At 36.9% G+C, this 72,089-nt stretch overlaps 1 long non-coding RNA gene and 1 pseudogene across 1 annotated transcript; both read right to left on the bottom strand.

Annotated features, from left to right (window-relative positions):
- Nucleotides 1–22,414: 22,414 nt before the first annotated feature.
- Nucleotides 22,415–59,550, bottom strand: LOC129241765 (uncharacterized). The gene is made up of 3 exons (XR_008582159.1): nucleotides 59,514–59,550; nucleotides 24,956–25,103; nucleotides 22,415–22,653 (listed from the first exon to the last, which is right to left on the bottom strand). It is a non-coding gene; the product is annotated as an uncharacterized LOC129241765 (long non-coding RNA).
- Nucleotides 59,551–61,385: 1,835 nt separating this feature from the next.
- On the bottom strand, nucleotides 61,386–61,571 carry LOC129243194 (U2 spliceosomal RNA; annotated as a pseudogene).
- Nucleotides 61,572–72,089: the final 10,518 nt, after the last annotated feature.

The raw sequence follows: 72,089 nt of genomic DNA, 5'->3' as shown, positions 1-72,089 counted from the left end.
GATGATCACAATTGAACATCCTTCCACATTGATATCTTGACGTTCTCAACAATTATGGAGGTCAACAGCGTGTCACAATTATTTTTTCTACCTCTCCGTAGCAGCTACAAACTAAAAAAAATTTACAAACAAGGGTAGTCGGGTGGTCGCCGTAGCCGAATGGATTGGTGCGTGACTGCCATTCGGATGTGTGCTATTCGAATCTCGGTGCATGAAACACCAAAATAGCGGTCACCTCCCGGCAGGCATTGGCAAGCCTCCGAGTGTATTTCTGCCATAAAAAAGCTACTCATAAAAACCAATTGCCGTTCGGAGTCAGCCCCATTTGTGGAACAACATCAAGAGGCATGCCACAAATAGGAGAAGGAGCTCAGCCAAATACCCAAAAAAGGGTGTAAGCGCCAATTATATGTATATACTTGTATAAGGGTAGTGAAGTTCTTCAACATTTGGTTGGTCTGGAAAACGTTTTCCATCACGAGCGCAAGAAATAATTTCAATGCTGGAGCCAAGTCATATTGAACAAACTAATAATATAACCAAAAGCAATAGTTGCATGAATTTTGCTGTTGCTATTTTTCTTCTATTATAAGCTTCTAGAATTATAAATACCGGAAGATTTATAGTTTTTGCAAATGGTGTCGTACGTCAATGATATTCGGTACTTGTAAAGTAGGCAACCGCAATATACAAACAGAGAAACAATGGAGCTCGTAAAGGCCAAAATAATGATTTTCATCACTAAATATAATTTTTATTCAGTTAAAAGTTAATCAAAAACAAAATTGGACGATTAGTTTTACGCCACCTTGTATATCATGGGGAGGGTCTTACTTTTTTCATTTAAGTTGGAGCTTACACTATGTAAATATATTTTATTATTTACTTATTTATACAGTTTTGCTTACATAAACCCTATTCCTAACTCCTTTTATATTATATAAAGCGGTTGTTGATTTTTTTGATGGAAAAAGTATAGAAAAAAAAAAATAAAACTAGAAAAGTAAAAACAAAACAAGTAAATTAAATTAAACTTCTCAAGTCCATGCACTCAGCTCTATTGGCTACTTGTGGTCAACTTACAACTGGACTGAGCTCAACTCACTTCAGAACTATCAACTCTCAACTAACTTAATTTAATTCAAACCACAACGAATCAGTTACATGAGCTAGATACGATTGAGAACAGGGTGAATGAATACATTTTGAAATAATGCAAACTTGAGGCAATACTTTCAAGTTTTCTTCCCACATATTTACTTAAAAGTAATTGATCTATTTTTCATTCTAACCGCCAAATACAAGAAAGTGAAAAATGGTCTTCGAAACTTTCAATGCATAGGTTTCTGTGTAAATGAATGTACACGTGTAGACGGATTTCATTTATTAGAATATAGTTGCATATACTCGTATGAACGTGTACATATACCTATGAAAGCTTAGATTGAAGTGCTTTGAAGCTGAATAATTAAATTGAAAAAATTATCTGAGTGAGAATATCACCAACACTTTTTAAACACTTTGTTGGTAATCGAGAGTTATACATTCCTGTATCTACAATATACATTTACATATATGTAAAAGTATGTATATTTTATAGTTGAAAAAAAAAAATGAGGTAAAATGATAATTAATTGAAATGAGCTATCTTTAGAGAGTGCCATGTTTAACCTTCCAGTTTGGCAGATTAGTGGGGCAGGATTTGATACCATTGTGAAGAAGGTAAGGTGAAGGGAAGAAAACCCGATGGAATGAAAGGAAAGGGCGGAGAGAGGTGAAGATGTGATGGTTAGGAAAAAGGGTGGCTGGAATTTAGAACAATGTATATTTGGGAATTTTTGGCAAACTATAATGTTGTTTTTAATGAAACTTGTTGGAGATGTTAGTGAGGTGTTAAGGAACACTCTTTATAACTTTAAATTAATCGGGAAATAATAATAATTTTTAATTATTTGCATTCAAAATGCCCTAGGGAACTTCACTATAATTCGCCACATTACACTTTATATTTTTTAACATTTCACTAAAATTCACCAAATATACACTCACATGCGTTTTTACTGATTTTTATGCTAATATTCTAATTATTTCTATTAAAATTAAATGCAAATTCATTTGCCCATGCAATCACTTTCCAATTTTAAACGCGAATAAGAAGAAGATTGGAATGACAACAGTATTGTGTTGCCGGATGCCTGCAAATGAAAACAAAAATTAAGTACTTGAGTTTAGTGTTAATGATGGGGATGGGGGTTATTGTGCCTCCTTACTACATACATGCATATGACGTTTTAATTTTGGGTTCAATGGTTTTAACACGGAAAGGAGTTTTACGCAAAAATACTGTGGATTGCGTAGCCGGAGTTGGACTGATGAGGGTTATTTTTTTGAAGCGCGGCCGAAGGCCGCCCACGCGAAAAGGAGTTCTACGCAAAAATGCTGTTTTAATTATTAAATTTAATTTAATTTTAATTACTTTATTATTTTTTGGGATACGCTTAATATCATTGTTTTTAAGTTTAAATGAGTGTTATGTTTTTATTTTCAAAATTATTTCTCAACTTTAAATTACAGCAAAAAATACTGCAGTTTTACAAGGAACCTTCCACTGAACATCCCTGCGTGCGAACTTCGTTTTCATTTCAGGTGTATGGCAACACCAACTTTTCGCTAAATTAGAGAACTTTCACATTAAATTACTTAAAAACTATAAGCCTCCGGCAGGTTCTGTTTTCAGTTTTGAGATGGGGATACACCCCTCTATCACCCCCTTTTAACCGTTTTTTTCAAAGCGATATACATTATACTAAAGTTTTCCCAAAAGGGTTTAGAGTGAGTAGATTACAATTTTGCGTCAACCACTTTATGCTGCTGATGAAGTTCATCAGATTTTTAGTGTTGACGCCAGCTATATCAGCAGGCGTAGCAAAGAAGTAACAGTCAAGATGCCTAGATCTTAGCTTAAGGAGAAGGTGCTGAGATGATTCCACCTCATCCTCCATATATCCGACGCAAAAAGGCCTCGAGGTAATTTCAAGTCTCTCAGCATGCACTCCTCGCGCATAGTGTCCTGTGAGAAAACCCACGAAGTTCAAGAGCTGAGATTTTGACAACCTCGAAAGCTCGTCCGAGCGCACTCGATCCACACGTGGCCAGAAGGATTTCACGACCGTACAAGTAGGTGTACTTGCCCATCTTTCCAAGAGCAAACTGCCGGTTGTCAAGGGGGTCCCAATTCTCTTCTTTCGCGAGGACATTACCTCACATGTCCTTTGTCTGGCCAGCTCATCCGCCTCACAGTTTCCCGCAATATTGTTGTGCCAACACTGCTGTCTGAGCACAGTCATACTAGGGAAACTTATTCGATTCGACAGAATATGATTTAGAGGCAGGCAGGGGTAGCAAAGGGTAAATTTATTTTCGTTACCACTGTGAGCAACTTGTATGGGTATTCCGTATGATTAATCTAGCCTTAGTCATTTCGTGAAGTTGTTTTTGAACATTTTTTTATCAGAATAATTTTACAAGCAAGCGACTGCCGGATACCTAGCTCAGTAGTCCTAAAAAAGGAAAAAATCTATAAGGATACAATAAATTTGATGGGCCGTGGAATATTTGAAGTTTTCACAAAAACAGTTTTTATACAATAACTGGAACAACAAACCGAAAGAATACATATAAAATTTATCGATAATTTTGGTTTACTATATACATAGTGCCTGCGATATACATGAACGCTTAAATGGCTCTATTTTTCAATTGGGGGTAAGCGAGAGGAAAGTTAGTTGCTTGAAAAGATTTTACTTTATAGCTCAAATGGATTGAGCCCCATACTTAATTCCATCAGTGCTTGTAACTCACTCCCCTGCAGTGTGAGAAGGAATTTTGCTACCACCCTGACGGGCTTTTTCAGGAAACACTTGGTTGTTTTGCGGGTGTGAGTATTGCACAGCTTTGTTGTACCTAAAGTTCCTAAATGTCCTAAAATTGCCTTCAGTCGAGTTATACGCTCCAAAGTGCGTAGTTCACTAGTTCATCAGCCGGTTCATTGCCTTAAACATCACAGCGTTATGGCACCCAGATAAGTTAAATGTTTACTCCCTCTTAAACCGGAGTTTTATCTCAACTTACATTCCTGGAAAGCAAAAATGCAAATTGATTGGACAATCTTTACCCCTTTCAAATGTTGACTGCAACTGCGCCGTGATTCCGTGATACGTAAACACCAATTTGTAATGACTCGCTGGAGCACTTCGGTCGGTATCTGGTGCGGCAATCGAAGCTGCTTTATCCACAAAGAATCTAAAATTTATTTATACCTATATATATACAATTGGCGCGTACACTCTTTTTGGGTGTTTGGCCGAGCCCCTCCTCTTATTTGTGGCGTGCGTCTTGAAATACACTCGACGGTTTGCCATTGCCTGCCGAGGGGCTATCGCTATTAGAAAAAACGTTTTCTTCATTTTGGTGTTTCACCTACGTTCATTCTGTGAATTCCGAATGGTAGTCATGCATCAATCGATTCGGCTACGGCTACTTTACATACCCCCACAAATAAACGTCCAGAGGTGTGATATCACTCGATCCATTGTTTCACGGATTATGTGACAAGTAGTGCTATCTTGTTGGAACCAAATGTTGTGGAGATCACGGGCTTTAATTCCCAGCATCAAAAAGTCATTGCGTTTATCATGGCGTGATAGCGTTTGCCATTCCGAGCTATACATTGGGATCAGCAACGCCTTTGAAGAAATATGGACCGGTCATTTATCCACCGTATCCACTGATCATTTACCTCACCAAACCGTTATTTTTAATCGATGTAATAGCTGTTTTTGAATGGGTTTGGGTTGCTCTTCAGCCCACATACGGCAATTTTACTGATTCACACGCACTAATTCACACAGCCAAAACTGGGCCTATGTTCGCCTGAGCGCGGGATTAAAACTTTTTAGAGAGCGTCGATTTTCGTAATACGATTTGACTATTTGTAAACGTTGAAATGTCAATGAATAGTGAAAAACGTGTTTATTTAGTTTGACAGTAGTCAGGCGTGATCTGTCAAGAAATTACCTCCATTCTGCTCACCCTTTATAACCTTACTTATACTTATGTATACTAATATCGCTACAAATATGTGTCTCCTAATACAATTTGATATGAGCCAGAAAGTGTTTCGTGTGAAGTTTTCGCCTGAGAGAAAAAAATGCGGTTATTTTCGATAGCTAGCTTTGCCATGTGCGGTTCTAATTGCTATTAAAAAACTTCTGGACGTTAATTTTTTGCCAAGGGTGTCGTAGTCAGGCCCTACTCTCAAGATAAACAAACAACTTGGGCATGTTTTCTGCAAGCTACACATTAACATTTCGAAACACTTGTAGAATTGTCCAACCAATCTCCATAATGTGCAACATGGAAAGAGAGAGAGAGAGAGAGAGAGAAGATGGAAACATACGAGTATGGAATTGATTGTCCAGCATTTGCTGCAACGCTGAGATATTAGTGTTCCATCATCATTATCGTTTCCATCATCAATCTCTGCTATTACTATTGTTTCTTATTGTTACTTATTTTCAAACTTGTGGCCAACAAAGTGTAATTCCGAGGACACCCTAAGAGTACTGTGGATTGAGCGCAAAGAGCTATGCATTACAAATGGAACGACAACTGACTAAGCAGAGTTTGCTGCTGTTTGATTCAGAAGACAATTGATATTCTTGCGTTGCGTTGCCAAGGATTTTATGAGTATATGTACGTAGTGAATGTGCATTGTTTTTATTGTTGCTAAGTAGGGTACAAAAATAAAAAAACAAAAAAAGAATAGACTAGTAACGTCACAGAGTTGCATTAAATTGAATGTGAAGCAGACAGAAAGTTTCAAATATATGTGTGTTCCCATGTATGTGTGTCTGTAGTAGTAGCGTGCTCTGCTCGAAGGATAATAATATGAAATCAATACGATTGATTGAGATTTTTCAAATGCAACCAACTTACATACTCGTACATATATTTAAGTCTGTGTATGTATGTTCGTATATTAAAGTGCTGTCTTGTGCCATCCATTTTTATTGAATTTTATTTTCATTTTATTTCTCGAGTGCTTTTGTTACCACTATTATGTTTCAAGTTTATTTATTTACTATAATATTTTTTTTGTTTTTTTTTTTCATTTTTATTAAGAATGGAGTATTGCTTTGTGGAAAATATTTATATGCACAATTTTTCTACACTCAGTAAAAGCACCTAAAAAATATGGTTGCATTAATCTTTCAAAGAGTTCCGAGTGTAAAGTATCAATGTGTTTGTAATTGTAGTAGTTGTGTCCTATTTCAAATGTACACTGAACGTGAAAAATGTGTGCACTCACGCGTGCAATAACCAAACAATTGACAATACTTGTACACGCACACACCATCGCATATATGCATACGCTTACAATTGCGTATACGAAATTTGTATTAAGAATTTACAGTTGCACACCCAATTCAACTCATGCAAACATTTATGTATTATTGGCTATCAATGTGCACAAGCACTTACAAGCAACGCATGAAATGGCAATAGCAATGACCCAGCCAGCATTTGGATGATTGAATTATGGATTTTCAATTTCGCAAGCCATTTGTAACTCTTTCTGTGAATTTAATACTGAATTCTCATGTAGTTAAGTAAAAAAATGTAGTTGAATAAAAAGAACAGTCAAATATATGTACATATGTATATCTTTGGATGATTAAAAACAGATAATACAAAAACATATCATCTTTCTGAGTATTTTTACACTCCATTTAGCAATTAAATGCCAAGTTATCATACACTCAAATTTGAATGTTCTTGAGAACCACAAACGGATTGTTGTGTTATATCTTAAATAGCATATGTATGTATATGCATACATGCATACACATGTATATATTGTAAATAAAATAGCAAAAATTCAAATTGTTTGGACAATCTTTACTCCTTTCAAATGTTGACAGCAACTGCGCCGTAATTCCGTGATCCGTAAACACCAATTTGTAATGATTCGCTGGAGCACAAAAATAAAATAAATGCCAGGCTACTGGAAATCAGAATGCTAGCCAAGCGCCCGATGCGTAGTAAAAAAAGAAGCTGAAAAGATGGCTTCAGAAAATTTTAAAAGAAGAACCGAGTGAAAGCCAAAGGAACCCAATTAACATAAAATAATTCTATGTGACACAGTGTCAAAGACCGTTGAGAAATCAGTGTGGATGCAATACACTTGAAGTCCACTCGAAAATAATTCAATAAAATATTCATCGAAAACAGCCAGGTTGGAAACAATGGAAACGTTCTTTGAATTTCACTGATCCAATTCCTTCCTTTAAAAGTTGGTGCTTGCTCTTTAATCTAAAAACACTAGATATTAGAAGTACTATTCCCTACCTGACTTTTTTTATTGATTCGAGAAAATTAATTTCAACATTAATCAGCGAAGCTTACGAAGTTATATTTTCTGGCTAGGGATGGTTAAAACTAATTACGAGTATTTGAACTTTGAGAGAATTGAATTCGCTTTCAAACCATATTGTCCTAGATTTTTCTTCACCATATAACCACTTAAAATTGTTAATAAATAAATTGCTGAACTGAACTCTAATCTAGATAGTACCTAATATTCTTTCTCTGTAAATTATGAGAAATGTTATATTTTCTTTCATTTAATACAATGAAACTAGTGAATTATGAGCTTAATTTATTTTTGATTTTGATTCAATCGTTTAGCATTAATCCGTTTTTCATGTTACGTAAGAAATACGGCATTTTAGATTAATAAATAAATAAATAAATAAATAATACAAAAGTTCGTTATGGATGTTGAAGGCTGTTTAGCAACACTTTGCGCATCAACAGCAATATTCTCAGCGAACATCCAGTTTTTGGTCTGTCAGCCCTTTTTCGATCCACATCGGAACCAGTTTGTTGAAACTTTTTCACCAACCTTTGAATTATCTGCTCATTCGAACATTATTTCCACCAAAAAAATTACGATTTTTGCAATATGTTATTCTTAAAGGTGGACCATTTTCATAATAAGTTTGAATAATTTTAACGCGTTTTTCTATACTATAAGTATTCTTGGTTAAAATTTTCCCTCCGTCTACTTAAAAATGTCAAAAGTGACATAAAAAAGGTCCCGTCTAGGAGTTATTCAACACTGATATCTAAGCGTAACTTTTGAAATATTATTTATTTTTAGAAACATTTTATCCGTGAAGTTGGAGGCGGTGAACAAATACGGTAGGCGGTAGACAAATTCACCTGCTTATTTAGTTGGAAAGGCACCATCTGAAAAGTTATTCGTTATAGGAATTAAATCTAAGAATGCAGTGCTCTTATTGGATATATGCGGTTATTGGAATGGCTTTATTCACAAATAATTGTCACTTGAAGTAGAAGACCGAGAACCAAAAAATTAATGCAATATTACAAAAATATTTTCTTTGAAGTGAATCTCCTTATAAAAACCCGTCTCACAGGGCGGCCGATTCCCAAAAAGCTGGCCAAAAGTCGAAAAATAAAAGGTTTCTAGATAGAGTTTTTTTGTCTTTGGGTTGGCTACAGTAATGCCTTGAGTAGTGAAAACCGTTCATAGCAACGTCCTGTACCCTAAGTATCCTCTGTATTTTCAGTCGCAACGTGGCCTTCGTTTGAGCATCGTATTACTGTCGATGAATAGTGAAAGTTGTACACATTTGAAAGATTTTGTAATGGAGTAAATTGAACAAAACCAAATGGAATCATCTTCGGAAGGTTAGTAAAATACGAGAAATCTTTAGTACATATCAATACCTCGACAAAAAATTTTTAGCTGCAGCAATACGTAGATACATTTTTTGCAATTTTTTTATAAAATTTGAGTTTTCAAACTGTATAGTAATACAACGCCGTCATATGCTGCTTTGAAACCTATTAAAGGTTACTCAAAAAAGTAATGGTTACTGAATAAAACAAGATTCAGCTGCTACCACTTGCTACCTTGCGACCCCGAAAACATATAAATTTACATGCATCTTGATTATGTTCTTGAATATACGCTATTTCACGTGAGAGGGTGGCCAATAGTGGTGGAAGGGGGTGGATTTTCAAAATTTTAAGATCAAATTCGTAATCAGCGACCCCGCAAACATAAATTAACATGCATCTTGATTATGTTCTAGAATATACGCTATTTCACGTGAGGGGGTGGCCAATAGGGGTGGAAGGGGGTGGATTTTCAAAATTTTAAGATCAAATTCGTAATCAGCGACCCCGCAAACATAAATTAACATGCATCTTGATTATGTTCTAGAATATACGCTATTTCACGTGAGGGGGTGGCCAATAGGGGTGGAAGGGGCTGGATTTTCAAAATTTTAAGATCAAATTCGTAATCAGCGACCCCGCAAACATAAATTAACATGCATCTTGATTATGTTCTAGAATATACGCTATTTCACGTGAGGGGGTGGCCAATAGGGGTGGAAGGGGGTGGATTTTCAAAATTTTAAGATCAAATTCGTAATCAGCGACCCCGCAAACATAAATTAACATGCATCTTGATTATGTTCTAGAATATACGCTATTTCACGTGAGGGGGTGGCCAATAGGGGTGGAAGGGGGTGGATTTTCAAAATTTTAAGATCAAATTCGTAATCAGCGACCCCGAAAACATATAAATTAACATGCATCTTGATTATGTTCTAGAATATACGCTATTTCACGTAAGGGGGTGGGCAATAGGGGTGAAAGGGGGTGGATTTTGAAAATTTTAAGATCAAATTCGTAATCAGCGACCCCGACAACCCCCGAGTAAGAAATTTTGAATCAATTACTTAATTTTTTGAGTTTTGGCCAGCTTTTCGGGAATCGGCCGCACTGTGCGTCTGCTGTTCGGACCCCTAAAACTGTCGGTATTTCCGTTTGTCAAAAACATCAAGGCGCACACTACGGACTACAAGTAGCCCCAACCAGCTTGGTCAAACACTTAAAAAGGGTGTGCGGGGCCCATTACATACAGTTCATTTAAAATAAATATTAAAAAACGCAAAAGGGGGAAATAACCTAAATAAATACTAAATAAAGAACAATAAACTCAATAAATAAAGTAAAATTATTATCAAAACTGACAATTATTATGACATTATTCAAAATCTATTGAATTTTAATGCATGAAATAACTTATTTTTGATTTATCTATAAAAACCGAATACCGTGTTGTTTTTGTTCTAGTTTTGCAAGTGTTTTGTTTGGATTCAAAAAGTGATTTATAATGGATTAAAAAGTTAGTCAAAGCTTTCGTGTGTTGTGGCAACGTATATGCTCATATATTTTCTAAACAATTAATACCACAACTGTGATAAAAAAAACATTACAAATCTCCCATAGTGAGATGAGACTTGGATTTATGCTTACGACCCTGAAACAACCGACCAATCAAGCGAATATCGTGCTAAAGGTGAGGCCAGACCGAAAAGAGCACGTCAAAGTCATTCAAAAATAAAAGTCATGATGACAGTTTTTTTAGATTTTCGTGGTGTGGTGCACTATGAATTCCTTCCACCTGGCCAAGCTGTTAACAAGGAATATTATTTGAGCGTTATGCGTCGTTTACGTGAAGCAATTTGTCTAAAAAGACCAGAATTATGGGCCAACAACTCTTCGTTTTTTGCATCACGATAATGCACCGTCTCACACTGCACTCGGTCTTCGTGACCATTTCACCAAAAATTCCACGCATATCGTTCCGCAACCACCGTATTCGCCTGATATGGCTCCGTGTGACTTCTGGCTATTCCCAAAACTCAAGAGACCACTCCGGGGAGCACGTTTCGAGTCGATTGAGGAGATAAAAGCTGAATCGAAGAAGGTGCTGATGGCTATACCGGAAATGGACTATTTGGCATGTTTCGGGGATTGGAAAAATCGTTGGCATAAGTGTATTTCATCGAGAGGGGATTATTTGATTTACAAGAATAAATAATGATTTTTCATTTTACAACCAAATTCACCTTACTTTTTGCCTACAGTAGTAATTTGAAAATAGGGATCATCAAACACTCCTCAGGTATTGTCAGATGCAGGGTACAATTTTTCCCCGATGGCAAAGTCATATTTTATTAGGAAATAAGTGCATATTCCACCGTTTAAATATCATTCAAACATGTGTATAACCGGTTTCTTGTTTGAAAATTTGGCAAAATGCTGACTGGGAATATAAGTAAGTATGTAAGTACACTTGTACATAGACACATATATATATAGCTACATACATACATACATACATAGCTATTTGTATGTATTCACTCAGTCAAATGCACAATAAAGTCAGCGTTCAATAACACTGTGGAACAAATTCAGGTTAGCAAAAGTTAGGTCCATTCTGAGAGTGGCGGGTGAAAATAGAGGCGAAATTAGAAGACCCGTATCGCGGCGTTTGTTTATGTTAGTTCGAATTTTTTTTTAATCGGCCTTCGAAGTTTGCAGTCAAATGCCGATTTTCAGTATATTGTTTATATGGTTTTTTGGCTATAACTCGTCGACTAATTGATATTTTTTCAATCTGTAAAAGCCAAATTATTGCTAGAGACCTGTGCAATAATTACAATTTTTGAAAAAATTGATTTCGAAAATTTTTATGGTACTTATGAGGCAAAATGTTGGAAAAATTATTTTTTTTTCATGTTTTTTGAAAATATTTTCAACAAAACTAAGTCTTTTTTACATTTTGTGTGGTCTATAATATGCTTCTCAGTTTCTTAAATAAATGTAATTTGAAAAAAAATTGTCTTAGTCGACAATTTGCGCTTTAGGCATACAGTCATAATACAAAACTTGCGTTTTTTGAGCTTAATATTAATTTATTTCTCATTTTTTATTTACCAATTTTGTTCAGTGTTGGTTTTGAAGAAACATAGAAAAAGAAAATATAAAAATATGGAAAAAAATATAATTTTGAAATGTTAATAATGAAAAGTTTTAAGTAGAAAAATAAAATAAATTAAATTAATAATTTGGCCAGCTGCCGTTTAGCAGGCGGCTGTGGATCAACATCACTGCTCTCTCTAATGTCTTGGTCATCGTCATCATCATCAGAGAGATCGATTATTTCGTCCAACAGATATTCTGGATTTTCATCTGTGTCTTCCCCTTCTTCCTCTGTTTCCTCGTCTTCCTCTTCTTCAAAGGTGTTTTTATACCACCAACAAATTTCAGCGAGTATCGCATCTGGAGATTTCTTTCCTCTGTACCTGAAACGAAAATAGTTTTCAATCGTTAACATGTTTAAATTGTGCACTCTGACCAAGATATTAGAAAAATCTAGGAATTCAAAATATGCACACTCTATAGTTACCTTATTTCAAATGGAAGCGCAGTTTGGTGATGACGTTCGCCTTGCTCATCAGATTCAGTTGGCAACTGTTGAGCGAGTTTTTCAAGATGCTGATGCAAGAGATGAATTTTGTATGACATATTAACCCCAATTTCAGCGAAAGCTGCCAACATGTTTGCAACAGATTGCCTGTAGTTTTCTTCACGTTCTTTACCCAAAAGTCCTTTGATGACTGCTTTCAATGCGAGCCATCCATTTAATTCTCGGTCTGTCAGAACTTGCTCAAAATCTTGACGACTCATTAGTTTCCGTATGTCGGGACCATTAACAACCCCTTCCTGAATTTTGGCCTTACTTAGTCTTGGGAAAATATCTTTCAAGCGGTTGAATACTGCTGGTCTTTTTGCGATACATTTCAAAAAATTTTTAGCAATGCCAAGTTTAATGTGGAGCAACGGCAACAAAATTTTCATTTCAGGAACAAGACTTTCGTGTAGCCTATTGTCATTAGGCCATTTTCGCCCAATTCGACTACTCCAGTTATGTTGTTTGTACTGGTTTCTTCCTTTAATACCTTCTCCGTATCGTGAATCCCAATCGCACAAAAAACACGGATATTTTGGACGGCCAGATGCTGTTAAGCCTGTAATCAAGGAAACTACTTTGAGGTCGCAGCAAATGCGCCATTGGTGTTCGTTATATTCGACTACTTCCAGAATGTCTTTCAATTTATCGAAAGTTTCACTAGTGTCAGTGCTATACGCAATCGGAACAGAAGGCATTCTATTTGTCTTGTGCAAAAGCACAACTTTTAAGCTGATTAGTGAACTATCGATAAAGAGACGCCAATCATCTTTTTTATAGGTTAACCCTATCGCCTCCATTAACTTTTCAATATCGTTGCAATAAGCGAAATTTTTTGCATCATTGACATTGAAGAACTTTTGTAACTCTTTTTGGCGTTTTCGATATGCTGTTACTTTTGTACCTTTCGTCAGCAAATTATTTCCTTTCAAAAATGACGCCAGTCGTTCTGATTTTTTCTGAGTCAAACACAAATTTGCAACAATTCCATCCAATTGGTTTTGTGTTATTAGGATTGGGTCCTTTGATGTTTTATTTGATGTACCTTCACCAGGGTTGAATTCTGAGGAGAAATCCATGGGTGTGGCAGGGGTGGTTGTAGTACTGATACCTGTTTGAAGATCAGTACTTCGGTATGTTGGTACTGGAACGAATTCTGAGTGCGGTAATGGTAATTGGACACTTGACACTGCTACATAAGTTTTATTCTTTGTTTTCCTTCTATTCAAAGTTTTATTGTAGTTGGTACATCCATAGCAATTTTCTTCTTGATGTGGGCTATTATCTGACCAAATCATTGGTACACCAAAAGGCATAGCCTTCTTCTTTTCACTTTTCCATTGCATAAGAATTGAATAGCAATTAAAGCAAACTTTTTTAGGGGCATAGTTTACGTCATTGATAAACTCTTGCGAGAAATATTGTCTATAGATTTCCAAAAAAGAATCAGTCACATTGCCGCATTTTTCATCGCTTACTATGAAACGTCCACAAATATTACAAAAATGGTTCATTTTACATGTTGGTTCCGACATTTTTAATACAATATATATTATAGAATGTTTTTTTTTGTTAATTTTATGAAACTGATACACTTAACTTAAATCACTCAATAAATGAAATAGGTTCCAAAAGAATGAATAGCAAATTTTATCACGACCGAGCGAAAATTAAAAGACATCAGCTTCGGCTGAGTTTCGAGTCTTAACTGAATCTTTATTTTTAAAATTAGTTCGCATGCAACACAAATGTTTACAAATATTATTTTAATAGCTATTGATTGTTCCTGGAAATTCCCTTTCTTAATTGTATTCTGGGAATTTCCTTTTCCTTAATTATTTTTGGAGCATGCTTTCTTCTCGGAAAATCCCTTTTTTAATCCATACTTAGCATTTCCTTTTCTTTAATTGTTTTTGGAATGTTCCTAATTCTTGAAACTTCTCTTTTTAATTACTTCTACCGAAATCGATATTTATTTAATGGTTTTGGGGATTTTTAATTACTATGTGTTTACTAGGAATTTTGGGTTTTTTTACATTAGTTTTATGTAATGAATGTGTGTATATCGCACAAATTTTCGACTGATACTATATTTTTTTCCATGATATTTATGTCATGGATTGAAAACTATATTTTAGATAAGAAAAAAAGCGAAAAAAATGAGTTGCTTGCCAGATATTAAGAAATAATAAGGAAAACGTTAATTTTTCGAACATTTTGTGACTTTCGTCAAAGTAGCTGCCAAAGTATTTAATCCCGTAATTTTCTTTTCAAATTACATTTATTTAAGAAACTGAGAAGCATATTATAGACCACACAAAATGTAAAAAAGACTTAGTTTTGTTGAAAATATTTTCAAAAAACATGAAAAAAAAATAATTTTTCCAACATTTTGCCTCATAAGTACCATAAAAATTTTCGAAATCAATTTTTTCAAAAATTGTAATTATTGCACAGGTCTCTAGCAATAATTTGGCTTTTACAGATTGAAAAAATATCAATTAGTCGACGAGTTATAGCCAAAAAACCATATAAACAATATACTGAAAATCGGCATTTGACTGCAAACTTCGAAGGCCGATTAAAAAAAAATTCGAACTAACATAAACAAACGCCGCGATACGGGTCTTCTAATTTCGCCTCTATTTTCACCCGCCACTCTCAGAATGGACCTAACTTTTGCTAACCTGAATTTGTTCCACAGTGTAATGGCTGATATTGAAAATCAAAAAATATCAACAATCATTGTATGCATGTATGTATGTACGTGCGAGTATGCATGGTGATGCGCGCTGCATGTCGTATACGCAATCAGCCTTCCGTCTGGTAACACTTCAAATGGCTGAAGGGAGAAATGGAAAATAAATTCAATGGTCAATTTATTTGCAATTTCGTTTTTTACATTGTTAAGTTGGCCTTGCGAAGCGTGTCACTTACGAACCATTTATTTCTTTCTTCCTTCCTCGCTGGTCGGAGTTTTTTGTTTTTGATTTTGTTTGTTTTCCTACTTTTTTGTTCATTTGCTTTGTTTTGTAGTGGTGAATGTCATCATTCATGTTTTGTTTGCATTTTTTTTTGTGCTTTTTCCAGCATCCTTTTGTTGTTAGTATTATATTGCGTTCTTATTCATTTATTTATATTTTCTTATTTGTTAGTTTGCTTGTGTTTGTGACAAAGTATTGTCTTCCGTTGTTGAGTGCATGATTTGCAAAGCAAATTGTTCGTACTCTTGTAAGGTAAGTAATATTTTTGCGTGATTGCTTTGGTTCTTATCATATTTCTATTTGTTGGTGTATCGAATATTATGAATAAATTTATTGATACACTTGTTATTGCTTAGGCTAAGTGTAGGATAGCGAAAACAATTTGTTATATATTTCAAAAAAAAGGAATTGTACTTCAAACAGTCAATAAATTCATTTCGTATTCTCAATTTATTTGACTTTATTATTTAATCGGCTTAATTACAATACTTTATTTGAATTTTTGACAAATCGAAGTGGCCGGTCATATTTGACGAGCGAAGTAACTGTTAATTCTCTGACGTTAAAAAATCAAATTTTATATAAAATTGTAATCTATCTATCATTCAAGTTCAATGAAAAAACAGATAAACAATGCTAGGACCCATTTCATATGTTGTTGATAGGTGTTAACTGCCAGTGCTGAACATTTTCATACCCGAGCGTACTAGTGCACAAGTAAATTATAACTAGAAAACGACCGAACACCGGTTTTTAACCTGTTAAGTGATTATGTCGTATATAAATGTCAATTTCAAAAGTTCATGCCGAAAGGGGTAATTGCATTTGCTATGAAATTTAAAATTAAGCAAAAAACGAAAATTTCCCTGTTACTTTGACATTATAAAGTAAGCATGAACACTGAATTTCCTGGTAATCGTTATAGCACAGTAAATAGAGCTGTCTAAGAAAGACTAATCGCTTAACAGATTAAGACCGAACTTCGGCCAAGTTCAGCCGAATCCGAAACGAGTATTTTAAAGGGTCCAAATAGCAAAAAATCAATTTTTTTTAATAAAAAAGTAAAAGAAGGTAGATAAATATCAATGACAATAATTATTAGCTGAATTTATATGCCAATCGTGTCAACAGAAATAACAATCAACAAATTGTTTTTATTTGTCCAGAACTAGTGATTATTTAATACTCATAATTGAATAATTTTATATTGCAATATGAAAACAACCAAATACCCGCAATTTCACCTTACAAGCGGCAATAGAGCTAACTTACAGCAGTGAACAATTACTCACTAGCCACACTCAATGGAGAAGCACTTAGATATTTCAAACAAATTTAAATAAATTTGCAGGGTCTAAAAGTTGAACAAATTTCGAAAAAAAAAATAAAGAAATGTTTAGCCAATACTCAATTCTTTCTTTGCTGAAGCTGAACCGAAACCAAGCTGACATTCCGGAGGCCGAATATGGCCGAAGCCAAAGTCAAAGTTCGATCGCTCTCTAATTATGATTTTGCTCACGTAGCGATTGTTATTTTTTTTGAAATAAATGAATTCAGCATTTTTTCAGCAGGCTTTGCATTCAGTCGCCACATAAAATGTAGAAAGAATATTTTCGCAAATCAATTTGAATTCCCAGCACTCTCTGATATTTTAAGAATAAAAAACGTAAATAATTGACGCCTACATATCTGTTAGGTGCTCGGCCCAGCTCTTCCTCTTATTTGTGGCGTGCGTATTGATGTTGTTCCACAAATGGAATCGATGGAAAAGTTTGGTTTTAAAGAGGTCGCCTCTCGACAGGTAATGGTCAACCAACGAGTGAAGTTCTGTCATGAAAAATCTCAATTTTAAGAATAAAAGACTCCTAAAAAATGCCTAAGATTTTTCGTAGATGCTAACAATAACAACAACAAGGAATGGCACGTCTAAAGAAAGCCAGATCGGCTGAGAACAACGCCGCTGTCTATAAAAGTGTGCAGAAGAGCCTAAGGCAATCAAAAAGCAAATTTTTAGTCAGAGCTTTGGCCTGCCGCCGTCTGAGATGCAATTGCCCGACGAACTTAAAATGGATGACCATAGATAACCTAGTTTGCCGCTGATGGGGCTTTGGATCATTTGAAAGAAAGTGTTTAGTAGCAAGGTGTGTGTATAAATAGAAAGTAGTCATATATGGGACAATTCAAACCCACTTTTGTTTCACTAGATAGCAACTGTTTCAGCACTAAGACATACTGTTTTGTCTGGATTTTGAATCGGCAGCAGCATTGCTCTGTACTTTTTCGTTAGGACATCACCACCAACAGTGAGCGCTACGAGTCGTAGTAACCAGATTCTAAGTGCCACATAGCGAGAGCCAAAAAACGGTTGCCCTTGCCAGAACAGAAGGTGCTATATAATAGGGTTGTTAACTTGGACATTTTATATGCGGCACGGATCTGAGCTAGCAAGTCGGGTTGATGGACACATTTTAATATCAAATAATATAATCAAATAATAGGACTATGAATAAGTTCGTGCGGTTTTACAACAGATGGCGTAACTTGATTATTATTCCATCGATCCACATTTCCAAACATTCATTGGAGAGCTACTGTCGTAAGGCACAAACGTCAGTATAAGTTTTTTATTTGAAGCGTAAACAACAATATTTTTACCACACTTGAAAATGTCGAATTTCGTGCCAAATAATGTGTTTTTGCGGGGAATTCTTCTTCATTATTTTAATATGAAGAAAAAAGCAGCCGAAAGTCATCGTATCTTGGTGGAAGTTTATGGTGAGCATGCTCTAGCTGAGCGAACGTGCCAGAAGTGGTTTGCACGCTTTAAAAGTGGTGATTTTGGCTTGGAAGACGAAGAACGCGAGGGTGCGCCACCGAATTGGAGGAATTGCTCGATCAAGATCCGGCTCAAACGCAAGAAGAGGTTGCAAAAACTTTGGGAGTTGATCAATCAACCATTTCCAAACGTTTAAAAGCCATGGGAATGATCCGAAAGGTAGGCCATTGGGTGCCGTATGAATTGAAGCCAAGAGACGTTGAACGCCGTTTTATGGCATGCGAACAACTGCTTCAACGGCACAAAAGAAAGGGTTTTTTGCATCGAATTGTGACTGGCGATGAAAAGTGGGTCCATTACGACAATCCAAAACGTCGGGCAACGTATGGATACCCTGGCCATGCTTCAACATCGACGTCGGCGCAGAATATTCATGGCCTGAAGGTTATGCTGTGTATCTGGTGGGACCAGCTGGGTGTTGTGTATTATGAGCTACTGAAACCGAATGAAACGATTACGGGGGATGTCTACCGACGACAATTGATGCGTTTGAGCCGAGCACTGCGAGAAAAACGGCCGCAATACGCCGATAGACACGACAAAGTTATTTTGCAACATGACAATGCTCGGCCACATGTTGCACAAGTGGTCAAAACATACTTAGAAACGCTCAAATGGGATGTCCTACCCCACCCGCCGTATAGTCCAGACCTTGCGCCATCCGATTACTATCTCTTCCGATCGATGCAACATGGCCTGGCTGACCAGCACTTCCGTAATTACGATGAAGTCAAAAAATGGATCGATTCGTGGATTGCGGCAAAACCGACCGAATTTTTCACAAAGGGAATCCGTGAATTGCCAGAAAGATGGGAAAAAGTAGTAGTAAGCGATGGATAATACTTTGAATATTAAATTTGTAACCATTTTACGTCAATAAAGTTTCAAATTTCGAAAAAAAACCGCACGAACTTATTCATAGTCCTATTAATAATAATCAAATAGTTAATACCCACCCTTTTGACGTAGTTAGATAGAAACAATGGCGGTACAAATTACTGCCTAACTGAATTCCTTTCAGGGCACGGGGTGTTTCGAAAATACACACAGTTTACCAAACTGCCAAAAGGGCACGGAGATGGGGGAAGATGTTGATCACTTTATGCTCTCGAAAAGCGGGTCCCTGGAGAGAAAAAACTTATGGTCATACTAGTCTATTATTGCGACAAATTCAGTTAACCTCGGTGAGGACTAACTACATCGTCCCGACGGTAACTTTCAATAGGAATTTTGCCACTCTCTTTCCATCTAAGGAAAATGGATAAGGAATCTCGAACAACTATCTGGCTTAAACGTCAATAACCTAATAAGGTTCTTAAACCGCACAAACTGGGTATAGTCATGCTGTAAATAACCGTTAAACAAATTGGTAACGAGGATGTGGCAACTTAATGGTGCGGAAGCGCTAGTTGGATTCTGGAACAATCACCACTTTAACCAACCAACCATGCTCCCGAAACCTTTAAATTCTTACACAGAGCAAATGTTGTAGACTTTATGCTGAAGTCTGGCGATGATTGAAAGATATCTATAACACATATTCATAATTATCTCAGACACGCGGAGTTGCGTAGGCGTCAACAATAATTAGGAGCCTTTGAGCTAACCACCGCCGTAAGGTAATACCTTAACGGAAGTTCCGTACCACATGGGAATTTCCTCATCACGGGCGTCATCCAAAACAAAAACCAGACCGAGCGCTACAATAGACCGAACCGAAACCGAGTCGAGCATTCTCAAGAGTAAGAAAAGTGCAAGACGAAAAATAAACTGCTCACTGAAACGACGACGTAGTAAATAAATTGTTTCATGGGCTGTATGTATGCTTAAAACTTAATGTTGTGGAGATCGCGGGCTTTAATTTTCGACATCAAAAAATCGTTTACCATGGTGTGATAGCATTCCGAATTCACTGCTACATTGGCGCCCGTCTCGTCTTTGAAGAAATATGGGCCAATGACTCCTCCAGCCCATAGGCCGCATCTTATGATTTCTTTCCAGTGAATGTAATTGCTGTTCTTGAATGGCTTCGAATTGGTTTCAGCCTAATTGCGGCAATTTTGCTGATTGACGTAGCTATTTAGCCAGAAGTGGGTCTCTTCGCTAAATACCATAAGTCGCACTTTTCACAGAGCTTCGATTTTCGTAATATAACTTTACGATTTGTAAACTTTGTTGAGACGTTAGTCTTTCCATGATGAAATGTCAATAAACACTGAAAGAATTATACATTTAGTTTAACAGTAGTCGCGCGCTGGATCTGTCAAAAAAACCCTATTGGTAAAAATATCTCCACTCTGATCATCCTTTGCTAGGGCCACAGTTATGTAGTACATACACTGTCATTTAAAAACGAGTTCTGCTGTTGGAATTACTCAACTTAATTTGAACTTTTCCAGCAGCAAAAGTTGTATGATCTAATAAGTTTCCGATTTCCGTTATGCTTGCAACGTGATAGTAACATAACTACGTAGGAGTATCTACAATTCACTACACGGAAGTGAAAAATGGAAATGAAAACAAGAACTAACTAAAACTGACGCATGCATATGAGTTTAGGTAACATTTAATTGATTGGATGTTGAATGCGTATTTATCGTTGCATGTATGCGTGTATACACATATATGTATACATGTGTAAGAGCAAGAGAATATACAACATCCTGTGTTCTTTTCTTCCGCGTGTATCCTTTTGGGCTTTAAATTCGTTTCAAACAATAAGCGTAAAGTTTTATATGCGCTTATGAAATTGTTGGGGACGAAATTGGCTTTTTGCAACACACGCAAATGCAAAAACTTTCAGAACTCTGAAACCAATTAATATATGGGTATCAATAAATACTTTTCTATTAATTAAAAACTTTTCTTACAGCTTGCATTTCTCAGCTCGTAATTTAGATCAATAAATATAGATTTGATATTTCTTGCACAGCGCTACCCAATTTTTTTTAATTACGTAGTTTAACCTATGGTAGCATGAAACAATTTTAAGAAAACGGAGGCGTGTTGTTTTTGAGAATTTATATAAATAATTTCTTTTTACATGTTTACTCGTAATTTATTTGATTTCTAACAAAGAACCGAGAAACGAATAATTTTTCTAAACGAAATAATATAGACTTGATTTTTACTGCTTTTGAAACACTATTCAATTTTATTTTCTTTTTTTTCGTTCCAAATTAAAAAAAAAAATTACTCAAAAGCATAGAAATTACAAGACAAGAAAAGATTGATTAAAATGCCTAGGTTTTCATTCTACTTTTCTGCAATGGCTTAAACCCTATTTGAGTCGAGGGCGATGCGTTTTCACATTCGATGATGTTCAATCTGAACCTTTTTCGCCACTCTGGCGTACCACAAGGTTGTATTCTGGGTATATTGCTGTTCATTCTTGGCTCTTGCATTCATTCCGCAACTTCCTATTATACACCGACGATCTGAAGATTTATTCAGTCAAGATAAATTATATTTTTGGTGCCTGAAATCACATCGTTCTTTAAATATTAAAAAATGCGTCCATGTTTCGTTTTCAAAATCACGCAGAATATTAAAAATCCAGTACAGCTGCTTTATACCTCTTTTGTTCGCTCGCATCGGGAATATGCTACAATAATCTGGCGCCCTTTCCACCAGTTTCATATTGATAAGATAGAGCGCGTGCCGACGGTGTTTCTAAACTTTGCCTTACGTTCATTGAGTTTCTTGGATCCTATGTGAATCCTCAATGTGAAATCACTCGATTAAAGAAGGTTAAAATTATCTAAACTTTTATTTTTTGCATTATGCAAAGAGTTTATGACTGTCAGTCACTTTTAGAATCTTTTGCTGTTTCACCACATTCATCCGAAGTTGTGAAAAAATGGCCTGAGGGTTGGGAGAAGAGTATCTTTCAGAAAGCGGAATATATGGAAAAATAAAAGAATTTTTTTTTAACTGGTGTCTTCATTTTTAACAGGGATATTTACTGAAGTCTCCTCGTATGTGATAATTGCGCGCGAAAAATATATATGACAAATATATTGAGTCTTCCGAGAGGTTGATTTGCAAATGTATTTCCTGCTTTTTTACAACATTCTTCATCTACTCATATTCACATTTATATCCACATACATAAAAATAGATTTTTCGTACGTATTCGTGTTACATAATTACTGGCATATCAACTTACCCATCAGCGCCGAAAGCTTTCAGCTCACGATCCAATGTCTCTTTGACATTTTGCTGCGAGTAAAGTCCCATTGGGGAGTTGAATTGCTTGTGTACCAATTTTCGTTGAACAGCGGCCATTGCGATTGTTATAGAGTTTTTGTTGATTCTTTTGTTTCAGAATTTTTTGAAATGTAAAAATACTTTAAAAGTGGTAGGCTTATTTGGGCTTAGCTCAGCTCTTTATGCTATACAGCAAAAATCTACTGTAGCAAGAACAAAACAAAGAACTTAGAAGTTGTAGCTAATTTTTAGGTAAATAATAAATATAAAAATTAATATTGTAAATAAATCCATATATAAATAAAACAAAAAGATGAGGTGCGAAAAAAATAAATAATTAAGAAATTATTAGAGAGGGAAGAAAATAAAATATTACTGCTTTATTAAAGAGGCTTCCATCCAGCGCACAATGGTCGAAATCAAAAAAAGTGTTTGAACAAATTAAAAATAAAATATTTAGCTATCCTAATATAATATAAAATATATCCCCTAACCCCTAAAGTAATTTTTATTTTACTGCAACCCTGTTATCTTGCGAAAGCGTTGAAACTCAGCATTTTGTCAAATAGGGGGTGGCCTATTTTTTTGCAACTCAAAATAAGTTGGTCGACAATAAATGTTTGCAATGAAGAAAATAACCCAAGGTATGAAATACTTCAGTAAAATACCGCAATGTACTGTGTTTTTGTCTATATGTGTGGTTGCTGTGCTGTGTTTGAGCAAAGTATATTTTAAATGGCTCCTCTTCAGGGGAGAAAAAGTCAGTTAGCTATTTTTAGTTAGTTTATTTTGGGCCACCTTGAATTAATAAGTACTTGCCAAAACTGCAAAAGGCTTCTTATACTACTTAAAGGAAAACACTAAAAGTGGCTTTCCGATATAATGCGGAATACATAGCGACGGCAAAAACCATTTAAGAAATTCTTTTGGACTACTACCAAAAAGTGGTTATCGAACTTTCTAAGAGTCAAACACAAAAGCAAGAAAAAAAAGCAACTGTCATGGTTTTGTTGTCCCTTTTAGTACAGCCGACCTACAAATATAAACATTAAATCTGCGGCAGAGGATTTGTGATACAATTCTGATTCTAGATACAATTCAAATCTATTTTTATTTGAATTAGAAGAGGGAAGTCGTTATTAATAATTAATAATAGTGCACAGAAACTCGTAGAGATGTGAATGCTGTTTTAAAGTGCATAAAAGTGTATGCGTACACTCTTTTTTAAGTCTTCCATATGTTGCAACATTTTAAACCTAATTAATGAGAGAAACATCATCTTTCAGGTTGGGTACATCACAGTTGTCGGCGAAGCTAAAAATCTTGTAGGTTTACTCGCAAATTTGCCGCTAATCTAGAATCAATGAGATTGAGTTTTAGCGGATTAAAAAGGGCACAGTAGAAGAGGTTTCATCATGATTTTTTTCCATTAAAAACAGTATACAAAATTTTTCAATGAGAAGGAAAAGGGCAACTCAATGGTTATTGATGATGAAATCAATTTTATGAGAAACTCTTTTCTAAGCATCATTGATTCGGTTATTGCAGAAATTTCTAATCGATTTCATGTTATGCCAAATTTTAATGTTTATTTTTCTTTTTTGTGCCAATTAAGTTGCGAAACTCTATAGCAAATTTTATTAAAAAATATTAATTAGCTGTTAATAAAAAGATGTTTTCTAGGGGTTCTTCTATCGTTTGGTTTACTGAATGTAAAATTTTGTCAAAATTTAGAGACATTCCTATTATTCTAGTTTGGAATAGGAAATTTAAACTTTTGTTAACTGATTTTGAATTTTGTCAGCTTATATCGTAATAATAAAGAGTTCAACAAAAATATATAAATTAATTAATACGTAGTATTCATTTTAATTGTTATTATTTAAATTATTTTTATATATTTGCTACAAACTGCTCCAATACAATTCGAGTATATTCCGATTGATGCTGACTCTTTCTGTCTCTACCCATTAAAGAAACTTTACATGCAACATTTTTATTTAACGACATGCTTCTAATGCAATGAAATTTATGTTTGGGGGACCAGGAGAGTTTTATTTTCGAGAAATACGATCGTACTTTACACAAATTTTTGAAATGAATGAAATGAATGGAAAGCCCCCATTTTTTGTGAATGTAAAAAATCAACTGAGATTTAATTATTAGCAGCTTAAAGTTAAAAAAAAGAATTCAAACAGAAGAAAAAAATGATAAAAAATAAAAAATCTGCTGTGGTAATGAAAAATTTAAAGATCACTAATATTAATATTATTTTTCATTGAAAAGTGTGTGTTTTGTATATTCGTGTTAAGTATGTATGTATGTATATGTGTTCATTCCCGCGCAAGTGAATGTGTGTTCTAGTGTTTCTCGCTCATTTTTTTTCAAATCTGCTCTAAATAAATATTTATGTATTGTTGAACGTTGATAAAGTATTGTGTGTGTGTATTTGTGTGCACGTATTTAAAAATTATCATCACACTCCTCGTCTTTAAGTTTCTTTACATTTTTCTTTAATTTGTTTGAACAGAAACGTTTGAAATTATGCACGCTCGATTTTTCGCTCGATTTTTAATTATAAATACAACTACTTCTGTACTGGCTATGTGGCTTTTGAATTTCGTGGGCTTTCGTAGATCGTAGGTGATTCGCTCTGAAAAGAAAAGAAGAACAAAGACAAATATTCCGGTTATTTTTAGGAATTTACTTATTTATTTAAAGCAAAATCAGAGGATAAAAATATTTTTATATTTTTAATGTCAAAAGCAAAAAGTGGGAACAAAATGTGGTTTTATAGTATCATGCGCTAGCACTTCTCACGTATGGAAAAATCAATTTGTGTTGCGATAATAGAACGCAATTGTTGTGAACTTCAAACCAGCTTTATCGCTTCCACAGGAAAAATCGGCTTTTCAATTGATCAACAATGTTGCTGTCTCTTCCATTTGCAGTTAGCCGAGTTCCTCCTTCTATTAAAAGAAAAAAAAAATGGATTGAGTCATGCGGCAACTGCTTGAAGCCTGCTAAAAAGCATGTACGCTTTATTTCACTGAAATGAACTTTGGACCAAATCTGATTGGAAAAAGCTAAACTTTGCAGTGATGCTCTTTCGATGCCTGTCAAAGCTATAACTATTTGTCGACGCTTGTACTCAGACTAATAAAAAACCACTTTAAACCACGAGCTCTCATTGGCCGAGTGCAACTCTTGAAAAAGAATTTGCCATGCTCAATGCAGGAGTCCTGCGATTGCAGAAATTTAAAAGCAACGTCAGCGCAATTTCACCAGAAGGGCAAGTAAGGCAATTAGAGAATAATTGTAACAGGCATCACTGAACAAGAGACGATATTGCATTGGAAATAGCATTGCATTCGTCTTGAATTAAGGCGTACACCAATTTGTAGAACAAAGGCTTTCTCTTGCCAAGCGAGTCCGCTGTGTCCAAATGCTGCCGGCTTCTATTCTCCGAAAACTCAAATTAAGCGAATATGTGTCCAATGAGCCTTCGTTTGCATGAGTCGGCACGCCTTGATTAAACCAAGAGTTGATTTTTTCGGAAAAATTAAGCTTTTGAAAGCAGCGTTTGCTAACCCTTTGCTTTACGATTTAATTTCGAAGAAACATGCGTGCTCAGAGTATTTAATTTTAATGCAACTCTGTGCGGGTGTTATCAGAAAAAAAAAACTAAAATATTATAACGGTTGTTTTTAAGTTTATTAAATTTACTACTACTGCTTTTGAAACATTTAAATATGCGGCGGGCATAGCCCGTCAATGTTGAATTTGGCACAGAAAATGTTTGCGGGCGACACTCGTCATTTCCACTTAAGGCGCTAAATTGATTGGAAACGAAATATGCGACGGTACATTTATTACCTAAAAACTATTTACGCATGCAGTTACGTACATCGTTGCTATATTCACCCACACCAGAAGTATTGCTCGAAATGACTGTTTGCCAAATGCTTGTAAAAAGTGAAGAATTTGGCTACTTTCAGGTGCTCTGGGAGCTACGAACGTCGTTTGAGCAGGTATTTTCATAAACAAGCTGGCGCAAAATTAATCACTCTATCAGAAGATTTATAATTTTTGCTAATGTCATATTTGACACTTGTGAACTAGACAGCTGCACGAAAAAGCAATGAAGCGCCTTTTAATTAGTACAATTATTCAAAAACAAAATTGAATCATTACTGTTGCGCCACCTCGTAGTGGCATTAATTTATCTATTGAGGCATAAGCGGCATCACCTGAAATGACTAATATGGAGTGCTACCTTTTACACAACTTTACGAGGGTTCCCTTTTAACAGAGTCGCCTCTCCAGCTCTACGTGTGATGAGATGTAATTCGATATTTCTATCGAAAAGTTTGATATTTAACATACACTTACACACATAACTCTATTTTAGTAAACTCATCACGAGCTTTATTAATTTTTTATTTTTTGCAAATTCATCTCACCAAAACGATGGAATTAACTCGCGAAAATTTTCCTGCGATGTTTTATTAGGATTTTCGACGTGTCTACTTCAATAAAATTTCGTTGGAGAAATTAGTAAAGCAGTTGCATTTAAATTCATCTCTATTCAAAGTAAGAATAGCTAAGCAATCGCAGTTCATTTTTATGTGCACTCAGCTGCTCGTATTCTACGGTTAAGTTTGAGCGAAAAGCAAAAGCACGGCAAACATTATTCCAGGCTGTTCAATAATTATATAAAGCAAGTCCGTTATATTTTTTTCGAAAAGGGCTCTTCACTCTGAATATTTACATACATACATAACAAGCAATCTATCTGACTCGCTGTTTTCGGAACAATTGACTTTCAGTGCTTTACCGTTACTGATCGCAATTGATACTCATTTTGATGAAAATTCAATTAAAATTATCGCACTGCCAATTAAATTAATCCACCTGCCAATATTGAGACACACTCACACGCACACGCACACACACACACACATACCAACACACGGTGGGTGGGCTACCAATAATTACACCGACATATATGTAACACACTGAGCCAATAAATATGCCAACTTGTCAGTTTACGGTGGCTACTACAGGTGGTCCCTTTGAAATTCACGCACAGTATGCCAAATTCATTTGGTTATTTTTGTTTTTGTTTTTTTAAATTGTATATTTGTGGGTGTGTGCATGCATTGTGACATGAATGTGTCACGTATATGAGAGTGCGTTCGCTGCTCTGCAGCTCAGGATACACAATGAGTAAGCATTTATTTCTTCGTAAACGCGTTTCCAAATGCATTCATCGCCAGATGCATGCACAGTTATACAAGGGTACCCTGTAGGGAAAAGCAAACACTTGTATGCACACTTTTTAGTTCAGATACTGGTATTTAATAGAAGAAATCCTAAACAGTACTAGTGAGAAAATGATCAAATAAGAAAGTTAAAACTCGTTTATGGACACATTAATGCATCGCGATGTTTGTAGGATTGCATATAAGTATAGGGTGGGCCATGTAAAATTTGCTTTTTGCATCGGTTATAAAAAAAACAAATCAATATTTTTTCAAACTTTTTTTTTTATTTTGAAGATTGAATACTGTAATTTATGAATTAAAAATAATATCGTTCAAATGACTGCCACGACTGGCTTTACAGTAGGCCATTCGATCAACCCAATTTTTAAGCACATTTTCGATTGTTTGGGCTCCAATTTCATGAATGACACCTTCGATTTCGTGTTTTAAAGCATCAATCGTCTCTGGATGGTTCGCATAGCATTTGTCCTTAACGCCTCCCTACAAAAAATAGTCCAACGGGCTTAATCACAGCTCCTAGGCGGCCAATTGATATCGGAATTTCGGCTGATTATTCGGTTTTCAAAAACGGTAACCAAAAGTTCGAGTGTAGCTTTGGCAGTGTGACAAGTTGCACCGTCCTGTTGAAACCAAATGTCGTCCAAAACTCGTTGAGCATGTCACGGTAACGCTCGCCATTTACTGTAACCGCGGAAGAAGAAGAATACTCACCACTTTGGAAATAGGTTTTCAATATTTCAAACCTTAAAGAAATTATGAACTGGTTGAATTATGTCATTTGTGTTACCATTCTCAAAAAAATTGGTGGTTCCAAAAGCAAACGCTATATGGCCCACCCTGTAGATCCTGTATTTATTTCAAAAACTCTATCTGCCTATGATGTCAGTTTTCTTTCGTGCAATTTCTTTCAAATTGGCCATCGAGAATTTTCCCAGCGTTCTATGTCGTAGAGCACCCAGATTTGGGCAGACACATGGGTAGTGAAAAACTGTTTCTATAGATTCTTGTGGATTGCAGCGTCTACATTTATTGTTGTATGGCCACCCGATCTTCCTGGCATGGTCTCCAAAAGGCCAGAAATGCAATTAAGAAAAGCACTTCAATTGTATAAAAAGCGGTTTTTTCATCACATCCTCGCAGTCAGTCGACTCACAAAATATGAATACGAAATTTAACTACTATTAATTCTATTTATGTCCCTCAATTTTATTTCTTTATTAGTTGTTTTAGAGAATTTCTTTTAAATATTATTTTTTTTTATTTATTTATAGTCTAGGTTTGAACGAATTTTTGAATGTTTAACTAATTAGTGTGTCTCAAAGATGTTTCATTTCGAACTTTCCAAAGCTGAAAAACAGCCACCAAAAAAAATCATATCCACAATGCAGCATTCAGCTACCATGGCTGAACTTTTCTCGAAGACCTTTAAAACGCACAACGGTAGTAGACCTTATGAAGTGCGATGGTATTGTGAAATGCTTCTTAATATACCTACATTCAATTGTCAAATGAAAATTGCTATTAGTATCCTTTTATAAATATATACCTACTTGGTGCAATTATACAACGCGTCTAAAGTATGAATAAGAATCTTTGATAAAAATAGAACTAATAGAGCCGAAAAGTAAACTGGTATTTTCTAGTTCACTACTAGTATTTTTTCCTGCAGGGTACCTATGGTATGCACATTCATATCCGCAAAACGTTAATTTATTGGATAACCAGTTACTGAATTCGCTTTAAAGTTTAAATAAAAAATAATTTCTACGAAATGCAAATTTTTTAATTATTATGTATGTATGTATTATATGTAGATGCAATCGATAGATCTTCAGGTTGAAGTACATAGCTCATATCAATTCGAATGTGTAGTCGTATATTTGCGCTCGGCTTGATTCTTTTGTGTATTCACTAAATCTTTTTTAACCAAAGTAGGTGACTATTAATCGGTGGACTCCACAGTTCTAAAATTGTTCTGAATATGAAACACCTAATATAAAAAAAAAGTTGTTCTCATATCCTAGCGTTCAGATAAGGGCAAACTCTCGATGGTACATATTTCTGACTTAAAAAAAACTTCTGCCATGTGAAGGCGGCATTGAATTATGTGCACCTTCATTTATAGGACAAAGCGCGCATCACAGGTTCGAACGAACGCTTTGGTTGAAGGAAAAGCTCAGGTTGGAGGATGCCCAATTTTTTTTTTTTAAGTACAGCAGATGTGTCTTTTATGTAGCGAGATTGGCGGCTTCTATACAAGTATTTCATGTTGATCTTACAAATTTGCATGCATTTATTATCATTTTCGAAATACACCTCTTTATGCCGATCTGTCATTATTCGAGAGACATTTCAAATAGACCTAAAGGTACACTTTGCAAAAAGGCAAAAAAATATGTTGTCAAAGAAGTTTGAGAAATAATTATTGATACTGAATAGGGTTGCCACCTCACCTAAATATATTGGGGTGGGGAATAAGTTCATAGCGGCTTTACCGAAGACTTTTTTTAATTCAAAAACTATGATTATATCAATAAGATAATCAATTATATATTCGCCGCTGTTGTTTACAATCTCTTCCCACATCTCGACCATTTTGTCTGGTCTGATGTCAAAGAAGTTGTTGAGGCAGTTTTTAAGAACCTCTGTGTTATCGAATGTAATGTAATCGGTAATGCCCTTCATATGCTTTGACAGGGTGCAAAAAATATGGTAATCGGTCGGTGAAAGGTCCGGAGAATACGAGAGATGCTGAAGGATCCCCCATTTGAGTTCTTGGAGTGCGGCTTTGACAACTTGTGCAGCATGGGGCCTGGCGTCGTCGTGAAGGAGTATGGTTTGACCATATCGATCAGGTTTTACAGTAGAATATTCTCATTCACGCCGTGTATCTGGTCAAGGCAGAGCTGCTTGTTGACCGTGGCATTCCTTACGAGCGTTTTCCCGGGCACCATGCCCTCCCAGTCCCATCAAATACATATCATGATCTTCATTGACGATTTGGTACAAAAAGCGCCGTTTATGACCGCGTGTTGGTCGATGGCGGGCGAGATTCTCAGAAGCAAGTTGAAGGTGATTTTTTTCGTTGAGCTCATGAGGTACCCAGGCTTCCAATTTTTCAGTAAATCCCATTGAATGCAGGTTATTGGGAATTGTTTTATGATCGCAGCTATTCTGCTAATTCAAGACTGGTTTGGCGGCAAAGTTCTCCTTCAGAAGTGATTTCAGACGTTCTTCATAGAATTCAGAAGAACTTCCGCTGGACGTGTCATCGATGTCACAGTCGCCATTTTAGAACTTTGTAAACCATTTTGTTGCTGACACCTTGCCCATACTTGTCACAAATGTCCTTGGTTGCTTCGGCAACTTTTTGACCTCGATGAAAAGCAAAGGAGAGCAGGTGAGGAAAATGTTGATATTTGCCTCCATTCCATTTCTAAGACTCAAAACTAATAAAATATCAAATAACTCAAAAACTCAATTAACATAGTTTTGTAGAGCAGAAAGGGTTCAATCGAATGAATACTTAGCCTTTGCCAAACAGCAAACAAATCGTTGTAAAATAAAAGAAAATATAAAGACGCTATGAACTTATTCCCCAACCGAAAATGTTTCAAAAGAATATTACAGGGTGTCTAATGAGAAGTTTTTAAGTGCATTTTAATCTATTGCAATTGCAAAGCAGGGAATTGATACCTGCACCGCTTTAAACATAGGGCGTTATCGCATTTGAAGATCAGTGCGCCAACAACCGCGTGGCAAAATATCAACGAAAGCTTAAAGTTAAAAAAAAAATGAAGCAACGCTATAGAAGCAACTGTCTTGACAGAAACTTTGAAAGGCGGAATGAGAACATCACTCTCAGTCCAATTATTCTAACGTGCCATTTCAATTTCTGCACCCCTTTTTGGGTGTTTGGCTTTGTTCAAATGGAGAGCAGCCGGGGGTTAAGGCTCTGACGGGAAACCCTCAATACTTATATACTTATACAATAGAATTCCATCGACCCTAAGCGTTTAGGATGTCTTGATTTTGTCCACTAAAATAAAGCAATCTACAGCTTTATGCCGTTTGCCGATTGCTGCAAGAAATAATATTTCAATGTGAATACTCAGCTATTTTTCTGAGATTCCTTGGAGTAACTTTCGCTAACTACGTAGCTTCTAGCCAGTCGTCACTTAAAACAGCTATCCAACCAAACGTGCTGATTTCCAAAGCCGCCTGAAGCTCTTGTATCCTTTCCTCTCACAACTTCACAGCAAAAGCAACGTGAATTTCCATAAATAGTAAAATAAAATGTTAACACTTTCACCAAAAATAAAAGAAACTGCCCCAGTTTTTATTTTTTTTTAATTTTGCTAACATACGTACGAACAAACATGGGTATATAAAAATCGAGTATGCAAGGTGCGTACACACTTACAAACCAATGTGCTGTGTGACGCATATACTTTAACATTTTAATGATTGTTGCAACATTGCGTTGCACGCAGAGTACAAGTGCATACGTATGCACGAGCATGCAAACATAACTCCATGGACATACACATGGAAGGTGCTTTTTGCCACGAATATGCGGTTGCTATTTGTTGCGCCAAAGCCTGGCCAACAGCTTACACGAGAGCGGCAACAGAAACGCGTGCCTTGACAACGTAACAACTCATTTGCTTTGCAGCATCCGCGAGAGCTTAAAGTGCATACCCACATAGCCCAAGCACATGTACATACACATATAACCTCTGCACATACACACATAATCCATCACCAGTTACATACATGTTATATACCCGTTTGTGTGCTTGGGTGCATTTATGTGGGATTGGGGTGGTTGATGCAAGCACAACATCAATATTACCATTACAATTATCAACATTTCAACTTCCATCATTTACCTTATCATAAATCTGTTGCTTATCAACGTAGTCATTCTCTTCACCATCACCGACGGAGAAGAACCAAAAGGTGTGCAGGGTATCTTGCGTGAACTCTGTTACCACATTTACACATACATGCATTTTTATTTATATAATGTATACTATATATACAGTGACTCCCAACGAAACTGATGCAGTCGAATTTTTGATCCCGATAATGAGTGGCGGCCGCCGTAGCCGAACGGGTTGGTGCGTGACTACCATTCGGAATTCAGAGAGAACATAGGTTCGAATCTCGGTGAAAGAGTAAAATGAAGAAAAAGTTTTTTTCTAATAGCGGTCGCACCTCAACAGGCAATGGCAAACCTCCGAGAGTATTACTGCCATGGAAAAGTTCCTCATAAAAAATATTTGTCGTTCGGAATCGGTTTGAAACTGTCGGTCCCTCCATTTGTGGTACAACATCAAGACGCACGCTACAAATAGGAGGAGGAGCTCGGCCAAATACCCAAAAAGGGTATAAGCACCAATTATTCTATATACCCCGTGATCAGAAAGTACCGGGACTGTTTAAATAAAACAAAACAGAGGCAAAACAGGCAAATTTATTTTATCTCCTTCAAAATATGTCTGAAGCAACACACAAGTGTCAACGTTTAACCCAGTCCTCCAGCACCCCTTGTAGGCCGACGAAGAGATGGCCTTCAGTTCCTTCGTCGTATTCTATTTGATCTCCTCTATAGATTGAAATCTCTTTCCACGAAGTAGTAACTTCAACTTGGAAAACAAAAAGAAGTCGCACGGGACAATATCAGGTGAATACGGTCTTGCACGATGGTATTTACTTGGTGTTTGGTCAAATAATGCAGTATAATTTGGGCTCGGCAAGTATTGTTAGCCCACATTTCCGGCCGTTTGCGACTTACAGCATCTTTCAAACGCTTGAAAACGGATAAATAATATTCTTTATTGATGAGCTGGCCCGATTGAAGATACTCATGGTGCACTACGCCTTGGCAATCGAACATCACCTTCCCGGCACTTTCTGATCATAGGATATATATTTTTTTTTTTGGGTGTTTGATCGACATGCTCCTCCTATTTGTGGCGTGCGTCTTCATGTTGTTTCAGAAACGGAGGGACCTACAACTTTAAGCCGACTCCGAACAGGTGATGGGTTTTCATGAGGTGCTTTTTTATGGCAGAAATACACTCGGAGGTTTGTCACTGTCAGCCAAGGAGCGGCCATTATTAGACAGAACTTTTTCTATCATTTAGTGCTTCGTGCCCGGATATTTGAACTTGCGCACTTCTGAAAAGTCCCAATTCCGTTCTGAATTTGCCTTAGCCCATGCATGTTTTTTGAAGGTGTGATAATGGGAACAGCGGTTTTCAATGTGCTTTGGCATTTGAGGTATGCTGCACATAAAAATTACTGCTACACCCCACCCACTTGTATGTGAACGTTTTCGACTGCTAAAAATATTTAGCTGCAGATGCGCGTGACATATTTGAAGCTTTGGGGTTTGTACATAGGCACACTGCCTCAAATCGCTTGTCATGCGCTGGACTTATTTTATAAGAACAACGTACGCTTTCTAAATTTGTCACAAAACTAACACTGCTATTAGGGAGACTGTATATGATATTGAATCTTGCAAAATTCAATCGTCCGTACGACTTTTGGCACTGATAAGTGGCTTGTTGCCGGCTATGCCTCCATGGAAACAAAGTTCTCATCAATAAGCGAACGCATAATTTTAGTTGTGGGTACATATTTGCATATGCAATATAAGTTTTTTTCCCAGCAAAAAACATAAATATATGAAATAAAATAAAAATAGCCCAAAGGTTTAAATATTCGCATGATTTTAACTTGATAATGCCACAAGTGCTTGCTGCATCATTTTGGCGGTGAGCATACCGCGATTCATTAACATAATCTTGGATGCATGTGAGGTGCTAATAAAACTAAATCCAATTCAGTTATGAGCAAACTTATATTCTCAACCATCACAATAATCTGGTGCTAACTCTACACAATGACTTCAATGTTCAACCCATGATTGGAACCACTCTTGGCTTGAAAAGCTAATTCATTCAGCCTCACAAATAGCGCTCTCCTGACTTCCTTTAGGTTATAGTGTTAAATTCCCTTGAAATATTATCTCAACTGAAGGAATAACAAGATTGGAGCTACTTTTCGTCAAAATGAACTCATGCACAACGAACGAGGAATAGTTCGGCGTGTTATTCTCTTTGTTCTCGGCAAGTTCAGGCCTCGTACGGATATATAGAACTCTTCAGTCACAACCTTGCTTTGGTTGGCTTCCCAGCCATTTCCATCCTCTGCTAATTTTGTTTATTTGCCATGCGATCAAACTCAAAAAATAGTGACTTTGCAACTCAGCCAACCTCTGCCGTTGCCAGATTTCAGTAAAAATTAGATGACAGCGTATTGTAAAGTGAGTGACTCATTTTCATGAGTTATAACGACATTCTTAACTTAACTGTCACACCTCGTATTCGAGTACGTATATGCACAGCCTCTTGCATGAATTTTAATGCGTGTGCTAGGAGCGGCTCACCCAAAGTTTGAAAAGAGTACAACTACTTTGTTCTTCCCATCTCTTGGGTCGTTCTCATTTTAGTTTTGTTTAGCTTATTTGTAGTTTTTATAATCTGCTTTATCTTTTAGTCGGCTTGTGTCATAGTTAATTGCCTTTACTGCTTTGTTGGCATTTTAGTTCCTTAGATGTACGCTATGTGTGTGCATAAATGTGCTTTAATGTAGGTAGTAGCCGTCAACTACCTGGTCGTGCTGTCGTGCTGTCGAGGCACCCATCATGCAGCTGCATACAGTAAACGACTAGGCTGCTATGAATTCTGGCATTTCTTTTAGCAGCAGGCAGCAGGAGTTTTCGAAACTATATAGAACTTCCGCATATTGTATGCAACATTATTATGTGTTGGCGAATTGTATTTTCATGAAATTAAATATCAGTGTAAACGTAAAGGGTCCTTCACAAGGGACGTTAGATGTCAGCAGTGAATAATTCCTGGACGGTACCTTTTTTATGTCCTCTTTGACATTTGTCAAGTACTATAGATAGATGTAAAGAAATTTATTACGAAAATGGTCGACGTTTAAGAACAACATGCAAAACATGGTTCTCATCCGGGAGCCTTGGATTAACTCGTGAGCCTGTGGATAGAGAGCCACGAACAGTAAGAGGCTGGCAAAAGGCAATGGCAAAAAAACAAACAAGCTTTTGTAAAGCAGAGGCCTCCGAACTGCAAATAGCGGGCATGTTTCTTATGCTGGAATCCGTCTACTTATGTATATGTTGATCGATGCTAAGTATCTTTCCTGAAGTTGGAGAAGTTACAATAATACGGAGAACCGATTTCTCATTTTGTCTGTAACTGTTCCACACAGTGAAAGAGCGGAAAAGCTTGCTCCAGAACTAAGTGAAAGGGCATACAGACGGAATAGTCGTTTTAATAAAATCAACTGCAGTCACCCAGATAGTGGGGAAATAGTAATAGCAATACAATCTTTGAAAGTGAACAAAGCTACATGCATCGGTGACATAATGGTAGAAATGCTCTAAGCAGGTGCGATGACAAGTGTAAACCTTCAATAACTTCTGGGAAAGTGAAAATTACCCGTCTGATTGGTTACAAGACAGTAGCAAGTGCAGCACTCAGACATTAATTGATTCCATTATACTACACTTGGATTCCCTTTTAATTTTCTTTAAGTCTACCCGATCTCCGAAGAAATCTGAGTAGATCTTGTGGTGCCAAGGAGCCAAGACCTCAGTGCCAAAGACCTCAAACCTGATTCGAGCGAAGGCGGGGCAGACACACAGGAAGTGGTCCGCCGTCTCATCCTCCTCTTCACAAGCTGTCTGAGATGCCCAACCTTCCCATGTGCTTTGCCCACAGAAAGTGGCCCGTCATCAGTCCAACCAGCCGTCTGCACTTCCCTCTGCTTAATGCCAGAAGGGTTTGCGACAGTCGATCAGACATGACAGGTAACATCAGTTTTGTCCGTCTGCAGCCTCTCTCAGCCTGCCAAGCTCGCTTGTGGGTGGTAGTTACGCATTTGCCGCAGAAGGGAGTGGCAAAACGGGCTCTGGGCCAAAGGAGTTGGCCTCAGAGCCCATCTTAGCTAAGGAGTCAGAGGTCTCGTTACCCGCGATACCCACGAGTCCCGGGACCCATGTTAGCATCAGGCTATTATGTCTACCGACATAGTTCAGTCTGGATTTACAGGACTTCACTACCTCTGATGTGGTTGGAGGGCTGTCTAAGGCCATAAGTGCAGCTTGGCTGTCGCTGCAGACACATATAGATCTGCCTCTCCATCGTTTTTCCACAACAAAGTTCATCCCTTCTTGAACTGCATACACCTCCGCTTGAAACACAGATGCATGTATTCCAAGAGCAAAGTGTAGTTTCGTCCCGCTGGATTCCACGTAGACCCCAGAGCCGGAGCCTTGCTCGGTCCTGGAGCCATCCGTAAAAATGCGAAAACAGTGTTTACCGGGCTCATTTTCTGAGTCTCCCCACAACTGAGCCTCTGGTAGCACTACACTGTATCTCTTTTCAAGTACGACTCTTGATGGCATTGAGTCAAGGGGCATGGAGAGAATCGTTGGATCGATGTCCATGCCTTCTCTGTGTTCCAATGCCGGGCATGGGCCGTACCAGTTCCCACTGTATTTCAGTCTGCAGATGGCCTTCAGTTCCTCTCCTTGGAATGGTGGTAAACCAATCAGAGCATCTATTGCCGGGCCTGAGGTAGTCGGACAAGCTCCGGTGCAACAGATGGCCACAGTGCGTTGTAGTCTCGATAAGGTCCTCCTGACTCCCACTAGATAGAGTCTACTCATCCAGACCACTGATGCATAAGTGGCAATGGGTCTTATCATAGCCGTGTAGATCCATAGGACCTTGCTAGGAGAGAGACCCCACGTTTTCCCAAAGACACCTTTGCCCTGCCAGAAAGCCGTCAGTGCTTTGGATGCCTTTGTTTCAACGTGTGATTTCCATAGGAGCTTACTATCGAGGATTACTCCAAGATATTTAATTTCCTTGAATAGCTGGATTGTGACTCCTTTTAGCTTTGGCAGAACGAGTTCATCAAGCTTCCTCCTTCTGGTAAAGAGGACAATACCAGTCTTGGCGGGATTTGCCGATAGCCCGTTTGCACAGCACCAAGTGTCAATCCGATCCAGAGTTTTCTGCACTTTCCTGCAGATGTTCATAAGCGAAGAGCCTGTTACCAAACAAGCAACATCGTCCGCATATGCTTGTGCGTAGACTCCCGAACAGCATTTTCTATTTGAAATTTGTGAGTTTCGAGAAAGCATTCGATTATGTTGAACACGAAATCATATGTAGTGCACTTGAACGAAAAGTTTACCCGAAAAATAGTGTTATCCGATAAAAGTGCAATACTCCAGCATTAAATGTAAAGTTGTGCATGATGCAATGCTCTCAGATCCGGTCAATGTAGTTGCAGGTGTCAAACAAGGTTGCATACTTTCCCTCCCACTGTTCCTGATTGTGATTGACGAATTTTTACACAAAGAAACGCAAATCCATCAGAAGAAGTATTAGTGGAACCCCTCAACTGTGAAGCACTTAAACGAGATGGATTATGCTGGCAATAAAAGTAAAAAATCTCATTTGCATTTAAAGCTGAGTGATTTACGGAAACTATCTTTAAAATATGCATTGAAGATCAGTATTACAAAAGCCAAATCTGTGAATATCAATGCTAACCATCCCAATAATAACACCATTGCTGGCCAACAGATCGACGATGTTCAGGAGCTTACATATCTTGATAGTCAAATTACTGCAGATGGTGGTACCGTACCCAATATATCAGCTAACTTAAGCAAGGGGAAAGCAGCCTTGTAATGCCTTAAAACGTATGGTACTCTAATCGTCTTACCGAAAAAACTGAAGTACGCATTTTTATTAGGTGCGCAACTAAGTTCTCGTTGTTTTTTTATGAAAAGATAACTTTATTCTGAAAAAATGGAAAGTAAATCATTGAAAGTATTGCCCATCGCTGGCTACTACTTTTTCCCATCTTTTTGGTAGATCTCGTATACCGTCGCGGTAAAACTGTTCATCTTTTGAGGCTATCCACGCATCAAAGCATTTTTTGGTGTCTTCATATGAATGGAAGTGCTGGTCAGCTAGACCATGTGCCATCGATCGGAACAGGTGATAATCGGAAGGCACAATATCAGTGTTTCCAGGTAGCATTTAACGGGTTTGTCAGCGTGAGACCGAACGTTGGCATGCTGTGGAATCACTTTTCATGCTTCTCCGCGTATTGCGGCCGCTTCTCGCGCAGTGCTCGGCTCAATCGCATCAATTGAAGTCGATACCGATCCACAGTGATGGTTTCGCTCTGTCTTAACAGTTCATAATAAATAACACCAACTTGGCCACACCAAATACATAGCATAACCTTCGCCACGTGAATATTCCGCCGAGGCGACGACGTAGAATCTGCTGTAATGAATCCTTTTTTCATCGCCCGTCACGATCCGATGAAGAAAAGCCTTCCTTTTTTGCCGCTGGAGCAGTTGTTCACAGGGGGAAAAAGGACGTTCAACATCCCTTGCTTTTAACTCATAAGGAACCCAAGGCCCTGTTTCTGAATTATTCCCAAAGCATACAAACGCTTGGAAATGGATTGGCGGATTGGCGGGTAACTCCTAATACTGAAGCAAGCTTTTCTTGCGTTTGACACGGATCCTCATTGAGTAATGCCTCCTATTCAGCGTCTTCGAATACGGTCGGTAACATTAAAATCACCGTCTTTGAAGCTACGGAACTAATCTCGGAACGTTGTTTCACTTAAAGCAGCATCTCCATAAACTTTTTGTAGCTCTCGATGCGCTTCAGCCGCCGTTTTTTCGAATGAAGGAGGCAAATCAACACTAAAGTATATGACACCAAAACAAAATCAGTAATGTGTCGAAGTAAGAAATACCAGCGATAGCCTAAAAGTGGAACTCTCAAGGCTACAGGCACACAAAACGAGCCAAAGGATCCTGTCGATGAAGTCTTAACGAGGAATTGAAATATATGAAAGTTGAAGTCATTGACTTTATCATGATGCGCCTCACAATCGGCGCTCAACCAAACAATAATAGTAATAATAATTTTATACTCAGGAGACTAGAAAATTCTATTTTTTTATTATATTTGAGTTTGAATTTTATTTTGAATTATATGCACTTTTGTACTCATAAGTGTATATGTATTATACCTATAAAAGTTACTAATTTGGAAAAATGAGAAAAGAAAAATTGCTTCATAAATCATTCTAAGACCGATTTGGTTTTAGCATTTCTTTCTTACTGTGAAAAATTTCTACATACTTGTAAATATATATATGTATGTGTGCCACAGGATAATTTTATGCATTCATTTCTTTCGTCAGCATACGCAAAGAGTGATCACAGATAGTTTCTCACATTTATGGTTGCTTGTTTACGCTTTTATAAACTAAACTGAAAACAAACCCATAAGTTTTCAATCTTTTACCAATTTAATTTCCATCGTTAAGTTTTGTTGTCTCTGTCTTAACTTTACACACGCAGACACTCCATATGCACATACTTACATAGATGATTGCATACATACATATATATGGACAGTTGTGTTCACAATAATAGCCGCGCGAACAATTGCAAAGCTTTGGCTATTTAATTACTTTTTATGTAATTTGTCTTATTTTTTTATAAAAATATCGTTAAAGCTATAACGAAAACTATATAATATAAAGTGTCAAGCTTTGTAAACGAGTTTTAGTTAGGTTAGGCTTTTGTGGCAGTCTACTTAGAGTAGCCAACTCACGTAAACCATATGGGTCTCTGTGTAACACGGGAACCTTACTGCTGACTTATCATTGAACCATTTATACTCTCTTATGAAGCGTTGAATAGGTTTTATCCCAACACAGGGTAGTTCCGTAAGAGAGTCAAAATGGTACATTCTCAACGACCTTGCTCTACTCCTAGCTAAGGGTGGAATTGTCTCTAGAACTTCTGCAGTATTCATGAGAAAATACTCCTAGCCTAACATAGAAGCCTGCATACCTAACAGCCAAAGACCGGTGACACAAGCCACGACCTTCGAGGTGTTCTCTCTTGAGACGTTGAGAAATTCTCCTGATTGCTTCTTATTTATTTGTGGCCAAATTAGCCTGGTTGTAGCAGAAGTTATATCTTCCCTTCATTACCTATTGGCCTCCTGGGGAATATTATTTTTTATTATTATTATATTCTCAATTTGCAAGTTGCCATAGGAATATTAATATTAGTTTAATTTATGGTGAGGAAAAGCACCTTCGTTCTCAATCCCCGTCTCTTGAAATTGGTGGTCCTTCCGAAGTCCCTTCTTCTGGGGGACTTAAAGGAGAAGGATTGTATTTTTCAATAAAACCAAACAAATTTCCTTGTATACATTTATATATATATATATATAATTGGCGCGTACACCCTTTTTGGGTGTTTGACCGAGCTGTCTTTGTTGGTGAAAGTAAGATAATTGGAAAAGTTTAGCAAGAATATGATCCACTTTTTCCGAAAAATGGCCGATGAACACAATAAATGGTTAATTTAGTCTCAAAAACCTCATGGGATTACTCAGTGGATTATATGGGCAACTCTTATGGAGTTAAGGGATTAGGGGTAGTCAGAGGACCGAAAAAATGATGATTTTCAATAATTTTTTTTTTGCTAGTCAATTGCTTTATTTTACAAGAACAAAAACATAGCATTAAAACATCATGTTTCGACTTGACTTAAGCTAAATTTAAAAAAAACAAGAGATTAATAATTCTAAAAGTTATCGCTGTTTGTATGGAGCCCGTTTTTCCTGAAGTCCCTTGCGGTGATCATAACAAGTCCCTGGAGATTCATCTAAAATCAATCGAACAAGCTTTTTTTCAAAATTAACAATATGGCGGCCTCAGGAAATATTTTTCAGATTTTTGAAAAAAAACCGTCAATTAATTGTTAAAAAAAATCGAAATTTTTGAAATAAAATCCTTCGATCAGGCAAGAGTTCTTATGTTTCTCAAAAGCAGTATACATTTTATTGACATCTTCCAAGCTGTTTTTAAGTTACAGTGATCACCAGTTCAAAAAACATAGTTTTGAGAAAAATGCATTTAAAGTTTTGCTACCGAAGCGCCCTTTGTTTATTGTTCAATAACTGAAAAAGTTTTTGTCGGATTCACTTCAAATTTCCACACAATATTTTTAAGATGTTATGCTTTAAGAAAATGCAAACAATAAATTCAATTTTTTGAAAATTCTGCCTATCTCTAACTAATTAATAAGAGCACGATGTTGTGGAAAGACAATCGAATCATACGATTGGCATCAACTTATGCTGGAGTTCATGTATTTATTAAAAGAAGAAATGAAAGTGAACTCTACAAGCGAAAAATAAAACGGCACATGGATGGTTGATTGACAGTGGCACGGAAATGCAATAGTAACATTGGAGAGTGGACTGAATGGATAGTCCTATGGAGTGTTAACATATTCAAGCTTTTTGGAAAAACTAACGACTCTAAAACTAAATCGGCTGAGGAAGAGAATCTATTCAGGTTGCCTGGGTTCTGGGAAAATATTGATGCTAGTTCTGTGGTTTCTGATAACAATAGTTCTGCCAGTCGTCCAGGCTCAGCACACTTGGAAAATAACCTAAGTGCAGAAGAAGGAGTTGATCGTTTTCCTGCCTGGCCAAATGCAAGCCAAACAAAGGCAGCAATTTCAATTTTGTCTGTTAGAAGAGAGCAGTGAAATTTGCACATACTTAGACAGCCAATTAAGCTATCCCCGAAGCGTATGATCAATTAAAGTAACTAAAAGATAGATTGACCTGTGAGAAATGGTGTTCGCGGCTTTTTTTTTTTTTTTTTTTTTTTTTTTTTTTTTTTTGTCGGGACAACTAGCAAGTGCAGCACTCAGACATTAATTGAGTCCATTGTACTACACTTGGATTCCCTTTTAATTTTCTTTAAATCTACCCGATCTCCGAAGAAATCTGAGAAGATCTTGTGGTGCCAAGGAGCCAAGATGGTCGCTTCTTAACACATCAGTGCCAAAGACCTCAAACCTGATTCGGGCGAAGGCGGGGCAGACACACAGGAAGTGGTCCGCCGTCTCATCCTCCTCTTCACAAGCTGGGCAGAGTACACTGTCTGAGATGCCCAACCTTTCCATGTGCTTCGCCCACAGAAAGTGGCCCGTCATCAGTCCAACCAGCCGTCTGCACTCCCCTCTGCTTAATGACAGAAGGGTTTGCGACAGTCGATCGGACATGACAGGTAACATCAGTTTTGTCCATCTGCAGCCTCTCTCAGCCTGCCAAGCTCGCTTGTGGGTAGTAGTTACCCATTTGCTAACCGTGGCCGTGATGGCCGCAGAGGGGAGTGGCAAAGCGGGCTCTGGGCCAAAGAAGTTGGCTTCAGAGCCCATCTTAGCTAAGGAGTCAGAGGTCTCGTTACCCGCGATACCCACGTGTCCCGGAACCCATGTTAGCATCAGGCTATTGTGTCTACCGACATAGTTCAGCCTGGATTTACAGGACTTCACTACCCCTGATGTGGTTTGAGGGCTGTCTAAGGCCATAAGCGCTGCTTGGCTGTCGCTGCAGACACATATAGATCTGCCTCTCCATCGTTTTTCCACAACAAAGTTCATCGCTTCTTGAACTGCATACACCTCCGCTTGAAACACAGATGCATGCATTCCAAGAGCAAAGTGCAGTTTTGTCCCGCTGGATTCCACGTAGACCCCAGAGCCGGAGCCATGCTCGGTCCTGGAGCCATCCGTAAAAATGCGAAAACAGTGTTTGCCGGGCTCATTTTCTGAGTCTCCCCACAACTGAGCCTCTGGTAGCACTACACTGTATCTCTTCTCAAGTACGACTCTTGATGGCATTGAGTCAAGGGGCATGGAGAGAATCGTTGGATCGATGTCCATGCCTTCTCTGTGTTCCAATGCCGGACAAGGGCCGTACCAGTTCCCACTGTGTTTCAGTCTGCAGATGGCCTTCAAGGCCTCTCCTCGGATGAAAGCATCAAGTGGTGGTAAACCAATCAGAGCATCTAGTGCCGGGCCTGAAGTAGTCGGAAAAGCTCCGGTGCAACAGATGGCCGCAGTGCGTTGTAGTCTCGATAAGGTCCTCCTGACTCCCACTAGGGATAGTCTGCTCATCCAGACCACTGATGCATAGGTGATGATGGGTCTTATCATAGCCGTGTAGATCCATAGGACCTTGCTAGGAGAGAGACCCCACGTTTTCCCAAAGACACCTTTGCACTGCCAGAAAGCTGTCAGTGCTTTGGATGCCTTTGCTTCAACGTGTGATTTCCATAGGAGCTTACTATCGAGGATTACTCCAAGATATTTAATTTCCTTGGATAGCTGGATTGTGACTCCTTTTAGCTTTGGCAGAACGAGTCCATCAAGCTTCCTCCTTCTGGTAAAGAGGACAATACCAGTCTTGGCGGGATTTGCCGATAGCCCGTTCGCACAGCACCAAGTGTCAATCCGATCCAGAGTTTTCTGCACTTTCCTGCAGATATTCATAAGCGAAGGGCCTGTTACCAGACAAGCAACATCGTCCGCATATGCTTGTGCGTAGACTCCCGACTCGTTTAGAGTGGTGAGTAGAGGATCGATTACCATGCACCAGAGCAATGGAGACAGCACACCGCCTTGGGGGCAGCCTCTATTAACCCCAGATGACACCAGCAGATCTTCCTCTGCCCGCACCGAAACGATTCTTTGGGCCAGCATCGAACGAATCCAATTTACTAGCACCCGGTCTACGCCGTGCCTACTGGCAGAGTTACACATACTGTCAAAAGTGGCATTATCAAACGCCCCCTCTATGTCTAAAAAGATGCCCATAGCGTAGTCCCTCCTGTCAATGGCCAGCTCTACCCTAGCAACAAGGTTTTGCAGTGCCGACTCGCAGGATTTTCCACTCTGATAGGCATGCTGAAATAGAGACAGAGGGTGAGCCTTCAGCGACTTCTGACGTATGCGCAGTTCCACCAGTCGTTCGAGACTTTTCAGCATGAAAGAGGTCATGCTGATGGGTCTAAAGCTTTTGGGGCTGGTGTAGTCGTCTTTTCCAACCTTTGGGATGAAAGCGACCCTCACCATCCTCCAAGAGCGTGGTATGTAAGCCAGTGCCAGGCATGCCGAGAAGATTTTCTTCAGGGCCGCTGTCACGAACTCCGCACCCTCCTTCAGCATGGCAGGATATATGCCATCTGGTCCGGGCGTCTTGTAGTCGCCAAAAGATTTGATGGCAAATCGAATGGCGGCCTCATTCGCCACAGATCTGGCAACGAACCAGTCATGCCGAGAAGGTGTAGCAGCTCTGACAACTGCCTCTATCAATAAGGGCTGTTGCCGGCTGATGCTTATCTGATTACCAGGAAAGTGAGACTCCATCAGCAAGCTGAGTGTCTCACTTTTCCGCTCCGTGAAGGAGCCATCAGATTTCCTAAGTGACCCCAGCTTTGCCGTTGGGTCCCTTTTCAGGACCCTAACCAGTTTCGCCGTGTCACTCAGAGATTCAATACCGCTGCAGAATTCCCTAAATGAGGCTTTTTTCGATTCTCGAATAAGCCTCTTGTAGTTCTTCTGAACATCACGGTATCGCTCCCAGTCCTCTGCAAGGTTAGTCTTGAGGGCCCGGTTTAGAAGTTTTCTCGACTCACGCCTCAACATCTGGAGCTCTCGATTCCACCAAGGAACGGGAGTCCGGCTCGGGAGAGGTCGAATTGGACAGGCTGACTCAAAGCAATCGGTTAGGGCAGCGTTGAGTTTCTCAACAGCCGCCTCAATGGCTTGTTCTTTTCGAAGTCTTGGTGGCGCAACGTCAAGGTCCCGCAGCGCCTCCCTAAACTTCTGCCAGTCTGTTTTTCTTGGGTTTCTAGAGGGCAATGGCATTTGTGCCTCCTCGCCACATTGAAACTCAATGTACCTGTGGTCCGAGCACGAATCTTCGGCAAGGACTCTCCAGTTCTTGATTGACCACCCCAATTTTAAGTTTGATAGGGTTAGATCAATCACCTCCTGCCTTCTAGCCGTTACAAACGTTGGCTCTGAGCCCTTGTTTTGTATGTCTAGGCAGGAGGATGCGATAAACTCGAATAGTCGAGAGCCCCGTCCATTGCACTTGCTGCTGCCCCAGATTGTATGCTGGGCATTAGCATCGCAACATAGGATGAGGCCCAGACTGCGCCGCTCACAGAACCTCACCTTAATTGCCCGCGTAGATTTTGTTTTTTGTATTGCAAACATCTTTTAAACAGCTTCAAATTTGCAAATGGAAAACGATTTTATTCATGTGGCTGCCTCGCCTAACCTCTCAATAATGCATCCTGGGCCCGGATATGCTCTCTACTGCCCTGGATGGCACTATCACAAGAATGATTTGCTCGATATTCGCCTTAAAGACATAAATCATTAACAAATTCTTCGCATTAAAAATAATGAAGTTTTTTAATTTATTTTGTATTATAAAGTGCAGAATGGCTAGCAAAATTTTCTGCAGATCCCTAAATCTAACCAAAACTAACTAATTATTTTGATTTTTCACCCATTTTACAATCATGGAAAAGTAGTTATTATTTCTAAAGTGTCAGCCGTTTTGTATTATCGATATGAAAATAAGCACGAATATAGAACTTTTATCAAACTATTACAAATTTAGGAAGCTTATGTGATATGGAAGGAAGCTTGGATATACTTATGTAAATATATACCCGAAGGCTAGGTGCAGTTACATTTCGCGATAATTTCTCTTTAAATTGAATGTTATAAGTCCAACAACACTATGCGCATTACTTTTTAATCTAGTTTAGCGCTGCGATGGCAGTAATTGCATTACGAATAATATGAATGCAGCTTTCCTGAATAGGCTGCCTAATTACAAGCTTTCGCGTTCACTAACTAAATTATGCACGCAAAGCGAGCAGCACAGTACGCCATACATACATATTTATTTACGTTTACGTCTGTTTGTGATATATTTCATCATCATTGAATTTCTACTCATTTCGTTTCGTTTGACTACATTTTTTCAACACTTCAATTCAAATTGTTGTCAGGTAGTAAAGCTCCTTGGGTGATAAAAGCAACGCAATCACACACATATCCTTGCATAGTAGGTACTGGCAGACTTTTACTAGATGCACCGTCGAGTAAATGCTAAGCAAAATACGCATTCAGTCGGAACATTGAAGTTTTAAGTTGCATAATTGCTGCCCGTATTTCTTTACCACCAATGCAGCGCATACATATACAAGTGCATATGCATATGTATTTGTATACCCACCTTGTTCGCCTTTTCTGCCATGTATTTTAATGCAATCTGAGAATTTGTTCGTAATGAGAGCGCAATCACCAACAAAATTAGCAGTGCATACGTGTGAATATTGGCCACTTGCTTTTGCCAACGGCTCCTGTCCACAACAACAAGTTAATTAGTATATACGTACATATGCACATATAGCTATACCATAGCTGGTGAATGAGTATGGAGTAGTAGTGAGGTGAAGGTAAAATGGCGTGCAGCTTTGGCTCTGTGCAGCAGCTCCGTTGACATAGCAATGCTCATTTGCTTCTGATAGATATACTCGTACATATAAGTATGTATGCATGTAATTTGAAACGTGCTTTTATCATATGCGAAAGGTAGACTGACGCGCATACGTATAATTAAATGTGCATTACGTTGGAATGATTTGTTTTTTTGGTTTTCTATACCAGAACGGAGGTCGCCGTAGCAGAATGGGTTAGTGCGTGACTGCCATTCGGAATTAAGAGAGAACGTGTAGGTTCGAATCTTGGTGAAACACCATAATTAAGAAACAGTTTTTTCTAATAGCGGTGGCCACTCGGCAGGCAAGGAAAACCTCCGAGTGTATTTCTATCATGAAAAAGCTCCTCACAAAAAATATCTGCCGTTCGGAGTCGGTTTGAAACTGTAGGTCCCTCCATTTGTGAAACAGTATCAAGATGCACACCACAAGTAAGAGGAGGAGCTCGGCCAAACCCCCAAAAAGGGTATACGCGCCAATTATATATATATACCAGAAATTAGGGTGTAAAATAATATTTGCTTTATCATCTGTTGGTATGGGGTGCCCAGTATTAATTTTTTCCACTGACTCTTGTCGTTTCTGGGACTAATCCTCGAATACTCTAATACACCTTATTCCTGAATGCGGCAGTCTAGCCCGGAGAAGGTTGCGGAATTTCGGCCAATTGTAGCCAGAAGAAAATCATATACGCGCACCCCACCTCGGCTCTATCTTAACTTTAATAAGGGAACTGGGATTGGATGTGGTACTGTGATGATTAGAGGGCACAAAAGGACATGAGCTCAAAGCGTAAACCTCAAATTAAATCTGTCTACCCATCAATTTATTTCTCAAAAAAAACGTTTATTTCAACCATTTCACTTGCATCTCGCAAAATTATGCACCTACGAACATGCATGCTTTAGTACTGAGGCTAAAAGCAAGTAACAAAAATAAAACTGAAATTCAATAATTTTATATTATTAATATTATATATATGTAAAATTTCGTTTATTTATCCAAATTTGATAAGGAAGTACTCAAAACCTTATACCAAGAAGGCAATATTTGCTGATATTTATTAACTTTTAACGTTGCAGAGATTTTCAAAATATTTATGTGTTTCATTCACTAGGAAAAGGCATTCGATACTGTGCAGCCCGATAAACTTATCAATATTCTAAAAACAATGGATATTTGTACTAAAGATATTCAATGCATAAAGAACCTCTACTGGCAGCAAACCACAGAAGTAAGCGTAAGCAATGAGAGCACTGACGCAATTCCTATTCGACGAGGAGTCAGTCTGTCGTTTATTATTTGGCAGCTACTCTAAAAGCATTTTCGAGGAAGCAGTACAATTGCAAGTAGAGAAGTATTGCATGGGACTGGAATACCAAACATAGGAATATTACTAACAGCACCAAGGGATCGAGAAGCTGTTAAAAATTTAATTTAATGTTATGATTATTTATTGTAATTTGTTCGTCGTTATGAGGGGGTTCAATAAGTACCCGTGTTAGAAATGAAGACACTATTTCTTCAAACATCTTTTTTTGTTTTTCAACATAGTTCCCTTTCAGAAAGATACACTTCACCCAAGGCTCAGGCCATTTTTTTACAACTCCAAAATAAGACTGACTTTCTCGTTTGACCTAAATTTTTCTCCCGCGAGCCATTTCTTCATGTTAAAAATGTTACTTTAAAAATACTCAAAATTGTATTAAAAACTTATAAAACTCGTTTATTAGACGAACTACAATTTTCACCCCATTCTATGTTTTTGGAGTTTTATATTATGTTCATACATTGAACCCATGTATGAACGCAGGAATTCTCCAAGGCAGTGTACTAGGACCCACTCTGCATATCATCTGACGCGCATACTGATACAAACGCTAAATACTTAGGCATTGCAATTGACTCTAAACTAAACTGGAAGGCTTATATAATAAAAAGAGAAACGAAAAAAAAAAATTAACAATCGCGTTCGGCAACTGGACCTCAGTCAAATCTCTCGCTGCAAAACAAAACCTTAATCTGCAAAACGACAATTGCACTAATTTGGAAGTATATTATCGAAGACAGGTTCTAAATTCAATTTGAACATACTGCAACATGTCCCGGGACTTAAACACCGACACAGTTGAGGGGGCAGACTTCTGACGCACACAAATCCGACGACGAGGGAGCTTACTGCTGAAAATTTCAATAAGAAGAGACTTAAACGAAAAACACCAACTGACCTTTCGTAATGTATTAATAAGAAATATATTTATGTACTTATCTAAATTATCATAGTAGATATTTTAAAAATGAGTACATATTCGTAAATGATCCTGAAGAGCAATGGCCTTACAATATCACTTAATTTTCCAAATATCTGTAAAACAAATTACTCATTGTCATATAGATATTTAATATTTTTTTGATAAGCTCTAGATAGCTATTGTATGGGGAAAGGTCATAAGCGGTTCCATCGAAAATCCCTTAAAGAAAAACTAAACACTGTGTTGAATAGATGCTAACTTATCTACGCAAATTTAAGAAAATATGCCTCATTAACAAGCCTAGACAAGTTTTTGACACAACCGGTTGTCAAACCATTGAAAATTAATGATTTTTTTAAATACTTTCATACATCCTTAGTGTACGCTTATGTTTACTCATTCATTACCTTGTGAATCAGATTTATTTTGAACTTGGCGGCTATTCACAGCTAAGTGGCAAATTATCAGTCATCATTGAAATACATTTTTAAAATATACAATACATGCAATATGTTTAGTCATACATACATATGCTTATAAACACTAAACAAAATAGCCATATTGGCAAACCGACTTCGTATACTTTTTTTCTAAAATAGCTGCACAATATTTTCTTGAGTTACCTTGTAATGTATTTAAATGTGTGCGCGGTTGTTTTAAAAAAAACCTGCCTTTTGTCATTTCGCAATTTAAAGATTCCTTAAAGTAAATTGAGTAGTTTTCATTAGCAAATTAATAATTTTCATTCGAGGAGAATAATTTTTTATGAAAATATACCAAGAGGAACGCAGCTATCTACAGAGGAGCGCGCTAGCTTATAGTGAATCGGAAGTTGCAGTTCGCTACATAGCGCTAAAAGTAAATCGAAATAAAATATAAATAAAAATGCTGATGAATATGGGAAGACTGCTCCAAAGCCTAAGATTGATGACAGGTGTATGATAGAGATGAGATGTCAATAAAAACATCAGCCTTAACCAAATTAGATATAAATTTTCTCTAAATATTACGAAGAGAAGAATACAGTAAATTTTGAGTGAAGATTCGAATTTCAAATATTAAAATAGGCTAAAGCGAAGCTTACACCACCCCGCAAAGCAGTTGGACTCGAAGTCGCCGATTATTCGCAATCTATCATTTTCAGCGATGAAAAACAATTTAATCCCGATGGGCCTACTCGTTGTCAGAAGTATTGGAGAGATCTTCACGAGCCACGACAAACCCGTCAATCCTGAAACTTTCACGGTGGCTCTTTTAATACCTGGGAAGAAAAAAGATAAGATAAATGCTGAAAATTATGTAGCATCTTTGGATAATAAAGGATTTTCCAATAACAGGTGTTATTTTGAATAACCCGCTTTTCGGTAGATGTCACTTTTGAAGCTGTAATTTTTTTATTTTTGACAAGTAGAAACTACGCCTTAACAACCGCGCTGTTAGTTCTGCCTTCTCCAAACTGGATAAAGAGTAAATAAGAGTAATAAAACAAAGTACCTGCTGTCTTCAAACAAACAGTCGGCGCACTCGCGTATCGGCACCCACGTCACTGTTGACAGTTATAATTTTGAGGTTGTAAAAGACTTCGTGTATTTAGCAACCAGCACTGACACCGATAACAATGTCAGCCTTGAAATCCAACGCAGAATCTCACTCACACTCTACAAAACTGTCATCATGCCCTCCTAACGTATGCCGCAGAAGCTTGGACGATGACAACATCCGATGAAGCGACGCTTGGAGTGTTCGAGAGAAAGATTCTGCGTAAGATTTTTGGACCTTTGCACGTTGGCAACGGCGAATATCGTAGACGATGGAACGATGAGCTGTATGAGCTTTACGACGACATAGACATAGCGCAGCGAATAAAGATCCAGCGGCTTCGTTGGCTGGGTCATGTCGTCCGAATGGATACAAACGCTCCGGCTCTGAAAGTATTTGACGCGGTACCAGCTGGTGGTAGTAGAGGAAGAGGAAGGCCTCCTCTGCGTTGGAAAGATCAGGTGGAGAAGGACTTGGCTTCACTTGATGTGTCCAACTGGCGCCGGTTAGCACGAGCAAGAAACGACGGCGCGCTTTGTTAAACTCGACCAAAATCGCGTAAGCGGTTATAGCGCCAATTAAGAAGGAATACGAAGAAGAAACTACGCCATCAATAAAAATGGAACGATATATGCTTAAACAATGCATTGAAATTATTAAAATTCACTATAAAAATGGTGAAAATTTGGCAAAACTCGAACATTTTTGGGTCATCGTGAAGCACCTTGTCGGACCGCAATACAGAAATAGGTGAAACAATTCGAGCTGTTGGGAGAAGTTAGTGATGTGAAGAATAAAACCCTTACACGTCGCTCAAGAACAGCCGAATATGTTGCTGTTGTAGCCAAAAGTGTTGGAGAAAACCCATTTTTGTCCATTTTTCGTCGAAAAATCATCTTGAGTGATGAGGCCCATTTCCACCTCGGTGGTTCGTCAACAAGCAAACTTGTCGGATCTGGGGCTCAAATCCACAGCGCTAAGCGTTTAAAAGAGCGTTCTCTCTCTCTGGAGCATTCTTAGAAAGTAAGTTTATAAAAGCAATTTAAAAGCCTATTTCACCTCAAGCAAGCTATTCGAGAGGAATGGACAAAACTCGACCATAGTGACTTTTAGTCACTCGTAAATTGGATGACGAGGGCAACTAACTAGTACCAGTTACAATAAATAACGGAGTACATACAGTCTCGACAAGACTGAATCTTGCGTTGGTTTCGTTAATCTATTTTGCTTTCTGGCAGGGTAGGTGATTAGCCTTCCTACCAGTACTAAATAGTGGGAATGCCTACCTATCGTTGCATAGGAACAACGCCTTCTTACTACACTTGGAGCGCCAGCTTTGCTTCACATTTTTCTGCCAGAAGAGTCACACAGATGGTTGAGGACTTCGCTAAATTTGGTGTGTCTGCGCTATTACCGCGATTACCCGTTTCCTCTTGCTGGCGCCGGTTGAGGAATGAATTTTTTGTTTGTTTTTACAAACTAGGTAAGTTTGGAAAAGTACGAGGACCGTGCTTACGCTAGACTACTGAGGACATACAAGCTATAAAATATTATTATTTATTATTTTCTGTAGATTTAATTTCTGCCCCATATATCTATTTCCATTAACGCGCTTGAAAATTATGAAAGTTTTACAATAAAAGGCTGAAATAAATCCTTCAACATGCTTTGGTCTTACATTTGTTTTCTTCCCTTAAACCGAAAGGTAAAAAGACTTAACCCCTGGTTATTTTAATAAAAAAAATTTTCTTCAGAAGCTGGTAGATCGATTGTGTATAGTAAGTATAGGATGGGGTCCATAATACTCGCTTGGGGTTCTTCGCCTTGTTTGACAACGAAATATTGATTTTCCAGGTAGGACTTATTAAATGTGTAATAATTTATTGGAAGAGTGTCTTTTATTTGATAGAGTAATTATGATTATATTTCGGTCTTCAATTATAGGCATCATTCTTTTGAAAAAAATTGATGCCATGCAGGAGAAAAAAATCAATAGGTGAATACATAATTGATTAGCTTATTGATATAATTATTGTTTTTTATTAAAATAAAAGTTTTCGGTAAAAACACTACGAACTTATTCTTCAACTTAATACATTTAAAGTATAAGTACCTAATATGGTGGCCGACGTAGCCTAATGGGTTGGTGCGTAACTACTATTAGCAATTCAGAAAGAAGGTAGGTTCGAATCTCGGTGAAACACCACAATTAAGAAAAAGTTTTGTCTAATAGCGTCGCCCCTCAGCAGGCAATGGCAAAGTGTATTTCTGCTATGAAAAAGCTCCTCATAAAAAATATTTGCCGTTCGGAGTCGGCTTGAAACTGTAGGTCCCTCCATTTGTGGAACAAGATCAAGACACACACCACAAATAGGAGGAGGAGCTCGGCCAAACACCCGAAAAGGGTGTACGCGCCAATTATATATACATATATAAGTACTACGCTAAATACATACCATTATTGATGATGATTTATTGGCAAGTTTTTCAAATTAGTTTGCTCATTATATATTTATAATAATATTTTATGAAAAAATAGTTAAATCTCCCACAGAGACCATGCAAACTTTGTGCAAATTAAAAACAAACAAAAAATTTAACAGATTTGCATCAGAAGCTCATAAATTTAATTAGAATTAAAAATCTACAGTATGCAGTTTTATAGGCTAATGAATTTGATATAATGAGAGTTTGAAGTTGCCTGAAAATTGCGTTGTTTGTTGTTGTTCTTACTTGCTGTGTTGGGTTTTCCTTTCATTTAAAAAAGTGTAGTATTCAGTAAATGGAGAAAATGCTCAAGAACGCCAGCAAACAAATTATTATTATAAATCAATGGAAATCTTCAGCCACATGAAATTTGCGATTTATCATATTAACATTTCAGGGGCTATAAAACTGCAAATCTGAATATTTCTAAAAACGCCGATTAAAAAGTATGAAGCTTTAAAAAAAAATTGTGTTAAATTTTGATTTAAATGCACTTGGATATATATCAATTTTGTAGCAGAAAGCAGTATATTTCTATAAAAAAATGATTAAATTTGAAGGAGAAACTCATAAATTGTCAAAACTTGTCAATAAATTCCATAAATGTGCACATTCATACCTTCAGTCGCAGATCTTAGCGGTCAGTTTAAGTAGTGAAATATTTAATTGTAGCCAACTAGGTATTATCAGCCTTGCATTGCAATACCACTAGAGCAAAAAGTTTACAAATATTGCCTTTGAAATATTGTTTTATATTTATAAATTTTTTTGCCTTTCAGCCTAGTACGTACACTAATAAATCAGAGCGTTTTCCGACACTTGATCTCGCCGCACCAATTGACCATGAAAGAAATATGGATTTTCTAAATTTAGGCCACATAGTTTTAGTGCCGGCTGCTGTGCTTTATTAATGATCACTGCTTGCTATACTTTGAAATCGAATGCTATATCTATTCAAATCAATAGGTTGTGTTACAATATAACATTTTTTTTAATTGTTAATTAAAGGTGTGGCTTGGCTTCACCAAAAACCAGGTAGAAAACAAAGTTTCGCTGGAGTGATATTACGGAATTGGATTGCAGGCACTCAAAATTTTGTTAGTCAAATGTTGTGCTGCATTGATTTAGATAATTAGCAACATTTTCTTGCTTCAATTGATTAATGACAGATGAATGCCCGACTAGAATTGACTGATGGAAACTAATGCGAGGAAATTTTTTTACTAACATACATGCAGACGCTTTTAAAAATTTGCTTTCGATACAAAGTAGTCCAAGATATCTAATCCACTCTGTCTTTTTCATTGCCCAAATGTATGTGAAAAAGTGAGACCAATAATGGCAAAACTCAACTTAAATAAGTTTGTATGATGCCAAAAATCGCGCGGGCTCTCCTTAGCTGTAAGTGTTTTACAACCTTGAGATAGTTCATTTCTAAGAAAAATTATTAAAAGCTAAGTTTTTCCAAGTGCTGATAAGTGAGAAGTAACAGAGCAAATTAATGCGTAAACCCAAGGTGACCATCCGAAAAGTGGAGCACTCAGTTTGACGAAGGATGAGCGAAATTCGGAACAGTACTCAAGATGAATTAGCCAATATCATCCACTTGCAGTCCTATACCGGACTGCAAGACTTCGAATATAGCGAAGATATGAAATTAGTTTTTAAGAAATGTTAAGAAAATAAAGCGATAAAATAGAATCGTTTGATTTTGATGTACATTCTGTTGAAAACGCACCGGGAATTGCATAATAAAACACAAAATAGTTGCTTAATCATAAAAATTTATTTTGTCGCCTTCAAAATAGGCTTCATTCAAAGCAATACACATACGCCAGCGATTAGTCCAGTCATCAAAGCACCTTTTAAACTCGTTTGAAAATATCGAATTCTCCTTAATGGCCTCTATGGACTCAAAGCGGTGTCCGCGGAGTGGCAATTTACATTTTGGGAATAGGAAAGAGTCACAAAGGACTAAATCCGGTGAATACGGTGGTTGTTCGATGGTATTTGTCGAGTTTTTGGTCAAAAAAGTGCTTAAAATAAGAGCCTTGTGAGACGGTGCGTTATCATGGTACAATACCATGAGTTTTCTTTCCACAAATCGGGCCGTTTCCTACGCACATTCGCTCTCAAATGTCGCACAACTTCCAAATAATATTTTTTATTTACCGTAGAATCATTTGGAATGAATATCGAGTGCACAGCACCATGATAATCAAAGAAAACAAGTAGCATGACGTTCACTGTCGACCGTCTTTCCCATGGTTTTTTGGCTTTCGATTCATGTGGATAGCCCCAATCAGCCGCTCGTTGACTGGTTTGCATATCAAACTCATACACCCACGTCTCATCACCTGTTATGATGCGCTGGATAAACGTTGGGTCTGAATTCACTTGCTTAAGTATGTCTTCAGCCACCTTTCTCCGATGAATTTTTTGAAAGAAATTCAACTCTCTTGGAACGAGTCGGCAGCCACACTTCTCATGGCCAATCGATGGTGTAAAATGTTGCGAATTGATTCAGGAGACATGCTAAGGTCACGAGGTACCTCCTTCAAACTTAAATGCTAGTTTTCCAACACCATTTCCTTGGCTTTGCCGATGTTTTCATCCGTTGAAGACCTTGATGGGCAACCACATCGGGGCAAATCGGCCCTCTGCAAAAGCCATTCCACTACAACTCGTAGACACGTGTTTTTGATAAAACACACTAGCCATAGGCTTTCTACAACATTTTAAATGATTCCGTAGACGAAATCCCTTTCAAAACACAAAATTTAAGACAAATTCTTTGTTCGATATTTTCATCTTTAGTGAAAACCGCAGAGCACACCTGCAGTTGACTGATATACATAATAAATGTCAAAAACAAGCTAACTGACAGATCACGCTCAAACTGTGCGACACTATAGAGTTGTACAAGCATTTCAGCAAAAAAAAATTGCGATATTTTTTTGGCAGAATGTATATTCATGAATATGTATTTTCATGTAGTTCGAGTAGTCAACTGTCTTGTGTGATGAATTTTTACTTCGCTTATTTGCCATTAGAGCGCGTAGTATAGCTCGCAAGTAGTCCCTAAGTTAGAGGTAGATGTAAAATTTCACGTATTCAAACGTTTCTTGTAATTTTTTCACTCTGACATTAAGAATGCGATGGAGATTTTGGTCTAAGTATTGCGAATATTTTCCTCAAACGTAACGCTAACTATGGAGGCTTATTTATCAAATTTTATATCTTTAAAAAATTAGAGCAGCAGCAGTGGAGACATACGGTTTATGACAAATCGACAATAAGCACAGACTTTTGAGTGAAACACTCAATTCAATATCGCACAGGGGACAGGACGGTAGTTGGTGAATATAACACTATTGCAAGTTTTCGGATGTCTCCTTTACTTTAGAGCCACCTATGAACACAATGGGAGTAAAGGGAGCTATCGACGGTATATACACGGTATATGCCTGCAGGAGAGAAACATGAACGCGGTTACCGGTTGTGTCTTCAGCAATAAACACGGTTCTACCCAGGTCCCAGGTCAGAATTTAGCGGAGGTGGGAGGATTTTTATAATATTAGTGACGACACTTTTGAGAGGCTTCTTTGATTTGAACCTCTTTCAAGAAAAAAATATATATTTAATTTGACCCAAATCAAGTCTTAAATATGGCTATATTTAGCATGCTTGTCGAAGTATTTTTATGAACGCATGCCATAGGATTCACTTTATTCGACAAGTTCAAATGATTTGCAAATCTTTCATATCATTCAAAATATGTACATAGATATACATCTTCTAATTCATCATATTCTGGAATTTTCTACAAAATGTAGGTACAATACATAATTAAATTTCCGATTTCCTTGTATATTCGGATCGCCAGTCTATACTTTCATCTCACTGAATTGCTTAGTACTTATACGCATTCATGCTGGTTGTTCAATAAGTTTGCGTTTCGATAAAAGAAGGTAAGTGTAAGCAATATTTTGACTGAAGTATAGGGTTTTAGCAAGCTATGTGCACAATCGGAACAAAAACACATTTAAACGCGACTTTCTCAGCAACATTTAGAGTCCTTTTGAAAGATTAAAGTGGTTTTTGTGTGCCGATATATCACTACGGATGAGACTTTGGCCTATCCCCATGATTCCAAATCAAAACAAGAGGCAAAAGATTGGCATGGTTTTTCGCCGCCGAAACGTATCCACGTCCAGAAATTCCCCAAGAAGTGGTTAGCATCAGTTTTTTTGGGATGCGAAAGGAATTTTATTTGTGGATTACTTGCAAACTGGTAAAACAATGAATTCTAAATCTTATTGTAAACTTTTAGACCAACTGAAGGAAAAAAATTGTGAAAAAATCCCCAATTTGCAAAAGAAAAAATTCTTTTTTCATCACCACAATGCACGTTGATACAATAAGAGTTTAGTAATGGTTTTTGTTAATTATAGCTTTACGTGCTCAATTTTATCCAAAAAGGTCGCTGAAAATAACAGGTTCTATGTCACAATACGTGAATGCACTACAATAATATAGCTGAAATAACGTCGAATAAAGAATAACTATTAGTCATTATAAGGCATTTTCATGAAAATATCCGTGGAAAAAAGCCGTGTACGTAGAAAATCAAGTCATGGATTATAATTATTCGCCATGAAAATAATTACTACGAAATGTCATTGAAGACTTTATTTTAATTATGGAACCATAATTATTGGTATTGTATCCTGAAATTGTCGATAAAAACTTGAACGATTTTTACCTTCTACAAATTGTATATTTTAGCACACAAAATTGTATATCTAATACACAGTGCAGATAATCCAGAAACGATGTAGAAAATGTTGATGAAGTTATAAAGCGTTTTCCAATAAGAGGTTTTATTCTGATATTCAAAGAAAAATGCTATTTTTTAATATAAATGATCGGATGTTTATTTCATTATAAAGAGAAAGATATGCCCTTGATAGTGGAAAATAACATCCGGCAAATGACCATCACGACAATATCCAAGACAATATGCTTTTCATGAAATTTTCCATAACCGAATTGCAAAGTGGCTGCCTTATATCCTCGATAGCCTCACGAATGCCATCTTTGAGATCTTGGAACGACCCTGGGCTATTGGCGTAGACCTTTTCTTTCACGTGGTATCAAAGAAAAAAGTCACAAGGTGTTAAATCACAAGATCTCGGTGGCTAATTGTGATCACTTCTTCGAGAGATAACATGGTCCGGAAACTTTTCCCGCAAAAGATCAAGGGTTTCGTTGCTTGTGTGGCACGTAGCACCGTCTTGTTGAAAATAAACGTTGTCCGGATCAATACCATGCATTTCCGGCCATAAAAATCGTTAATCATCTCTCGATAGCGCAATCTATTTCACCATCACACCTGTTATTGGAAAACCCTTTATTTCACAAATGCTTACAGGTAGGAACGTTTACTCTTTTTAGCAATGCGAAAATTATTGGAAAATATTTATTTATTTTTTATATCATTTTTGAAAAGTAACCAGCCGACAGCTCGTCCTTTAAATTGCAAGTGCATGAACCTAATGCGAATAACAAACTTTTTGACAGGCATGAGGTCAAAACGTGTTTGTTTATATATGATTTTTTTTTTCTCTTTCATAGTTATAAATCACATCTTTTTGGAACCTTCTAATGAGTGTTCCAATAGTAAAACATACACACCAATACACAGGCACAACTAAGTAACAAGTACTCTCGTGATTATTATTTAAAAATCATTAACTGATAGTTGGCCAACATTTGCTGTTAACTGTATATCATAAATAACATTACTTGCACACACGCATACTCATTAATTTATTAATTAACAATTGAACATTTTTTAGATAATGCAATGCAGGTAATTTTAAATATTTTCCTTGAAAAATTTCGACATCTAACATAAAGAATAAAAACTTAAAAGCGCACCTTGACTATGAATTCACTACTGTCACACTTAAAAATTATTTTCAAACTGGCATTTTACCCATTTCCATGTCATTTTCAAGCAAAGAAAAATGTCAAATATACAACCTCTTATACATGCGGAAAAGAGAAATCGCTAAAATGGCTTAAGTTAATATAAATGGTTTTTGAACAGCAATGAAATACCTAGACAAATAAATAGTGATGTTTGAAAAGAATGCATAACAAAAGAAAACAAAAAATTAAGCACTAAAATCCATATACAATTACCCCACGGCATAACTCGAAACTATGAGGTGAAACTAAAATGTAATTCATTTAAATTCACCCTGAAAATATGAAGATATGCAAGTTTTGCATATAGCCTCAAATTATAATATATATTTATGTAAAATTTTATTTTTGTATACATTTTCGCACACCTCTTCACTTCAATCCATCGGCGCCAAGTTGTGAGATGACCAATATATGTGGGGCATGTGGGTGGGTGTGTGTTCATCACTCATCTGGCTAACTTTTGATTTCATTATTTCCCAAAAAAAAATTATTTAAGAAAGACAATAAATATGTTCGCTTGTACAAATGCATGAATGTTTACTTATAAATATTTACTTAAAAAAGGGTGGTACTAACTAGGGGTAAGGTTTATGAGAAAATTCTATGAAATTCTTATATCTAAGGCCCGTTCTCTCAACTTACCCCCTTACTCACTTAGCTGACTTTATTATCACTTTATACATAAATCATGTGGAAAAAAGCTACACATATGTATCTGTACATTTAAAGAACAGTTTATGTGTTGCTTAAGTTGTGTAGTTCAATTTAAACTGAAGTAGAAGAATGTGAAATTAATTCAGGTATTGAAATACTTGTAGTTAAAGAGTAGCTGATTTTTGGTTTGATCTCCGCTATTACCAGCTTTAAACAGGTTGAATAAAACTATGTAAATTTCCTCCATCCTTTTCAGCCATAGTTTGCTAAAGCTTTTCCATAGCTTTGAAAGAAGCAAATTTACCTTTGTCTGGCAATTAAGAAAGTGAAAAGAAGAAAAGTGAAACAAACGAAGGTTAGGAATTGGTTATCGTTTCGCTTTTTAAAGCTCACTTTATTAGTTTGATGACAAAACGGGCGGACAACATTTTAATTATCATTAAGAATCGATGTTTTTTAAGGCATTGAAGTTATAAATTTAACTTCATATGATGAAAGCGCAGATAAAGCCGCCTCTAGTTATGTCAATGGTCATGTTAATATAAGACTTTACTCCTAAAGTGGGTATTAAATTTAATGTTAATTAGCAGAAGGCATGAAATTTTGTTTCGTAAATTTTTGGTTCTTTCATTTTCAGATCTTCTGGGAAAACTTGAATGCTAAATACTGTTCAAATGCTAGGCGGGGTTTTGAAATTAGATTAGACAACAAAATCACAGACAAAATTATTCCCAATTTATTTTACGTTGTTCGATCTCCAAACGTGGAAAATCAATTAAAAAAAAAAAATACCAGTCTAACGGTTAGACGCGATAGAAGTGAAACCTTCCGTAAAACAAACTGAGAGAGAATGAGACGAAAGCAGCATTAGGGGCGGGATAATTATAGGTTCATTATAATATTGCTATAAAGTTCATATTTTATTTTCTTCATTTTATCATTATTCATCCTCAATGTTTTCAATTTCAACAAATGATACGAGTGGCTTATGATAGATAAAATATGATACAAATGCTTTGGTTTCGATGTTGTCAAAAAAAAATACCCAAACGGACCGAAGAAACAGACTTACAAATTTCTTCCATTTTCGTCTACTTGTATTCATATAAAAATTTATGTCTCTTCCCACCAAAGCTAAATGTATTAGTATATTTTTTCTTGTATTTATTCAAGGCTGAAATCCCGGCGGTACTGCAATACCGGGCCAACCCGTGGCAGAGGTGGAGAGCAAGCCCCTAAAACACTCCGCCCATTTCCAAAAATTAGTTTAACATTTGTTGTCCTCCGATGGAGGATCTATCAGATGTTAAGCTGATAACCACACTACCTAGTCAATACATTTTAAATAATAAACCTAATAAACCTTTTGAGAATTACACGCTCACAAAAATTATTTATATCAACATATAATATAACGCTTCGTAACTAAATAACTTTTAGGCCAGCGACGACAACATGGCGCGGTAGCCGAGCGACTAGTAATGTGAGCTTCCGATCCAAAATCCTTGGTTCGAATCACAAGAAAAAATGAAAGTTATTTTTATTTAGTTCGTCGCTACTTTTATATCAACATATAATATAACGCTTCGTAGCCAAGAAGGTCGCTTTTTCGTTTCACTTTTCCTCAAATCACTCCCAATGATTCTAAAGAAGTTTTCACTTCAAAAATGTTTGAATGGTACAATTTTTCGCCCTTAACTGTCTTTTATTTTCTCGACATTTAAAGAGGTATCCCAATATATAAGTATACTATACGTTCATATTTCAATGCTCAACTGATTTTGATGAGTAATATGATAATTGACGGCAGTCGTAGCAGAATGAATTAATGACAGCAATAAAATTAGCCTACAATTTTTCTAAAAAATTTAACTTTTTTGACTGATGTCCATAGTTTAGAGAAATGTAAAGATATAAAAAAAATACGGTAGTTCGGCACTCAATCTTAATTTTTTGATTTATTTGCTTAATGTAATGTCGAAATCCCATTTAAAATAATTATAAAAAAATCAAGTAATAGTTCTGGATGAAAATTTATGCTATCCATCTGCCAAGATTTAGAACGGCTAAGAAGCTGTAAAAGTGTTATTTAAAGTAATTAATAACAAAAAAGTTATGTCTACGTGGCCTCATAAATTCACTATGGCTGCTATTTAAATTTACTTTTCATGCGATAACGCAATTTGAATATAGTGAATAGAAAATTGATATTTCCACAAGATCTGCCAACTTCTTTCAGCAATTCTACTCCAAGTACGCTTACAGATTTCTAGAGAATGGCGTAGTGTTAACTCGTCTATAGTGGTTCGATTAAAGTTACCAAATTTTTATCTACAAAACTTGCAATAAAAAAAATGTTAAACAAAGTATGTTGAAGTATTATCTGCGTCTGCCAAAACGTGGGATAGCGCATGAATACCATTCGGAAGTGTACCAGTTGGAAATCCCGGGCATGAATCACAAAATGATAGAAAACAAGTTTTTCTTATAATGGATGCTCTTAGGCAGACAATGGCAAGCCACCGAGTGCCTCCTTGCCATATGATGGTGCATCTTGCCATACAGCGCGCTTAATGTCATAATTTCTATATGAATAAAAAAAAAAAGGGGGGGAAAAAATACTTAAAACAAAAAAATAATTTTGGGGCGAATTTTCCTACTATTTTTGCTTCGAAAAAATTATTTTTCGAAAAATTTTCGAAAACTTAGATTCACATAGAAAGTATGATAATATCATAAAAAAGGTGTGTGCAAAATTTCAGGGAGATTGGTGAATAACTATTCGAGTTATCGTGTACGCCAATTCGAAAAATATACTTTTGAGAAAAATGCGTCTAAAGTTTGAATACTTGAAAATTCAATAATTCAATGCGCTCGAAAGCAAAGCTAGAGTCGTCACGGTTGAAGTACATAGATTTACGTTCTAAAATTATTTTACATATTCTTAAAGAATTATATTAAAATTTAATAAAAAATTTTTTTCGAAATTGTCCCCTTAAAAATCGATTTTGAAATTACAAATATAAATTGTTTTCCAATAAGAGGTGTTATTCCCATAAAATATCAATGGTTTCATTGCTTGTCTTGTTGAAAATAAACGTTGTCCAGATCAATACCAGCCAATACCGGCCATAAAAAATCGTTAATCATCTCCCGTTAGCGCAATCCATTCACCGTAACTGTTGCCCCAGCTTCATTATCGAAAAATGACTCCACCGGCCTATAAATCGCACCAAACAGTCACACGTTGAGGATAGAGAGGCTTTTCAATTGCTTGTTGACGAAGCCACCGAGGTGGAAATGGGCCTCATTACTGAATATGATTTTTCCATGGAATTCCGGATAATTTTCATGCATTTCAACGACCCAATCACCAAAGACACGACGTTGTTGATGATCGGCCGGCTTAAGTTCTTGTGTTAACCGGACTTTATAAGCCTTAAGACCCAAATGTTTGTGCAAAATACGGTGTAATGACGTTCGTGGAATGCCTAATTTCAAAGAACGACGAGGAATGGACCTGGGTTTTCTTCAACACTTTCGGCTACAACAACAACATTTTCGGCTGTTCTTGAGCGACGTGCACGGGCTTTATTCTTCACATCACTAACTTGTCCCAACAGCTAGAAATTTTTCACCAATTTTTGTATTGCGGTCCGACAAGGTGCTTGATTTTTGGGTCATCGAAAAATGTTCGAGTTTTCCGAACCGTTTCTGCCAAATTTTCACCATTTTTGTAATGACTTTTAATAGTTTCAATGCGTTGTTTAAGCGTGTATCGTTCCATTTTTATTAATGGCGTAGTTTTTACTTGTGAAATATCAAAAAATAACAGCTTCAAAACTGACATCTACCGAAATAGCGGGGTATTCAAATAACACCTGTTTTTGGAAACCCTTTAGTTCATAAAACGAATCCAAAAGATACCAAGCTTCACGCCAAACTATGCAATTTTGCTGGGTCCCGGAAAACATTTTCTGGTATAAACATCTAAATGAAATGGGCTTAGAATTCGGATTAACTTTTGAGGAATGAATCAATAATATGCAGTGACCCAGCCTTCGCATAAAGCTGCTCTCAGAATTAAAGGCCAAACACACCAGAAAACGTAGCGAAAAGGCACTTGCAAGTGCAGAACGCATATAAAAATGCTAAGACCTAATGAAGGAGTCAACCTACATGATATAAAGAATATGGATTGAAGATATATCAACGATTTTCAAAGCACCATATTGTGCCTGCTTATGTTAAATGCTAATAAATTTTATTTATATTCTAAACAAAATGAATTGTAAAAATCATATTCAAAATTAAAGGCTTTGAAATTATCTACCAGATTATAATAAAACAAATCATTCCAACAATATTTCATTTTAAGTTCACAACCTCTTAAAAAAACAAGTGAGTAAAGTTTATAATCAGTTTCTATGAATTCCATAAGATAGTGAAAACTGAATATATGCAGCTATGGTAAAGTTGGACGCCTACCTCGGATGGCAAGTAATCGCAGGGTTACATTTATACATTATATGGAGAAAGTTTGGTTAACTTGTATGAAAACTTCGGAATGTCTTCCTTTTGACTTACAGGTCCATATCTTAAAGCCCGATATATGAATCGAATATGTATTTACATATATTTTTACAAATTTTCAAGTGAATTCGTGTTATACAAAGTTTGTATAAAAGCACAAAAATCTGTGTATATGTATAATGTACTCACATACAAACATACTTATAGAATTCAGGCATTTCATTACGAAAATATTAAAAACGAATATATTTCAAATGAACCAAAAATATAAGCACACACTACCAACACATTTGCATATACGTTATGTCAAAAAAGTACCCAGAAATGGCCGATAGAATACTAGATTTATTAGTTATACGAAATTATTGATTCGCCTCTAAGAGTCATACTCATTCATAATAAAATGTTTATGCCAAAAAACAACCTAATATTCTGTTTTTTTTTAAACAATTTTTTCGGGTGCAATCGAGAATCTCATTGCGATTTCTCTGACATGTTTTTTCTTAATCTGAGTAATTTTTCATATTTGTTGAGCTCTTGGCCCTCAATTCTTATGCTATGGCAATCTGTTGAGAATTAATTTGATTTTTTCCACAAAACCGCCTTTTTTCACTGTTATTACGCTCCTAAATGTGGCATAACACTAAAGTGCAATATTAAAATCGATTTACCACCTTCTAAGTTTCGAAAATCCCCATAAACGGGCTTTTTAAATTACCAATTTCCGGCGATTTTTTTATCAGAATATATGCTCATATATAATATAATATTTAGACATTACTTTCTCTCAACTTTTATTTTGGAAACTCACCACTGCAATCAACTCGTCGTGTCACTTACGCAAAGTTTTCAAAGATAAACTGATCGACAACAACATAAGTGAGCAACCTATTTGTTAGGCTCTCCGAAAAACTCAAATTTGAGAATGTGTACGTCGTATTGAAATGTCGAGGTCGCTGTGTTTGTACATACATAGTATATTGGTATATGCATATAAAGAAATACACAAAATATTTCAATGTATATGTGAAAATATCTTCGCTTTCCTTTTTGTTTTTATTTTAGATTAAATTTATTACAATTGCGATCAATTAGCCGAGAGACTGTGAAAATTTTTTGATCTTGTTCCAATTTTCAAAATGTGGCGAGCCAATTCTACATTAGCATAATTTTCGAATTTTTAGTAGAATTTTTGGAAATTTAGTTTTTCGAACAGATAATTTGTATGACTTTAACATCTTCAATTAATAGACACACGAAGCGAATAGTTTGAGGTCGTCTCGAGTCTTTTACCTAACCAAAGCACTTGCCGATAGATTAGTAAATAAATTAAATTAGTAAAATAAATAGATTTTAAATTAGCAAAAGTACCACAGTGAGTGATTAACGCTCCCGTATGTGGTAAAAGTGTGCCTTTTTAAAACCATCAGGTGCAAAACTTCTTGAAGACGAAAACCTGAATAAAAGTTGTGTTGAAGCGGACCTGATAGAAAAAGTTATATTTCCATTAAATTCCCCCATGGCGTTTAAAAACCTGAGCATGTTCACATATCTTAGGCTATTAATATCGGGTTTGCCCAAATACTATACCTCATTTAGTCCTGAACAGAGCTAATCAAATACAATGATTTACGTTCCACGAATGCTAAGGTACCGTGGTGCCAAAGTCACATAAATAAGTGAAATATGATAGTTGTTGAACGGATCCATTGAATATGATGTGATCGTCACAGTGTTAACGACTAAGATTGATTACAGAGTGCAACAAAATGAAGAAAAAGTTTAGTCCCTGGGGTCTCAAAGTATTTTTCCGACTGATTATGGGAAATAAAACGACACTTATTTTACCAAATATTTTGTTCAGCAATTTTTTCAAGTCGACACCCATCATCGACTATAAAGCTGCGTTCGATAGCCCGATAAGGGGTTCCCTGTACGCCACCATGTCTGAGTTCGGTATACCAACGAAGCTCATACGGCTTTGCAGAATGACGTTGAGCAACACAACCAGCTCCGTAAAGGTAGAAAATAACCTCTCCGAGCCATTCAATACCGTTCGAGGTTTCAGACAAGGCGATCCACTGTCATGCAACCTTTTCAACTTCGTGATGGAAGGGGTGCTCCGAAAAGCAGGTGTGCATCGTAATGGCACTATTTTCTACAAATGTGTCCAGCTCCTTGCGTACGCCGATGACATTGACATTATCGGCCGCTGTAAGCGAGATGTCCCCGCTGCGTTTTCTGCTATCGAAAAGGAATCATCACGAGTGGGTTTGGCGGTGAACGAGGGTAAAACGAAGTATATGCTGTATACAACGCAGAATATACGGCGTGTAGGAACGCACTCCATTGCGGACAACTATAACTTCGAAGTTGTACCAGAATTTATTTCTCTTGGCACCGCCGTTAACAGCAACAACGATATCAGCCTGGAGATCAAACGGAGAATAACTTTTGTTAATAGACCTCTCTCGCTTGACCAAACTGACATTTTACAAGACGCTCATCATACCCGTGTTGCTTTATGGCGCAGAGGCATGGGTAGTGTCACAAAGCAATGCAGCCGCTCTTGGGGTGTTCGAGAGAAAATTTCTTCGTAAGATCTTCGGTCCTGTGCGCGTTGACGAAGACTACCGTTCAAGAATGAACCACGAGCTGTATGAGCTCTACGCCAGCATTGACGTAGTTCAACGCATCGCCATCCAACGCCTGCGTTGGCTAGGGCATGTAGTGCGTATGGAGGAAGGAGCTCCAGCAAAAAAGGTGTTCGAGGGCGAAGTCCAAGGGAGCCGACGCAGAGGAAGACCATTGCTCCGGTGGAAAGACCAGGTGGGGGAAACCCTATGCTCGCTTGGTGTACAAAATTAGAGAAGGCGCGCGCGGAGCAGAGGCGCCTGGAGAGAGCTAGTGAGGTCGGCCGTAATTCGGTAACGGGTTTTAATGGCCACCTAAGTAAGTAAGTAATTTTTTTTTTCATTTTATGTCACCTCAAAGTTTATAGTTCTCGTTTTAGAGAAGATTATACCTGAAGTCACCCGAAACTATTTTAAATATTTATTTTTTTATTAAACCTTATTTCGTTAGATAATAAGTAATTTAATGTATAACGAGGAGGAATCAGCGTGATACTGAAGGCTCGAGGGCATGGGCATTTATTAGAAATATACGTAGCATTTAAATATAGTGACTAACAAAAAATTACCAATTTCACTAGTTGACAATTAACTACATAGATTCTGCAAGATCTGTTGGTGTTTGATGGTTAAGTCGACTTCGGGAAGACTTCCCCTTATTTGGTAGCCTTCTTCTGCTAGCGCTTGGAATTTGTCTTCATTATTATCATTAAGGTGGTGATAAATATCTGTGTTAGGTCACTTGCTGCATTTATCACATAAAAATGTCTCGTCAGTCATAAATACTTAAATACTAAAGAATACAAAAGCAAATAAAATAAAATCCAAAACTACTTATAAAATCAAAAATTCTCCACTGAATACTTAAAATTAAATTACAGGTACGTATTTCCCTAAGTTGCCGCGTATTTATTCTAATTGCAGTCTTTGTTGGCCATATACTCACCTATCTTTTGGAATGGGGCTGAGTTTATTAAAATTCGTCTTATAATAAATTTATTACAAAAACCATATTTGAAAATATATATTTTTACAATTTTGTTACAGCTTTGGTTAAATTCGATCGTTTACGGGCGGTTGACGATGTTCCAAAGACAGTTCGATCAAACGAGTACGTTCAGCACTCGTTCACATAAGTCATAGTACGAAATATGAACTTATCAGTGACGAGTGGTACGTTTACTAATGTGATGATTCGTCCCTTGGTCTTTGCACTCCCTGCCATTCGCTGGAGAAGTGATGGCGGAATGCTATTAGTCTCGCAAACGATATTTTCTTTTAGTGCTGAGATGCTCGACGTAAGATCGGTTAAGATCGGGTGACCTGGGTGGCCAAGAAATGTCACCGAAACTGTTTATCAGTTTGTTAGAGAAAAAGTCTCGCAGTATCCCGTGTGCGGGATGGCGCCATCATGCTGGAACCATGTGAAGGAGAGATGTTCTCTCTAATTGCTTGCCCTCAACGATTTAAAAAAAAATATGGTCCAATTATTCCACTGCTTTACAGTGAAAACCAAACCATTGGGACTGTGAAATGGTTGTTGGTGTTTTAATAGCGGACTTTGTTCTTTAGGTGGCCAATAACGACAATTTTGCTTACGTAAGCTTGAATTTGAATGAAAATATGCTTCAATCGGTCCAACATTCACGCGCAGAAATTTGTACGCAAATTTTAATCGTTAAACTTAGCGCTTGCACCATTCGAATTTTGAAAGGGTGAAATGTAAGATCTCTTCGCACAATAGTTATTGGAAGCCCCAAGGCAGCCGCTCAATTACGTGATGTGTCTCAGGCCCTGACTTTCGCACCCATGAGCAAATCAAATCCCTTGGACATTATCTTAACGTCTAAAATTGTAACGTGAACAAAATCTGCGGCCTTTAAATATGCTTCGATTGCGAACGCACGTTGTTCACTTTTGTTGCTTGGTGTCTTTCGCTATTGGGATTTCCGGATATCGATAGATAGGATTATTGATCGTTCTGTGACTCGCATATCCCTCCATTTTACCTAGAAAGTGTACGAACCAATTTATCTCTGAATTTTCTATACTTTTTATTCTAATCTTTAAAAAAAATTTTGTTTTTAATGAACCATTTCTTGTATACGAGTATGTTACTGTTACCGCTCGCTACTGCAATAAAGTGCTGACAGTTCAGTAGTTTTCCAAACTATATTATTACGTACATACTCGTACATATATTTCATGTTTGCTGCTTACTATTTGTAGTCATTTTGCAAAAAATGCGAGCTAACTATCTATGCCAGGAACAGTAAAAAGTTTACTTTTCACACTTTTGAAACTTGTGCCGACAAAACGTCTTCTCGTATCCCCTAAAATTCTACTGCAGCGGTAACCTCCACCCATCTCATTATTTCTTCTTTGCTCTTTTGCAACTTTCACGCGCAGAAACTCAGAATTCAATTTTTCGGTTTTGGTTCTGCTTACGACTGAATATTTTTACGATTTTTTTCCTATGTAAAATTTTATTACTGTTTTTCATACTTCTTGCAGCATAAAGTTTATATTTTTATAGTGTAAAAATATTGTGCGAATAGCATTTTACAACTTTTTGTAATTTAATATATTTTTTCAAGGATTGGGAACGTTTGCTTTGTTATTATGGCCGTTGTTATCAATATTTTCTTTTTCATCTTTATTCTTATTATATTCGTGAGTGTTAATGTAAATACTAGCTGTTGCTGTTATATTTTTATTATAAATAACTGGAGAATTTTCGAGTTAACATTTTGCAACAACTTGGCCGCAATGGATTTGCCACTGCTGTTTTCTGTCTTTTCGTTTTCACCGACTTTGTTGCTATTTTTGTAAGCGGTATGCTAGTGTGTTGGTATGTAGTGGTTACTGTGCTTGCAAAAGTTTTGTTTGCTGTTCTAAAGGCATGTTGCTGAAATTTATTTGGCTGTTATGAATGTCAGAGTGAGTGCTGAAAATTTACACAAATAAAATAAATAATGGCTGAAAATCAAAAGTTGATAAAGTCAGCAGTTCTCATTGCCATTTTTGATTTCGCTTTTTTGTATTGTAGTTTTGTTGGTTTATTTCTTTTTTTTTTTAAGTTGTACCACTGTACGTAGTCGAAATCCAATTAAAGATTTTTGAAATTTTATCACAGATTTTATTTGCCAGGCTAGGGGGAAATGAGTTCAACATCTTTCTATTTTTTACTTGTCTAAGGTCATGTCAATTGTATAAAGCGAACGAACTTTTATTTCGTTTATTGATCCATGCTTATATAAAACCCCTATGAATAGAATCTCAAATTTGATTCGACTAAGAAGGTAATAAAAAGAATACATAAAATCAAGCGTTGAGTCGAAACGTTGGCTCGGAGGAGCCAAATTAATCCTACTAAAATTTCTATTAAATTGCAAGGACTCTTTTTATGCGGTCAAAATATTGATAATGCGCTGTCATTAGCTTGACATGAAATAGATGCTGAAAGCGCAGTGTTCGTTGCGCAACGTATTATAGAGTAGATTCGGGCAATAAATGAGACCAACAATGATATTATAAGCAAATAACAATAATTTAAGGGATCTTTTAATTCTTGGATAATTCAAGCAACTTTAACCCTAAAAGCATTCAACAGGTTCTATTATTTAATTAATTTCCAACTTCGTTGAGTTATTTAGCATGCAGAAAAAAATATTTATTAGTAAACTAGTGAAAAGTTTCAGAACATCCAATTTTTCTCATAATAAACTAATTTCGAGGCTGCAATTTCGAATTTTTCGAGGCTCGATTGTGAATCGTGACACATGAAAGCATAAAAGCAACTAATTTGGACTATATGGAATGTGACTGAAGAATACACTACACATATATTAGCTTTTTGAATTTTCCGTTTTTCTTATTTCATTTGCCATTTATAACTACGCGGACTTGCATCCAAGGAATCGAAATATTGGTTTTTGGGAATAAGTTCATTGCGTTTATATATTTTCTTTTATTTTGCAACGATTTGTATGCTGTTTGGCAAAGCGTAAGTATTCATTTGATAGAACTCTTTCTGCTCTACAAAACTATGTTAATTGTATTTTTGACTTACTTAATTTTTTATTAGTTTTGAGTCTTAGAAAAGAAATACCTTACAAGCCACATTTTCAACATCTGCTCTCCTTTGCTTTTCATCGAAGTAAAAAAACTGCCGAAGGAGTCCGGGAAATTTGCAACGCGTATGGAGAAGGTGTCGCAGGTGAGTTTATAACACGAAAATGGTTTGAAAAGTTCCAAAATGGAGACTTTGACGACGATGACACGTCTCGCAGCAGAAGATCTTCTGAATTCGATGAAGATCGACTCAAATCACTTTTGAAGGGGAACGGGCGCCAAACCAGTCGTCAATTGACAGAAAAAATGAACTGCGGCCATATAGCGATTTCTAATCACCTTCCTTCAATGAGATTTTTCGAAAAATTAGAGCCTGGATGCCTCACAAGCTCAACGAAAAACACAAATAAAGTCGCCTGCAAATTGTTTCTCAGCATTTTACACGAGGACAAAACAACGCTTTTTGTACCAAATCGTAACGAGAGAAATGGTGCCTATATATCAATATGAAGCAAAGAAGTGGAGTGGGTGGTTCCAGGCAATACGCCACAGCCGAGAGTTAAGTCGGATCTTCATCCAAAGAAGATCATCATATGTGTTTGTTGGGACTAGTAGGGAATGGTGACTG

The sequence above is a fragment of the Anastrepha obliqua genome, chromosome 3, assembly GCF_027943255.1.
Source record: "Anastrepha obliqua isolate idAnaObli1 chromosome 3, idAnaObli1_1.0, whole genome shotgun sequence".
In the NCBI taxonomy this organism is placed as follows: Eukaryota; Metazoa; Arthropoda; class Insecta; order Diptera; family Tephritidae; genus Anastrepha; species Anastrepha obliqua.
Note: the sequence above shows the minus strand (reverse complement) of the source record. Positions and strands in the feature narration are given on the sequence as shown.